This window comes from Dermacentor andersoni, chromosome 10 (genome assembly GCF_023375885.2).
Source record: "Dermacentor andersoni chromosome 10, qqDerAnde1_hic_scaffold, whole genome shotgun sequence".
Taxonomy (NCBI): Eukaryota; Metazoa; Arthropoda; class Arachnida; order Ixodida; family Ixodidae; genus Dermacentor; species Dermacentor andersoni.
The window spans coordinates 133860931-133933019 of record NC_092823.1 but is presented as its reverse complement, the minus strand read 5'-3'; the positions used below and the strand labels follow the sequence as shown (position 1 = coordinate 133933019).

General features: G+C 47.4%; 2 protein-coding genes across 2 annotated transcripts; both read right to left on the bottom strand.

Annotated features, from left to right (window-relative positions):
• Window positions 1–3971: 3971 nt before the first annotated feature.
• LOC126545139 (uncharacterized) lies at window positions 3972–11970 on the bottom strand. Its single transcript, XM_050192871.3, has 2 exons — window positions 11047–11970; window positions 3972–5987 (listed from the first exon to the last, which is right to left on the bottom strand). The coding sequence occupies exons 1-2, from the start codon at window positions 11318–11320 to the stop codon at window positions 5644–5646; spliced, it is 618 nt and encodes a 205-aa protein (XP_050048828.1). The 5' UTR covers window positions 11321–11970; the 3' UTR covers window positions 3972–5643.
• A 39089-nt stretch (window positions 11971–51059) lies between these two features.
• LOC126545141 (uncharacterized) lies at window positions 51060–64657 on the bottom strand. Its single transcript, XM_050192873.3, has 4 exons — window positions 64534–64657; window positions 64137–64169; window positions 51645–51668; window positions 51060–51561 (listed from the first exon to the last, which is right to left on the bottom strand). The coding sequence occupies exons 1-4, from the start codon at window positions 64627–64629 to the stop codon at window positions 51280–51282; spliced, it is 435 nt and encodes a 144-aa protein (XP_050048830.1). The 5' UTR covers window positions 64630–64657; the 3' UTR covers window positions 51060–51279.
• Between the last annotated feature and the right edge of the window lie 7432 nt (window positions 64658–72089).

The following is a 72089-nucleotide window of genomic DNA, read 5'->3' as shown; positions in this document are numbered from 1 at the left end:
TTATTCCATGTATGCTCCTGTGCCCTAATTTTAGTACAGTTATGTGACAGTATATTGAGTCTCACTGTTTTGTTATATGACACTTTTTGCGAGCTGTCCGTATAGTGCAATTACATGTGACTTGGTTTTATTGTTGAGTGCGTTTAAGTTATGTCGCTTGACTTTAAGATGCACGTTTGCCATTGATATGCAATGACTTCAAGTTTGAGTGCGTTTCTTGTGTGTGATATTTTTCATACCTGTGACCTCCATGAGATGTGTTTCTATGTCAAAAGGAGAAAGCCGGCGCCAATTAAAGGCGCGGTTATCTCGTAAACATCATATACCAAAACAAAAAGTGCGGGGGTCCTAAGCAATTCTTACGGTGTCTAAATGCGAGTGCAATACTTGTCGCTGAGCGTGGCGCTGCTGCGCGGAACGTGCGTCCTGATTGACCTCTCCTAATATAAAAGCATGGCTGCAGATTTCTGCACGCGAACGCTGCCGCGTCCGTTTGAGACAGATGCGGCGCCACGCGTACGCACACCACCACGAGTCCCGTTTCGACGAACCGCACAGCGCACATCTCTCTGGCTGCACCGAAGCAGTCTCCGAGCTGGACGGGTCGTACATAGTCGGAAGCCCTGGCTTGGCCCACATGGCGAAGCCGGCGGCAGCGTTGTTCGGGTCGCTGAGCGGCGCACCCGTGATATGTCTCTTGTCGTCCAGCCTCACACACGTCTCCGCGAGGCAAATTACGTCGCCTCGGCTGACGTTCGCATCGTGCGCCTAGTCGTCCACGTGTTTCGGTAGAGAACGCACGTTGACGCATGCGACGAGCCACGCTGCCAGACGAGCCACGCTGCGTGCGTGCGCGTGCGTGTGTGTGTGTGTGGGGGGGGGGGGGGGGGGTTCTTTTCTTTTGTTCTAAAATATAGGTTGTACATTAGGCAAAATAAGAACAAGGGCTTCGTGGCACAAGCCACCACCCCGTTTCAAAGGGGACGCTCATATATCATCCATCCAGCCTCGAAGATAATTATCACTGCCGCCTGCTGCAATGCTGGCGCAATGCAACGGTGGCTTGCCTGAAGTAAGGGTACAGTCAGGGCTCGATGGCAACCAAAGGTCAGTGGGACGCCTCGCATTGGACGCTTACGGGAAGACTACAAATGAAGCTGTGCAGGGCGATATGGGCTGGACTAGTTTTGAAGTGAGGGAAGCTCACAGTACAATTGATTATGAAGAGCGACTGAGGAATATGGAAGAAAGTAAATGGGCTGGGATGATTCACACTGGAGAAAAAGAGCTAGGAAGCTTGCCAGCAAGTATGCGGCCTGTATGGTGAGCAACACAGCAACAAAGAACGTCAAGCGGAAAGTCAGAGAGGCTGAGATAATCTCATGGGTGGCGGCAATGGAAAAGAAACCTGCCAAGAACGAAATCTATTTATTATAACTCAATAGGAAGCTCATTACTTTTAGAGGCGAGATCAGGATGCTTAGAACACGCACCTATAAAGCGAGATATAAGAAGGACGAAGAAGCACGTGCTTGCTGCGGTAAAGCTAGAGAAACGACGGAGCATGTTTTATTAGAATGTGAAGATATCTAGTCAGCGGTCGATTTAGGAATCAGTGGCCTCCTTGAAGCCCTTGAGTTCAGCGAGAGCAGGGGGAATGTAAACATGTCCGCAATAGAGATTAGAAAGAGCCGATTGGAGGATTGGGGTAAGAAAAAGTAGGGAAACTACAAACAACGGATGCGTGCAAAAATGCGTTCGCAATAGGCGGTCAGAAAATCTGGTTATGGAAATTCATCGTGAATTTTTTTCCTTTTCTTTTTTTCTTTTTGAACGTAAGTAGGGCATTAGGCAATAAATTAACGAGAGCTTGGTAGTGCAATCCACCGCGGCCCGTTCCAAAGGGGACGCTCATAACATCCGTCCGTCCATCCATCCAGCAGTGGCTAGCGCGCTCGGCTACGAAGCGGTAGCACTAGCGGTGGGGCAGGGGATCGAATCCTCACCGTGGTCACCACTTTTCCTTCGTTAAATAAATATCGCGTAACTTGTGCGCCGTTATCTGCGATGGTCTTCTTATGACTGCGCGGTCGCACAATGAGCCAAGCAATGTTCTTGCGTTAAGAAAACTTCAATTATGCTGTCACGCAAAACCGTAAATCACGGAGTCCGCGCCCCGTAAACCATAAACGCCAACTACGCGCACTGAAGTGCCAATTACAAGTAAAAAATTGAATACATGAAATTATTTATCTTAAGAAATAACCAGGAGATACCCGTCAGGCTAAGAGTCATTACAAATTACAAGCCAAGGCTCAGCTATCGTGAAGTGATGGGCTCTGTTCGCGAAAATATGCTGACCTCGACTGCGTAAAAGGAAGGCTGGATTTCTTGCTTCGTAAGTTAGACGCATATCAGAATGAGAGAAGCGCGTGACTCACCGTTACATTGGTCCAGCGCGCGGCAAGCTTAGCCTCTACGCTACTACTGTTCACATTTGGGGACACTTTTTCTAAAGCCAAGTACTCCTGAGTGAAACGCTGCGAGGCAATAAGACCACGTACCTTTCTCAGCCCTGGGCCACGGCTTACTCAGCTTCCAAAAGAGGACGGCATATCGCGTTCTTGCGATATGCGAGCGTTCTCGCAAATTCGATACCGCTGTCCACATTTGAGGACACTTCCTTCTAAAGCAAAGTGCGCCTCAGTGAAACACTCCGAGGCATTCAAATCACGCCGTTTATCAGCGTGCATTATGCTTTACCCTGCTTTCAAAGAAGGGTGTCATGCATCGGCTGAGGCGACCGTTAAAAGTATAATAATGAAGACGGGCGCAAGCAGCTCTCGAGATGTTTTCGAAAATTGTGTCCACATTTGTAGAGATGAATTTTTAACTTAGAAATGCTTTTTAGGTTCCCAATTTTTTTTCTTTGAGCTCCTGATATAGTGCGAAGTTAATTTTTAAAACAAGTTACTCATTTCGTTGACTACATGTCTTTAGGCAGTTAAAATGTTATAGTAATGCTAGAGTGGTCAAGTTCATGCTAGTTCATATTATACAGCAGCAATGAAAGCCAAGACTAGGAAGAACGTAGTTATAATACTGGAACGCTAGCTGACTAGTAACTGATTTGATAAGCGTGGTGAGCCCTAGGTGACCCTGAGAGCCGTCTATACAAGTAGCGGACACTTGATCTTAGTACAAAAATACAGAGGTACAGCAACTTGTTACTGCGCAAACTGGTCGACGAACAGTTAATTGTCTCGCGAGCCAACATTTCAATGGGACCTGTCTTCGCAACGGCCCTTGTTGTCAGGACCCAAGTGCCCTTGTCGAAACGTTGGCTCCAGAGCCACCCTTTATTTGACTACTGTAGACGTCTTGTAGATATCTTGCTGTGACCCTCTGTGTTGTTTGCATTGTTATTGGACAAACAGTTTCTTTATTTCGTTACGCCTTTTCGGCAAAGGGGAGCGCTAAAGCGGCAATGAAAGACAGCTAGAAAAAATTGGCAGGAAAGACGTCGGTCTTACCTGTCGGGTGTCCTTCCAGGTAGCCGAGAAAAAAGTTCCAGACACCCGACAGGAATTTGACAGGTGCCAACTTCTCTAGCTGCCTTGCCGTAACAGTCTAGCGCTCCTCTTTGCCCAAAACGCGGCACCGACTAGCCCAGCAATGTAATATTCTGAAGTAGGTTTCGGGAATACGTCAAAACAGCAGATAGAGCGTATATCATTGTATGACAGGAATAAATTTCACCTCTTAGCAGCGGTTGTCTGAGTGTTTTTTTCTTCTTCACGGCTCCAATATCGCTTCAGAAGCCATTATGTGCAAATGTAATCCACCCGTCCAGCTGCCGTTCATGGCCGTGTGGTATATATACATATATATATATATATATATATATATATATATATATATATATATATATATATATATATATATCAGACATTCATCGGGTAAGCACGTGGTGGTGGTACAGTTCCTTGTTTTATTATATAGCTTAGGTATAGGGAGCCGTGCCACAAAATCTGCGGAGGAAAAAACGGTACTTTCTCTCCCCCGACTCCAATGCCCACATCTCGGTACTGCGGCCGGTACCAGCGCAGTTCTCGACCGACGACAGTCGCGGTCATCGCCAGCTAAACATTTGCCGCCAGCTGCCAGCACTACTACATGCCCGCGCATTCACGTTGAGCAGTTTGACGTTGAAGTGGGCTGACCGTTGCGGCATCATCACCATTACTGCACCGAATTCTGTCTACTACTGGTTACGTTCACGACCAGTGTACTCTGAAGAAGGCCAACTTTGGGGCACGTTTCAATCGATCAACCTCTAACTCTCTGGACGGGGTGGGAACGGTCAGAGCTCGGAAGCGGATGCCTTTGGGACGAGGTGAAAGACGGCCTGGTGTGGTTTCAGTGTAACGGCAATAAAATAATACACACTTAATCACGGAACCGCACTTCTATGACAAGTTGGGATGATATCGCGTGTTCATGAGAATGATCCTACGAGTCGCTGATTTGAGTTACACATGATGCATGAATGCGATACTTGGTTTGCCGCCGGTCATTTACCGCTCGTTCTTTCTGCGTTTTTTTAAACAGAAAATTGTACGCTTTATACTTTCTTACATTCAAGCGGAGGACTGCTGCGCAAATGACATTTTCCCGCCTGAACAATAGACACTTACTTTCTCTTAAACGGCGTAGCTATCTTGGAAGATCTGAGTGAATCCGAGGTTTGCTGTCAGCTAAACGTCCACGAGCGCAACTGCCAGCGTAGTTTGGAACATCACGTCGACATTTCAGCATGCTCTCATGACAGTTTGCAGACTCTTGATGCGACACTCGTGTTTCTTTGGAACTGGTTTGTCCATTTCGTAGCACTACGCACGCTTAATTTGAAAATTCGTTTCAGATACTTACTCAGGTCTCCTTCGGAGAATAGAAGCCTAGGACAAGAAAATCGCGACCTACAATTTGATGCACAAAAACTGCTGAGTAGATTTCTTGCAATTACAAATTCTTCAAAGCATAAAGACTGAAACTAAAGTGAAACAGGCCCCTTCCTCCATCTTCACACGTTTAACAGGATGCCCGCCTTCAAGGTGCAGACATGCGGTAGCGGGGACAAGAACGACCACATTGATATCCCGCACCGCACGGCTTCGAGTCAGTACGACCAAGAAGCTCCTTTTCAGTACTAACATTTCGGATCACGCAAGGATTGAAGCGTCAAGGGATGTAATGCTAAAATCCGCGCCTATGGAACGTCGCGGGAGATGTAGCTGCGAGCGTTCGTCGGAAGTGGCGTGGTCCTAACGGTCAGCGTTGTTCCCTTATCATACCATCTGCGAAACTCCCTGCAAGTTCTGTTCGTCCCAATGACCAGCGTTAATATACGTGTTCAGATTTCGATGTCAGTGCCTTGCCGCGACGACTGTGGAAGACGAACAGCCGTCAACTTCATGATGGTGACCTTATGATGAACACCTGCAGTTCGCTTTCTGTTTCTTGATTGAAATAGTGTCCAAGAAGACGGGCGTCGATTATGACCGGATTTAGGGGTGGCAACCGGTGTGTCTCGAGAACTGCGGATGACTCTCTGGACGCCGACCGACGTGCCGATGTGCGTCGTCAGGGCAGCACCAGTGTGGGTGTTATCCGGCGCACGGTGTGCGTCGGCGGCGGTGGCCGGCGAGGCGAGGACGAGCCCAGCATGACGGGCCCCCCGCACGGCGTGGCCCGGCACAGAAGCCGGGGTCCGTCGGCGCAGCGGCACTGCATGCAGGGCCCCGAGGCCCGGGGCACCAGGTCGCCCAGCGCGAACCGCTGTCCGCCCAGGACGCAGCCCTGCTGCCCCGGGTGTTGCTGCCCTTCGTGAAGGGCGGTCTCCACGACGACCGGCTCGGCTCGGATTGGATCGGGTGCTGCTGCTGCGGCGGCTGCAGCAACGGCCGGCCCTGCTTTATCGGCCGCGGCTGCAAAGAGGTGCCGTCACGCAGGGTGCTTAAATGGAAGCGACAAAGACTCGTAGTTTGGCGTAGCGCGCCAATGTAAACACTATAGCCGGTCTGTCTACAAGCCATTCACAATGAGCCGAACCGAGAATGATGTTCTAGGTGTTGTCGAATTCCCCTATGTTCGCCATCTTTTCACCGCGGATTGTCCCAGAGGGTTGTTACGGCCCTCTGTGACTGGCTCGCAATGCCGTCATCTCGAAATTTGATAATATGTCGGAATTTGACACCGTCCAAAATAGCACCGCGACTGCACAGAGTAAGTTTAATCAGCAATACTTTCGCAACGTGTCTGTAAAAAATTGGTTCGCAGCTAGCAACTGCATGAATGCCGATGCACTGTCCGCGCGTTGTTACTGCGCTTCGGCGAAGAGCGATCTCGGTCCCACGGGAGCGAGTTCATGCAAACGCTGTCGGCTCGAGTTGTCTCTGCCCGGATTCTGACTCCGCTGGCTCGTCTCGCTATAATAACAGAGTCCCTGAAAACTTATGGACGCCGTCTTCAAGGTCCTACTGAACTGCTCAGCGCTACGTTCACTTCATATTGTAGCTTAGCAGAATTAATCACTTGTGTTTAGAGCACCAAAGCGAACATCGGGCATGTATACATAACCTTTCATGGATAAACACTCCTCGCGGCTTCGAACAAGAACTTGCGTATAATAGTCGGCGCTAGCTCCTAGCACCTTCGCGCAATATTCACCGACAGAAAGCTAAGCATAGCTGCAGGTAGGGATTCATGGTAAGAAAAGTCAAGCGCACAAAACTTGTGCCTGTGTTTCGTACGCATTTCCGGTTACCCTGAAGTGTTTCTCACAATTTCGTTTGACCATGGGCTACCTCCTCCTCCTATGTGCGTGACATCATCGCATACGCCAACCAATCACACGCCCCCCTTTTTCCTCCTCTGCGCTTCCTTCTGCGCTTTTTATTCTCCCCCTCCTCACTCCTGTCACCATCTTGTACCAAGCCTATTTAACAGGGAGAGGCAGGCTAGTTGGTGGTCGTTATTGGAATGCATCATGTAACCGCGCAAACGACAACGGACGAGGAAAGAAACACACAGGACAGGCGCGGAGCTTCAACTCTGTCCAGTGTGTTTCTTTCCTCGTCCGTTGTCGTTTGCGCGGTTACATGATGCATTCCAATAATTGTACCAATTGAGCCCTCCGCCAACTAAGCGAACGTGGGGAAAGCCGCTACAAAGCTATCGCTTTAAAATGTTGCTGCAAGATATAAGCCTAACGTAGCGTTGGCAGCCCCGAACAAGATGTCTGTATGTGCCGTGCCGATCAACAAAAAGCGGAAGAAGCCTGAAAAAGAAATAACGATGGCCAAAGTGTCGTACATAAACAGCCGTACGTGCCATGTAGCGTAGTGTTTCTTTAACGTATTCACAAGACGTGCGGTAAAACGTATACCGAGTGCTTCGGCGAACACTTTCGAAATTATTTTAATATTGCCTGCGGTAGATAGCACAATTCTGGTTCGTGAGCTGATCTACTCGAAGAGGCGGGCATTACTTGCACAATGAAGTGGAACGCATAATCGACTAAGTAAACAAAAAATCACTAATTCTGTGTTGAATGTTCAATTCTGTGTTCAACTATAGTTACCTTATGGCAGGTATTGAAATATACAACTCTAGCCGTGGAGATTACAAGGCGGATACACTTGGAAGGAATCCTCAGGATGAAACTAGTTTCGAGATATTAATTCCCGAGCTTTGCGAAGAAATGCACTGGCTTCCCCGTAAGCTTTGTGCTTCAATGCATAAAACGACGTTTTGTTAAGTAGGTTGAACGACAGTGCATTTTTACCCCAAGTTTGACGGCGCATATCTCGCAAATGGTGTCATCCATTCAGTTCTTTTCAAATGGATATGCCTTGCAGCCGCACCCGCTAGAATTCGTAAATTACAATATGTGTCATAAGGTAACTAGTTAAAAACTTAATTAGGAGATTTTTACTAATTAGTCGATTGTGTGTTTCAATTATTTGTTGTGCAAGTAACATGCACCTCTTCGAGTAGACCAGCTCAAGGACTAGAATTGTTCAATTTTCCACAGGCAAGTTAAAAAGAATTCTTTTCAAAGTGTTCGCCAGCTGAGACGCCTTGTATATTTTAATGCAGGCGGGTGACGCTAAACGTAAAAATTTTAAAGCCGTGCGATGGTTCGACCGAGAACTTAGAAGGTAATTTACATTAAAAAAATACGTATCAGAATATACCCACCATGCGATTGTGAATTTTTATTTTTTTACACGAGGCTACCATCGTCTTGCAGAAATTTCGCATGGTGGGTTTTACGTATTGCTTTCGGTTGTGCCCCTTTCGGCATGCCTGAAACTTATCTTCCTGTACACACAATCCTTGAGATCTACAAAGAAATGTCAGCTGCTAGTTTTGCGGTGTGCTGTTTCAGTACCTTTACCGTTGCGTCGCGTCAGTCCCCTGCCTTGCGAGTACACAAAAACTACAAAACAGTTCAATTGTCGATCGTGTTACCATCTTGCTCAAAAAAACATTAAGCTAAGTTCCACCAGCAAACCCAATCCCTTCTGGATTTAATTTCTCGTACAACGTGCCCTTTTGAACGTCGACGGCGTGGACCGTCGTCGATGGTAATCGCGGTTGGTGTGCCTGCCGAGCGCGTGTACACTTTCCATATGCGATATGATCGTCTTCCGCGCATGGCTGTTGTACTTATTTTTGGCATGTGCATATATCGATGCTTTTTGAAAAGAAAAAAAATTGTTTAAGTTCAGCACTCTGTTCACACCTTTCTCCTCGGCTTTTTGTGCTTTCTGAGGAGGAGGCAGTACCGTACTATTTCCATGTAGGTGGCATCAGAGCCAAATACCGGGTGTTTCAGCGAACACTTCCAAAAATCTTTAAAATTTGCCTGCGGCAGCTATCACAATTCTAGTTCATGAGCTGGTCTACTCGAAGCGGCGGATAATACTTGCACAAAGAATTGAGATTCAAAATCGACTAGTTAATAAAAATTAACTAATTAAGTTTTAAATAATTACACTAGCTATGGCCCATATTGCAATTTACAAATTCTAGCCGTGGAGTTCGCAAGGCGGATCCACTTGGAACGAATTTTCAAGGTGACACCAGTTTCGAGATATAAATTCCCGAACTTTGAGAAGAAATGCATTGGCGTTCCAGTTAATTTGTTAACAAAACGTAATTTCATGCACTGAAGCACACAAGTAACTGGAACGCCAATGCATTTCTCCACAATGTTCGGGAATTTATATCTTGAAACTGGTGTCGTCCTGAGAATTCGTTCCAAGTGGATCCACCTTGCGAAGTTCACTGCTAGAATTTGTAAATTGCAAGATAATTAGCTAAATGTTAATTAGCGAATTCTTGTTAATTAGCCGACCTTGCATTTCAATTTTTTTTTGCATGTAGTGTCCGCCGCTTCGGGTAAACCGGCTCATAAACTAAAATTGAGCTATCTGCCACAGGCAACCTTTGAAAAATTTTGAAAGTGTTCGCTGAAACACCCTGTATACTACGTGGCATGTTGACTGAGAATGCCTGCCAACAAACCCATGGCACTGCAGAAAACATGACTCTGGTATTCAGATATTCTGCCTTCGAGCGCTGCACGTCCGTCACAGGACAGCTGACGGCGAAGTCGTCCGCATCGTCCCGCAAATGTCTTTCAGATGCGGTGAGGATGTGTGCGCTGTTTGACGAATGATTCTAATCCAATCGGCGACAGCACACGATACGTTCTTGGCTGCCTGTTACGCCTGTAACTGGAGCTTTCGAGTTATGTGTTGCACTGATATGTTCGTGCAAATTATTTGTTATATTACAAGGATTGGTGTTATCTTAGTTTGAAAGGATAAATTAAGGTGGTCTGCAGTTTTGGCACTCGCACCCGAGTAAATGTTATTGCCAGTGAGCGGAACGTCGCCGAGTGAACTGCTATTGCACACGGGAAGCGTACATATCATTAGCAAGGAAAGAAGGCACCCGCTACCTAGACTTGGTTGGTGATATAACAAGCCAAAGAGGTTTTCAGAAGGGAGGGAAGGATTGCAGAATTTTAATTTTCTCGGCAGATGGCAGTTTCACGTTCGGGAGTTAGAATCGAAGTATGCTTATGTAAGTGGCGACGCTCTGGGTGTGAAACGGACTCCAGTGAGACGCGGATATCCTGTTCTGAAGTTATTCCTGGTCACGCAACGGACACTCGCAATATATTAATTAGGAGGCCCTTTTGGGGAGAATTGGTCATGTGCACGTTGCCATGTCGCGTGCAGATTCTTCAAGGGTTTTGTGTTCGACCCTTGCATACTTTTGTCTATTGGAAATCTTATCGTTACGCAGAAACAGCGCTCATATTTTACCGATAGTGCCAGCAGCCGCGCTCAATAATCGGCGTTTTCAACGTGATGGTCTGCGGTGATCCACCTGCATTAAGGTCTATCTACTCAGCCCCGAACAGCTTTGACCTACAGAAAATTGAGCCCATGATTATGCACATCGGCTAATACTGCGTTTTAGAGTGCGCGTGCAAGGGCTTGGGAATATAGTTCATCCTCTTACTCCACGCTCTTGAGGCGTCTATTGTTCTTGAACGAATAATGTGAAGACGCTTGAACGGTTTTTGTTACACTTAGAATGCTTTAGCGTCCCAACTTCTTTGTTCACCTCAAACAAATCGTGTTCTCTTTTTATAGTAGCGCACTGACTCATTTCAAGTCTACATTTAGACTATACATTTCAGTTCCTAACGAGAGGCCTTTCTCCTGCGTGCTTGGGCTGTGCACATGGGTTGGCGGATAAATTAGGTGTATGTATATACACGAGTCCAACAAACGCAGATATGGCCCTGCCGTCGCTTTTTAGCCTCGTTTGTCCAATAGCTCTTCGAATTGGCCGATCCAGGTGTACTCTTACGGCACATGGCTAGTGGCGCCGGGCCAGCGGTGCGCCGTTCTCCAGCCCCGTGGTTCAGGGTACGCGAAGAAGGGGAGCAAACTGACTCACGCGCGTCACTGCACTCCAGCGCCGGGCAGCAGACGCCGGGCATCCGTCGCTCGCGGCAGCCGGCCTTGGTCTGGTTGGGGCACCGCTCCTGCCAGCAGATGACCTGCGCCGCGAAGCAGAGACAGCGCTCGCAGGGGTCCGAGCGCGGCACGCGGGCCCCGTGGCCGAACAGCTTGGCGCCCAGCTGGCAGCCCGCCGACGGCGGGTCCTCCCTCTCGCGCACCGCCGCCTGCACGGCGACCGCGAGGACGAACAGCAACGGCAGCCGCTCCATCGCCGACTGTGCCGGGATCAGTCCGGCGGGCAACGGGCCTTGAGATGCCTGCCGCCGAAGACGTGGCCGCACCTTGACCCTGTCTCTCGCGGAGCTCAGCGGGGGCGTCAGTGGCACGCTCGGGGGACTGGGACAGCGCTGCGTTGGGGACAACCTCTCGCCGCCGCCGCGGCGGCCTTGAATGCGGCTAGCAGTGCAGTGCCGCCGCCGCTTCTGCTGCTGCTGCTTAGCGGGCCGGCCCGTGCCCTTCCGGGTGGGGTGGGCGCGGCGGCGACGGCCGCTGTCCTGCCGTGCAGATTCTCGGTCGCCGCTAGCCGATGATGCGTGGCCGTTTACGGAGGCCCCCCTCCTCGCCTCGGAAACCAGTTCTAGCCTTTCTGGACCACCGCGCCATTCATGTGTTCGGCCGCGACCCCGCAATTACATTGCGCGCTCAACACTTTGTACAAAAGGGTCGCTGCAGCAGCCGCAACGGGATCAACGCCCCGGGGCTGCCGCTGAATCTGCAGTGTCCACCCCTTGCAAAGCGAGCCCTGCAGCCACACAAGTGGCCAAGGTCAAGAAGAAAAGCCTAATGGTTCCCCCGGCTGGACTTCCTGGCGGCGACACAGCCCTCGGCCAGCGATGCTTCGGGGACGTCGTGCCGCCCATGCGGGATTTCCCGGCCGGCCGACCGCAGAAGACCCGGCCGTCTGCCCGCCTCTACAAAGTGCTCGGAGCATTGTCTCGCAGCCACAAAGTATGGAGTTCGCGGGTAAAGTGGCCCCGTGGGTAATGTGGCATCTCTCCTCTGCCAAACGAGAACTGCGTCTGTCTGGTTTCTCACTCAGCTTTTCTTCGCGACTCCGACACGGCGTATGAACCCTTTCACAGTTATTGATTTCACAACCGTTAGAGGAGATGAGGAAAGGTGCTATAATTTTTTTTACATTCCCCAAACGCAACTTGTATCCCGTGTCTTTTTGTATATGTTTGAGTCTCATTAAAGAGGGCCGAAGCGTCGAGGGCAATCAATATTCAACAGGATGGGATAGGCGACAGTCTTGACGACACACCACGTGGCTACTAGGCCGGGAGCCTTTCATCCAAGAAGGGGTAGGTATTTGACGGCCTGGAGTGGTCACCGCCTCACTATTTGCAATTGCTCAAAGAACGTTGTTTTCGAATCTACAATGATCCAGTAGGGTGATGCATAAGGGTATCCTGCAGCGGTGCACTACGAGGCCTGCCTGTAGTCCAACTCAAATGAGAGGCCTTTTGTGTAACTTAGTCATGAAAAAGGCTTCTGGTAAGTCAAAAGTTTATTGACGTTATCGAGGTTAGGTTGTATTTATAATTGTGCTACCATAACTGAAGCGTTAATTAGCTCTTGACTTAATAAGTAACCAGAAATTTTTTTTTCTAACCTGTTGCTTAACCAGAGCAATTTTTGTCGAACTCTTGAATGTGTTGCTTATTTATACAATAGAATAACAGCGAACACTTCCGTCAATACTGGAGGCGGTACAGTTAGTATACATGCAGGACGTCGTGGAAATCTGTGAATCAAAGCGGCTTCGCGAAAATGTACAGTATACAAGCCTTGCTATCGGTGATGCGCATTGCGATCACACTGAAAGGCGGCGAATGTCATCCACTCTTATACGACAGTCTTTCACAATCCGGGGATTCTGCCGGGTGTCTCGCGGATGCTAAGCGAAACTTCACATAGACGGATGGGTGTATGGATGGAAAGAAAGATGGGAAGAGGGATTGATGGATGGATGGATGCAAGGAAAGATGGATGGAAGGAAAGATGTGTGGAAGGAAAGATGGATGGAAATTCGGATGGATAGAAAGATGGATGGATAGAAAGATGGATAGATAGAAAGATGGATGGAAATACGGATGGATGGAAAATGGATGGAATGATGGATGGATAGAAAGATGGATTTATGGATGGAATGATGGATGGAAAGAAAGATGGAATGAGAGATGGAATGATATATGGAAAGATGCATTTATTTATTTATTGATTGATTGATTGATCGATTGATTGATTGATTGATTGATTGATTGATTGATTGATTGATTGATTGATTGATTGATTGATTGATTGATTGATTGATTGATTGATTGATTGATTGATTGGAGAGAGCAGCTCAGCGGCGTCGGACGCTACGCAAGCAAACTCGGCAAGGCAAGTTGCAGCCGGGCTTGTCGTGACCTGTTTCGCCATGAAATGAAAAGCAATTCAAAGAAAACAGAGGAGCGTTCTGAGAAGCAAGCACAGGAGTTGCTTCACACCGACGCCATCGTTTAGACAGGTTTCTATTCGAGCCTAACGATTGCGGACACTCCATGGCCACCACGGCGAAGTCTGGCAGTTGCATATGGATGCGCGAATACTCGAGTACTTGGAATGTAGCAAATCGTATAAGGCCCTATATGATAACCACTTGAATCTTTTTCGAACAGTTTTCTAGTAATTCGCAAGCACGAATGACACGGGAATAAGAATATGCCAAAGAAAGACGCAAAAAAAAGCAATAACTTGCGTCCGTGCCACAGTGCGTATGAAAGCTGTATACGATACGTCATTGCGGAAACCCCTTCTCGCGGTTTAAGTGCTGAATCACTCGCACTGAGCGCTAAACCGGAAAAGTTGCACTTAAACCCATTGCGGAAGGGTGAGCTGGAATTTGCAAGTTCCGCTCACCATTCGGCAGTGGATTTTGTTTAGCATTACAGCCGCGCGCCTTTTACTTTTTGCTGGCGACCAGTTTCACCTAACTGTCACTGTTATCGGGTTATCGCTTTCGGCGCATGAAACTTCGTGAATGTTGTCGTGAATTTGATGGTGATAAGGCGGGTTCATTCAAATTGTCACGTGCGACGCGAATAGTGTTAGTACATCTTGGAATCTATGTGAGCACCAGCGAATAATCGGAATGTACGGTGATGCGTGTATGTTAGATGAATACCGGATCACCTTGAGCCGTGAAGTTACATTCGACGACCGTGCATGCGTTATCGCTGTCATTTCGCTTTTTTTTTCATTCAGGGCTAAAGTTTGCTCAATAGAAGAGTTGCTCTTCATGCACTCTTTCTGCTTCTTGGCCTCTGCTATACGCCGTGACACGGTTTGAAGGTGCGCACGTGGGGTTAATTCAATCAAAACTGGACATGCCTTGGTCAATGCTACGTTTTTTTTTACAATATTACTTAGAGACAAATCTGGTACCATCGGTCTACGTGCGTTTCCCGACGGCATACCTGCCAACTCTGCAGAATTTCTCGTAACGTTTACGAATTTGAGCCCGTTTTACGAATGTCGCGTGAACTTGTACAAATATTCATTATGTTGGTGAAACTTTATCGCACGTCCGTCTGCTTAACTTCCGGTGTGATTCTTTTTTGCGGTGGAAAGATGCATGAAGGATACAAGAGAGAGAAAGTAGCTGAAATTGGCGGCAGCTAAGTCACTGAAAAAGTCACTGTCATCTAAAACCAAGGGTGGCGACGTAGGCTTGTTGGCAGATCTTGACAACAGCTGGTTGATGGCAGGGAAACACGAGGACAAAAGAACAGACATTGAGCGCACAGTGCCTGTGCGTCCAACATCTGTGTCGCTCACAGAAAGTTTCAAAGGAAAGTGAGCGATATATTCGCCTCTCACAGGAAACAGAAAAAAAAGCTATATGTAAATGATACATGTGTTTGTCGCTCACGAAAACATTCATGTGTATATATGTCAAGTGAAACTAATGTAGTTCACTTATGATTCCTCTCTCGTGATTCCTACGATTAACCCATGGCCCTCAGTCTCCAGCAGCTGCGGAGCACCTAACCAAGGCGGTGGTCAGACCTGTAACGCAGCAGAGGGTGCTAAGAATATCTGGACCCGGACAGCCCGCCAATGGAAACTGACCCTGGCAACCTATAACAGCCGAACTCTTTCGAGTGAGGCTAGCTTAGCAGGTCTCTTTGAGGAACTATCAGACATTGTTTGGGATATCATTGGCTTTAGCGAGATTAGAAGAACTGGTGAGGCTTATACAGTGCTTAATAACGGCCATGTCCTCTGCTATAGAGGTCTCCCAGATAAGAAGCAATATGGGGTAGGATTCCTAATCCATAAGGACACAGCGGGAAGCCTTGACGAATTCTACAGCATTAATGAGAGAGTAGTAGTAGTCGTAATCAAACTTAATAAGAGGTGTAGATTAAAGGTAGTACAAGCCTACGCTCGAACATCCAGTCACGATGATGATAAAGTAGATCAGTTTTATGAAGATGTTGAATGAGCGATGAGAAAAGTACAAACTCAGTTTACTGTAGTAATGGCCGACTTCAATGCGAAAGTGGGGGGAAAATTCAGGCTGGTACTTGCAAACAAATATGCACCCTTAGAACAGAGAGATGATGACATAGAGGTAATGAATGAAACAGCAACTAGGCTGGCTTCAGAAGCAGCAATGTAGTGGGAAGTAAGGCACCTAGGCACTCAGTATAGGTAAGCTCTCCCAAGTAACAAACAACCTAATAAGGAAACGACAAAGAATGAAAGTGTCCAACTCAAGAGGTGAGATGGAATCCGTGGACCTGTCAAAACTGGTGAGCAAGGCGAAAATAATTGATATTCGAAATTATAACTTGAGAAAGACTGAGGTAGCAGTAAAAAATGGACACAGCATGAAATCAGTGAGAAGGAAACTTGGCCTAGGAAAAACCAAAATGTATGCACTTAAATATAAGCAGGGAAATATCATCAGCAATCTCGAAGGTATATAAAAAGAAGCGGAAGAATTTTATACTGACCTGTACAGTACCCAGAGGAGTCAGAATACCTCCATTCGAAACAGTAATGAACAGGATACAGAAACTCCTCCTATAGCTAGCGATGAGGTCAGAAGGTCCTTGCAAGACATGAAACGGGGAAGAGCGGCAGGAAAAGATAGAATAACAGTCTATTTAATCAGAGATGGAGAAGACATAATGCTTGGAAAACTGGCGGCTCTCTATATGGAGTGTCTATTGGCTGCAAGGGTCCCAGAAAACTGGAAGAATGAAAACATTGTGCTAATTCACAACAAGGGAGACGTCAAAAAATTGAAATATTATAGGCCCATTAGCTTAGTTCCAGTATTATATAAAATATTCAGCAAAATAATTTCCAATAGAATAAAGGCAACACTGGAGTTTAGCCAACCAAGGGAACAGGCTGGCGTCAGGAAGGGATACTGTACAATGGATCACATCCATGTCATTAATCAGGTAATCGAGAAATCCGCAGAGTACAATCAGCCTCTCTATATTGCTTTCATAGATTACGAAAAGGCATTTGATTCAGTAGGAGATACCAGCAGTCATAGAAGCATTACGTAATCAAGGAGTACAGACCACTTACGTAAATATCTTGGAAAGTATCTACGGAGATTCCACAGCTGCCTTAATTATCCACAAGAAGAGTAGGAAGATACCTGTAAAGAAAAGTGTCAGACAAGGAGACACAATCTCTACAATGCTATTCATTGCGTACTTGGAAGAAGTATGCAAGCTATTAAACTGGGAAGGCTTAGGAGTAAGGATCGACGGCGGATATCTCAGCAACCTTCGGTTTGCCGATGACATTGTTCTATTCAGCAACACTGCACACGAGTTGAAAAATGATTGAGGACCTTAACATAGAGAGTGTAAAAGTGGGGTTAAAAATTAATATCCAGAAGACAAAGATAATGATGAATAGCCGGGAAAGCGAACAAGAGTTCAGGGTCGCCAGTCAGCCTCTAGAGTCTGTGAAGCAGTACGTTCACCTAGGTCAATTAATCACAGGGAGCCCTGATCATGAGATAGAAATTCATAGAAGAATGGATCGGATACGGCATACATTGCCAGCTCCTGAGTGGAAGCTTACCACTATCATTGAAAAGGAAGGTGTGCAATCAGTGCATTTTACCGGTGCTTGACATATCCATGGGGCAGAGACTTGGAAGGTGACAAAGAAGCTTGAGAATAAATTAAGGACCACGCAAAGAGCGATGAAAGCGAAGAATGCTAGGCATAATGTTAAGAGGCAGAAAGAGCGGCTAGAATGAGAGAGCAAACGGGTATAGCCGATATCACAATTGATATTAAGAGAAAGAAATGGAGCTGGGCTGGTCATGTAAGGCGCAGGTTAGATAACCGTTGAACCATTAGAGTTACAGAATGGGTACCAAGAATACGAATTCTTTCTCAGGGGTAGCAACCGATGGTCAAAAAAAAAAAAAAATCTGCATCAGTCAACCATCGGTCGCTATCACTATTCTTGAATACTGCTTGAAGGTTTGGAATCTGTTTTTATAAATTGATGACTCGTTTTGCACATGCTCAGTGCAGATAGCTGGTGCTTAAATGTTCTGCCTCTTTCCAAAAATAAACAGTTGTGAGTAAGCGCTCGTGTCTCCACCTTCTCTGCGTCCTTGTCTGCAGTGCTCGCTACAAGCTTCACCATGATTACATAAGATGTTCACCCAGGATATGGAGACGAATGGGTGGGGAGCCGTACGGAAGTTCTTTAGCCACATTCTTGCTGTCAACCTCCGGAAACATTGACACTAATTAAATCTAGACAGTTGCGCCATCAATGATGACGAAAAGAACCTGAGAATTGCCTTTCCACTACCGCGAGATAACATGAAAATCCAGGATGCAGCATCAACATGCCAACCTACCACACGATGTCATATCCTAATCTCTTTGTTTACAAGCAAAGGATACTTATTTTTACCGTAAGAAGCGTGAGGGTACGGTTATACATTATCTAGGCCTACATGCATGTGGATGCTTTGGTCGTCGGAGAACAAAGCGACGGTGAACAATGCAACGCCGCACAGGGCTTCCTTCCCGTATTTATAGCTACTGGTATCACATAGCTCATCTTAATTTTAGTTGTTAGTTTTCACTCACCTTTTTTCGCTCCAGTTGGCTCCTGTCCACTATTGGTGGCTGGCTCATGGCTTAGCTCAGCGCGTGTTTACTCACACAGACAGTAAAAACGCTTAACAACCCTAGACCTCGCTTGTGTATTCGTTGAATCCACAAACACTCTATAGCAATATAGCAAGCTTCAGAAAGGGTTATCAACAACATTAGTAACAGCTCGCAAATGTTTCCGCTTGCAATTAACAGACTTATCACTAATATATATATATATATATATATATATATATATATATATATATATATATATATATATATATATATATTATTGAAGGCATTTATTGTTGCAGTGAGAATATTTAGATAGCGTTCGTTGTTTCATTGCGTAATTCCATATAGAACAGAGTCGTTGATCAGCACGTCCGCAGAGACAGTATATAGGTGGCTATTCGTACAAGCCGGTTGCGCTGGCATGAAAGGTCACTGCCATCCTCCTCTCCCGCAGGGGTGAAGAGGGAGAAGAGGAGGGCAGTCCTTCCCGAGCACCCCACCGGCACAGCGTGCAAACCTTCGGGCGCCCCAAGGCGCTCGCGTGACACCGCGTGCGTCTCGAACAGCTACAAACACTGTAGTCGGCGCTCAGGAACTCGGCTGCGCGAGAGCGCGCGCCCTCTGCGGCGCCTTTAATAATACCTGCGGCGAAAGTTCGACCATCGCCTGCCACCGTGGCAACGGGCGAAAGAGGCAAGGCGTTTGGAAAGACATCGATAGGGATTATGTTAAATAACTGGTGTCATTGCTGCGGCGCTGGGACCTTCCGACATGACCCACGTAAGGGTTAGCGCAAGTTTTCAGTGGAATCTTTTTTTTTTTATAGGATGCTTTAACTATACTAAGCACTTCCTACTTGGTAGGTGGGAATAGAAATACACTAATTGTGCATCCGTTGACCCAATCTCAATAAAATTTGCTGCATGTATTGGAGAATCTCAAATTGGAATGGAAATTCAGAGCAGAGCTTTCATGTAAGCCGCATTTTTTTTTTTCTGAAAATGGCAAATTAAATGAAGAACATAAGTCGTGAAGCTTACGTTTACTTGACTTCGCAACAAATGAAGTTACGGCAGGGAAACCTGGCTTAAAAGCAACAACTGGTAAAGCTTTTAGAGGGGATAAAAATGGTACGCTAAATGGGAACAGAATATTACAACATTTTGTGAATAATAATTCTCAATAACTCATCTAAGTGAATTGTTAAAAATTAACTGATGGCGTTTTACGTGCCGAGACCACGATATAAGTATGAGGCACGCCGTAGTGGGGGACTCCGGATTAACCACCTGAGATCCTTTGACGTGCACCTAAATCGAAGTACGCGGATGTCTTTTGCGTTTCGCCCCCATCGAAATGCAGCCGCCGTCGACGGGATTTCATCCCGCGACCTTGTACTTAGCAGCGCAACACCGAAGCCACTAAGCAACCACGGCGGGTAAAGTGAATTGTGTACTTCACGTAATCTTTAACTGAATGGAGTAAATTGACTCTTTTAAGCGCTCCGTCGGTTGATGTCTACAAAACTGTTTCATCTGTTACTATATTTTTGCATTAAGAAGATTGCGAACATGTTGCTTCAATATTGTTCAAACATCCCAATTTTTGAAAAATGTTTATTGAGCCTAATGAAAATTCATTCCCTCAACTGTAGTCAAATTTTAACTTTTCCTTTTACATGTAGCATGTTTCGTTTAAATCAGCTCAGTGGTTACACAAGAAGAAGATTTATAAGAGCAGCATTCCGGGCAAGTTGGTAATCCATTGCTTAAATGATATTGCGCGACATAAAACATATGCGACATATTGCGCTTGGTGTGTCGCCTTCTCTCACGTCCGTGTCGTTTTTATGTCGCGCAATATCATTTAAGCAAGAAGATTTATAACTTCAAAAATATGTGAAGTTATGAAATATATGAAAAAATGAACATAGGAAATGAAAACATGTATGAAATTTCAAAAGCCCAACCCGACGCACTTGCAACGCCCTTTCACCTACGCCGCTCACCTTTTTCTAACATAAGTGGGAAGGATTCGTGCTTCCATTGCATGGAGAAAGAAGCACAGCTTTAGAAACTGTACAAAGAGCAGACGACACTTGCGAGCACTCGTGAATGTCGGCCGTTCGTGGTCTTGTTTCTAAAGCGCTGTTTCTTTTTGCAACCACATACGTACTGTGTCCCAACCGGCCCGAAAGCCGTGTCTTGAGTTGCAAGTTCCTCGCCTATAGTTTTTCGAACTTGGTGGTCCATGCTAGATTTAATGGCCGCTCCCTTTCCACCGCTGAGGAGTTGGGCATGCATGACGTCATGATGGCGAAAGCTGTGGGCCGTATATCAGCCAATCAGAGAAACCAAAGTGCAGATAGCTTTGTCGTCGATCCGCGCCTTTAAGTGCCGCCGTCTGCGAGAAACGAGGAACAGATGACATGTCGTGTAATCGGTGCGCGGGCGCCGGCAATCGGCATCTGCAATGCTACGGATGCCGAAACGCAGGACTACATTCTGTCGCGGAATATGCGATGCCTTAGCAAGCCCCACAGCTTTCGCTACACTGCCAATATATATTGCGAGACGTGGTACAGGTGCACGTGTGCCCCACGAATGTCGAAGGCGGACTTCCAACTGGCGACCTCTTTTCATCGTCGTGCAAACTGTGGTCGTTGCTGCCGCATTCTGTGTTTCCCCCGGCGATGATTAGTGCCTCCCGACTCCGACCCGGCCTGTAATCAGGCTCGGGGTGCTTCGGTGATTCGCCAGAGATGGCGGAAGTTCGATGCCCTCGGCGGGGCTGATAATTCCTATGCAGACGATGTTGCGTGGAACAGACATTCTTTGCATGCGGAAACTACACGCCCCGGAAGGGACACGTGAACAGAGATGAGTCGTACCACCCGTTTTGCTCTTAATACAAAGTTATAATTAATGTACAGCGTTCTGGTCTTAAAAAAGTTTTAAAGTTTGCCGAATTACTATAAGCGTAAAAAAATACGGGCTATGACACATAGCAGTGAAGAACTCCTGAATAGCATTAACCAACAGGGGTTCCTCAACATGCAACTAAAGCTAATGGTGCACTCCACTCCGCACTCCGACACCGTTTGTACGGATACGGGAGCCTCTCGACATCGGAGCTGGAGAAAGCCTGCCCGAACACAACGTGCAGCTACTCCCCGAGTAATGGCGGAGAGACCGCGTGATCGGAATTCACGGGACCAGTCACATACGTGCGGCAAAATTAGATATATTCATGGTTGTGTTGCGTTTAGTTTTTACTCTCAAAAAAGGAACGAATGTATACCAACTAGCCCCGTCCATCACTTTACTTAAGGAAGGTCGCCGCATAAGGGTTAAGAATGTCCTGTAACTGTGTCGTTGCTTTAATCGTTTTTTTTTTTTACAGTGATCCTATGATTGCTATGTCTCTATACAATCTAAGAATCGTTTGAGGTTTTTGAGGCTTATCTTGTTCCCAAACAACTATAGTCATCTATATTAATTTGCGTGCGTTTTCTCATTCTAATTTTGCGCTCCCGGCACTAATCGATCACGAACGACAAGCGTGTATCAGCGTTCTTGATAAGCGATGTTGAGAGCGAAGAAAGTTAAAGGAAAGAAATGCGCGCAAGATGGATGACGATTATCCTTTGGGAGGAAGTTAAGCCCCCAAAAGGCGTAAAACTTTGATAAGGAGGGAGAGGAAGTAAAGAGAGAAGGCAGGGATGTTAACCAGAAATGCGTCTGATTGGCTACCCTACTCTGGGGGACGGGAAAGAGAGAATAAAAAGATAAGATAGAGAAAGGGAGGGGAGGGGGAGGAAAGCCGCGGTGAGCTCAATAAGAGTGTTTGAATAAGGGTGTCGCTGGCATCATGAATACTGACAACGTTTCTTACGCTAACCCATACGCACAACCTTACCGGCAAGCTATAAACAACAACATACAAAACGCATGAAAAAGAATGAAGACTGAAGCGTGCACGTACGAAGGAGTTGGATAACGACATGCTTTCACCTGTCCTAATCGTCAGTAAAAAACACTGTATTTAGCACTCTCAGTGTTAAACAGGGCACGTATATGCCTCGATTTTCGGCTTTGCGTCAACGAAAATGAAACGCCTGTATCTTTATGGCTAGACTATTGCACAATCACTGCAGCTTTCACGCGGCCTTTTTTTTCAGAATTTGACCGACTTCGCTCTCCACAACACTGTCTGACGCATAATTGCAGCGAGCAAAACTGTAAGTGAGAGAAGCAGGTCACGACAATGACGATTATCGATTATCGTTGCGAAACGAAAGCATACATGCCGCAACGAATTATTCTTTTTATAGGAAGTGAGGTCTCTTTCAAATTATGTTTTCGCTTGCGAGCGCCTATGTTAAAATCAAGGGAACGGATGTATCATTTCGTCAAACACCCAAAGCTGCCTTGATGAGGTCTGTCCCAATTAAAAGGGAAAGTTAGAATCTACCGACTGTTAAGAGCAGATGTCTAACTTAGGTCATCAACCTTTTACAAAAACATCTGAATATCGGAAAAAAAATGAACATTGATTTTTAACTCAGCAATGAAAAGCCTATAACATAATTCTGTAAACTGCACCCGTCGGTAGATATAGAGTGTACAGAAGTGATATACATATATTATACAGCATTCTGAAATATACCAATACCTTTCAATGGAAAATTTGCAGAATTCACGTAAACAAACCAACTTCATATTTGTCCGCTTTAGTATATATAGTTTACGTAATTGTGGCATCTGCTCTTAATCCAGAGTTGGGACGTTGAAAATTTTGTTTTTTATTTTTATTTAGCAGTGTCTGAAAATATTTGTAAAAGTTCATCTTTTCAAGTAAAATTTGACTACCAATCCTCTGTAGACCTTTGCTTTCTCTCTTAAATGCCACAAATCTTATTTAAATTGATTTGGCGGTTCTCTAATGACAGCATTTCTGCGTTTCGAGGTATCTGATAAGTAAATAAGAGCTGGACCCGAGTTAAACGTTTATCTTAAACTTCGTGAAGCTCGCTCTTCGACAACAGTTACCATACATTGGTGCAGTTCCTTCGTATATCCAAGTGTGTTCAGTGCTTTGCTCTAACAATGCTTAGTCATAACATGACTGACGGAAAAGCAACATCTGGTGCATGTCTGAAAGTAAGCGCATTATAAATTGTTGTTGTGGGTCTAAATTAGGTATCTCAAAAGTCAAATGCTATTAACATATTTAAGTGCGTCGTTTAAAAGCTGCCAATTATTTATAGCGTACTGTGTAACGAAAGCAGGTGCCGAAGTGCGCATCGTGTTAGAACGTGCACTCCGAAAAAAATCTACACTTTTCAAAGGTAATGGTCCCGACACACAACCACAACAGTAATCGTGTTCGCTGGGATTGTCTTAATGTCACATGCCAAGTGCTTTCCTGCCCATAGCACTGCATCTTGTAAGTGTTCCATAGCGGTCACGGCAGAAAAACGCCAAGCCCTGCGTTGAAAAAGCTACTGGCCACAACACATTGTAACTGTTGTTGCACACCCTTCTTGAAACCGTAGCTGCCATGCGAAAATTGCTAGGGGAAACTGCGCGTGTCTATGGGACGAGTGAGCCAACACAAAAATTGGGGATAGTACGTGGATTTCCCCACTCTGCCTTTCTGGCTTTTAACCACTTTACGACGTTGCAAATTGATCATTTTTAAGAATATACTGTTTGCAATGATTATGCATGTGCGCAGAAACTTATTCTCTTCGTGCGTTTAGAAAAGTAATATTTTTTTGTTAATTTGGACAGATAAAGCGTAATAAGCAATAACGTGTGGAGCCACAAACAGGAATATTATGAGGCAAATTCAGATATACCAAACGTCATTCCCAAGGTAGCCGATGAATCGAAGTGCCAGAGTTGCCTCTGGCAATTTTAATGGGAACCCTACACAGCTAATCAACACGCCTTCACAACAAGTTGATCTTTCGCTATCCCGTAATTTTTATACACATAATCACAATCCTTCTTAGGGAATGGCATCGACAGCGGAGTTCCACTTTCTGAATGTGAACAAAGGTGCCCCGCGATATACAGCTATTAAAGAACGATGCACCGATGAAATGTGTCACATTTAAAAGAAATACGTAAAATACTAGCGATTTCTTCTTAATTCGGGGTATTTGCTACAAGGCATTTGCTATAAAAATAGAACGAAATGGGCATCAGATCAGTGTATATCGCAGCAATGAGTCATTACATTTCTTATCCGTTACCAAACAGGCTTAGTCCTCTGGAACATCAATTGGGCTTGAATTTGGACTCCCCCAGGCGCCCATAATATTTTGAGTACCAGGCCACAGCTACACAAGGTGACGAATGTCCGCGCACAGGCGAGGGGCACTTAGGACACGTCCCAGGATTGTCTGTGGAAGATCCTCAGGCCCAGTGACGATTCAGAGAAGGTTTTCCATTTAGGCTTCTGGACATTTATTGGAAAAAGAGATGCGTGAGAGATCATACGCGGGCCAACCACGTGATGTACACGTATTACCAGCGAAGACGGCCGGCCAGTGGATAACGGCACTTATACGAACGGAAAGGTTTGTCAATTCTGCGCCTGATCCTATTGCCAAAAATTGCGAAAAAAGAATGTATTTAGAAAATTGATGCGTCGTGTTTGCCATTCCAGAACTCCACGGTAAAGATATATAGATCTAACATTTTTTTTTACCTTCCTCCATTAGAACGCCTAAAGCGAATAAAAATATATAGATATTCTACATTGCTCCGAATTTTGCCATTGAATGGTGAGCGCAACTTTTCCAAAAGTAAATAATGGAGTAAATCATTTAACTGTTTTACACGAAAATTTAAACTAATGCATCACATTTTGCTGCTTTACGTTCACTATTGCGTGCGGCGTTCAAAACAGCGATATCTGTTCAAGGTGAAGTCATGTGCAAAATGTGCAGAATGCAACATAAATTTTTATATATTTTACCGAATTTAGGCATTATTAATAAATTTCAGGAAATAAATAAAGTAATCTGCTTCCAGGGATCATGTAGAGTTTTCTTCGTTTCTTTCATTGCAGCCAGTTGTTCTCGGATCGGCTCAGTGGCCGCCGAACCCCCCCTCTCTCCCCCCCCCCCCCCCCCCATCTGTTCGAACCGAGAAAATCGCGCATGCCGCCCGGCGATTCCAAGTCGGTGAAGATCGTCGCTTCGCCTGCACAGCCGGTGCAACCAGCGCCGTCCCACGAACAGCGGCACCGATGCTGAGAAAGTGTACGCACTGAGGCCGTGCAAATAGGTCCGAATGATCGAATAACGAATCGAATATCGTCCTATTTGATTCGGTCTTCTAATCCAATAGCCACTATATATGCGCAAATGTGGGTATTTTTCGAGGAGGAGGAGGAGGAGGAATAAACTTTTATTGTAGAACCAGCACTTTATGATGGCCGGGCCTAAGCCTCCCACGAAGGGACGTCCAGGGCTTGCCTCGCCGCCGCCTCGCGGGCGTGCTGGGTCGCCCAGGTTTGGTCGTCGAGGGCGGAGCTCCGCAGAGCCTCATGCAACCTCGACGAGAGAGTCGTGGTGTTAGTCTGAGTGTACTGTGCTGGGCACTCCCATAGCATATGCGGAAGTGTAGCCGGGTGAATTCCACAGCACCGGCAGTTGGGGGTAGTGTAGACGTCCGGAAATATAAGGTTGAGGCGGGCGGGTGAAGGGTACGTGTTTGTTTGTAGTAGACGCAGGGTGGTAGCCTGCGCCCGGCTGAACTTTGGGTGAGGCGGGGGGAAGATTCGGCGACTGAGGTAAAATGCTTTAACGAGATCGTTGTAAGTTGTCAGACTGTCCCTGGTGCCCAACTCATCTCCAGTGACTCCGGCGCGGTTGACTAGGCCTCGCGCAATGGAGTGGGTGACCTCGTTGAGATTGGGGAGGTGTGGGTGGACAGGGCCGGCATGGGCCGGGATCCATGTTAGGGAGATTATGCTGTCTTTAGAGTGTGGTGCCTGGCAGAGGATGCGAAGAGCTTGGGGAGAAATACGGCCTTTGCTGAAATTAGTAACGGCTGAGGGAGAGTCACACACTATGGTGTGACAGGTGGGATCTAAAGTGGCCAGGGCGATGGCCACTTCTTCAGCCGTCTCCGCAGTGGGGGTAGTGACGCTGCAGGCGTGGTGTAGGACTCCATCGCGTGTGGCGACGGCCACAAATCGTGTGCCATGGGAGTATTGGGCTGCATCAACAAATGTGACGCCAGGTGCGTGGGCAAGGGCTTTTATGATAGCTCCGGCCCGAGCTTGGCGCCGGGCCCTGTTATATTCAGGGTGCATATTTCTAGGGATAGGGTCTCTGTAGATCCAGCTACGGATGTCGTTCGGGATCGGTTGTTTGGGGCCCTGTTGCTAATGGTAGGTGAAGCCAAGCGTGGACAGAATAAAGCGCCCCGTTTCAGTAAGGGTGAGCCGTTCAAGCTGATAGCGTTGTTGGGCTTCAATGAGCTCGGTATTTTTCGAATGGTTTTCTAATACTTCAGCGTCGTCAGCTGCACTCAATCAAGCATAAAATCGGAGCAAAAAGTACAACAAATTTCATCCCCGTGGTCACAGGAGGCATGGAACATCGGAACCAGCCTCGTCGCTCGGGGAACCAGACTTGATCGGCTCTAGCAGCGACCATTCGCGCCCTCCGAAGAGAGGCTTTCAATAAGTGAGGCTGATCACAGTGAGCAATCTGATGACAGAAGCTTGCTTACGTCATTAACGCTCTAATGTGGACATATATTGTTCTACAGCAACGGTGAAAATAGCTGTTCATTAATTTGAATAGTATTCGAGAACTATTGGATTTTCAATTCGATTCTGGCAAATTCGGCTCGTATTCGATTCGGCCTCATAAAATTACTATTAGCACACCCCTATAGCGCATATCCCTGTGCGACCCCTTGCATACATTTAGTACACATTGCATGTCCTCGTACTTTTTTTTTTGAACATTAGGTCGGAAGCGATTGCTTAATATATTCATCCCGATTGTAAATATCCACGCGTTCGGAACTGCGTGGAAGCGGTTCATGCATATTATTGCCGTCAGCTTTTCTGAAAATTGGCGTTAATTTGATGTAGACCGTCGTGACGTCCAACTGACGATGAAAAGCGCCTGTGAAGTGTGCTTTATTTAAATACTGCGACTTGACATAAAAGTTCAGGATGCAGCATGCAACAAGTGCCACCCTCACGCAACACGATGTTACATCTTCATCTCAATGTTTAGACGCCGTAAGAAGCAGTTTTTTGGGTACCTATAGTTAGTTTCGTGTGTAATTATTACGTGTCTTCCATGTATAACAGTGGTATGTAAACAAAGGTGCGTTTTTCTCGATCGTAACATACGAGTAGGTAACAAGAATTGACTAGAAAATAAATTACGCTATTAAGCTGTCTTGGTCTGAGGAGCATATGAGACCGCGCGCGTTCAATAACGTTCGCACGCAATCAGCACGGCACGAGATTAATGCAAAAGACAGGGTTAGTTGGTGCAGGTTCGTCTTGCGCTGCCTGTTGCACGGAAAGCCAAGAGGAAAGGACGACACAAACCGAGGGACGATTGCGCTTTCGTATAACATCGTGCGTTTGAGATTACGAAGCGCTTTACAGACGAACGGGAACAAATTATACACACCCACGGCGCTTAATGACTAAAAAGTGCCGTCTATCTGTCATATTCATTTCTTTTTTTTTCTTCTTGGTCAGTAACGCGGTTTGCAATCTGTAGTAACCCACCACCGGCAGTCCCAAATAGCAACGTTACAGTTCGCCTACGTCGCGCCTCCCGTTTCGTCCTCCGAGCAAGACGCAAGGCAGCTGCGAGTAAACACGGTACACGTGCCGCCTCCCCGCCGAAACGGCGCGTCCTCTCCCGCGTGACGCGGCTCGCGTCCTTGCGAGCGACGGACGCGTCCCGACGCTCGCCCACGCTCGGCGTCAGACCTCGGCGCGGCGTGCTTGACGCGCCGAGCGTACGCCGCGCAGAAGCTTGCACCGACGGCCGGACACAATGAACACGACGCTGTTCGGCGGCGAAAGATATCCGAGAGAAAGCGCGGGAACAGCTGGCTGGCTACGCAGCCGCTGTTCCGAGTATATCCGACGGCCGCATGAGGAAAAGCAGCAGCTTGCTCTCTTTTGACAAGGTTTCCATGCCCGCCTCCAATTGCGGCGTCGCGCACGCTTTGAATGCACACCGCCGGGAAAGGATGAGTGACGTGGCCTAAGAGCTCCATCGGGAGATTACCTCAGTGAAATCTTGCGTTAAGAGGAAGCTTTAGCTCGAGTGCTCCTATCTAAATACATGTAAAAGGAGAATTCGTTTTTCTCGGCAACCACTGCGCCAAATTTGACGAGGTTTGTTGCATTTAAAAGACAAACTTAAAATCTAGTGACTGTTGGTTTCGAATTTTTGAGTTAGGTCGTCAATTCCTTATTAAAAATTGGCAAAAATAAAAAATTTTCAAAAAGCGAAACTATCAAGTTTGCAACTCTGTAACTCAACCACTAAACATTCTAATACAATTCTGTGAATTGCATCTAATAGTACATCTAAAGCGGACAAAATTGATATGTTACACATGAATATAAAAAAAATTATCATAGGGAAATACAACTTTTTGCATAACCGTTGTAACCAACGTAACAAATTCACGTAAGATGTAAACTGACATATTGAATTTGTCCGCTTTGAATGATCTAATGGATGCCGTTTACAGAACCGTGATATCAGTTCTTGGTGCAGAGCTATGAATTTGTAAACTTCGTGCTTCTAATTCTTTTCAAACGGTCAAATATTTGAAAACCGTTTTAAGAAAATTCAAGCCCTAAATCGAAATTCCGCTTCCAACAGTCACTAGAATTTAACTTTCTCTTTCAAATGCAACAAATTTCATCAAGATCGGTCCAGGGGTTATCTCATAAAACCGTTTTTGCGTTTTACATGTATTTGAATAGGCCGCGTTGGAGTTGGGCCCGAGCTAAAGCTTCCTCTTAATGCCACAAGGACAGTGCACACAGTTTTGTATTCCTTGTGTGGCGTAACGCATTACTTATTACTCTCAAGTGTATGTTTTTCTTTCGCATCAAATAATAATATCAGGACTTCACGGTCACTTCCGATCGCGATCTTGCTCGATCTCTATCGGGACTTTCGCGATTGTTCTCCTCGATCGCGATCCTCTACGAATAACGACCATGCGCTCTAGCTCAGTGGCGCCAGAAAACGCTAGAAACAAAAAGCCAGCCCAATAAAAACACCTAGAAGTGCTTTTTATAAGCAATAGTGCGTATTTTCTTTAAATAAAAAGGTGGAACTTTATGATACAATTTTTGCAACATATTATACAAATTTTACAAGTGCTTTGGACCCACTGAAGACACCTGGTAACCTGGTTCGCTTGAGCTCACCCATACTCGGTCAGGATCGCTGTATAGAAACGATCATTGTCGGTCACGGCCAAGAAATTCGATTCGAATCGGGCTTGATCGCGATCAAAAGTGATCCCGGTATTATTTCAGTGTTAGGGCAACTTGCACAACTTTTGAGTTTTATATGGCCGGCCTCAATAGCTAGCACAGGTGATATGGGGATTGATGAGCGGATTTATATTCACTTCGCCTTGGTACCTTCGAATGACCTACATTTTTTCGTCGCATTCAGTTTCTTCGAGCTAATTAACCATGGGAAATTTAACGCGTCGCAATGGGTGGTTCACATTTCCCCATTAGAACTGCCTTCCGGCTCTTTGCAGAGCAGGAGAGCTTCTTGTCGGCTTAGCTGGTTTCTATGTTCAGGCATAGTTTTTAGCGCCACAATTGAAAGAAACGGAAGTAGGTAGGCCACAGCGCCTTATATTTGTTCGCTTCTGTCCTTTCCTTTCAACTATGGCGCTAAAGCGCTGAGTAAAAGGAAATCTTATGCATTTTAAATAAGCGATGATTACTGTTAGTATCCTAACATGCGCATGGTGTTAGTGGTGGTGAAATTTTTTAACTTCCTATACACCCTCAAGGTTTAGCTAATTGAAATAAAACACTCGCCAGTTAAAAAATTCCTCCAGAACCCATCCCGCGATGAATGTCGACTTTAGTGCAATTGGCATTAAAGTAATGTAGTGACGCACCGTGTTCCCGAATTCTTGACGTGGCGCAGCTGTCCCCGCTCAACGCACGCTCTCGTAGATCCTTGTGATATCTGCTGGCACGTGACCACTCGGGTAGGTTATAGTAAAGTGTAAAATAAGTTAAAATTTTATACCAGCTAAGCTATAATGGAAAGGTAGGTTGTAGAGCCTGCACGATTTTATGAAACTGACAATTCTATCATAACCATAAAGTAAAAACAATTCAAGTTCAATTTTCGTGAAAGGAAAGGAGACTAAAAAATTTTGTGTTCGGAGTTTAAATCTCATTGATACTAAAAGAAAATTTTGGATGGCAGCACTAACGTTCCAGTCGCTATGCCGAAGTGTAGAGGCACCGAAAGAAAGCAGATTTTGAACAGTTAAATCTAATCCAAGAAGGCGGAGTGGTGTTTCTAGGGTTCGTTTTCTTATGCTAATAAATTGTCGACAAGAAATTTTAAAAATGTTCTATGGCTTCATCTTCCCTACACACATGACAAATCGGCGATGCACGTACAATTATGTTCACTTCACTTCTTTCTCCACACTCGGCTGCTTTTGATGCCGACTTTTCACTTCTCCGTAGCTTAACTCTTCAATTTTCTGTTGGTCAGTCTTCTGTTGTATGTCTATAGTGACTCTATAATAGCAGACGCGTCGATGGGCCTATTTCGGTGGCGATCACTGACGGCGAGTCCCATTCGCTGCGATGTCCCCAGACTTTTCGTGATATTCGAATCGGGCGTTTCCGGGCGCTCTCGTCGAGCGAGGTTCAGGCGGTCTAAAAACACGCGCTTACCGGTAGGCTACTCGCACGGGAAGGAATGCCGTAGTTTCGGTTCAGCGCGTCCAAAAGGACACTAACGTTCTGTGGCACAGGCTCTCTTTAATCGTGCCTTGCATATGCATGTGATCAGCCCCCGCTAGTCGTAAACGTGAGGTACACGCACCGTCAGAAATTGCATGGCCGCGCCGTCTAATGAAGGAACAGGAACGCCGGGCCTTGGATTGCTTAAGTAAAAGCACACCGAAAAGATGAAGAATAAGAAGCTACATTGACCGCCTACGTTCATGGTGTAGCGAAGGGCTTGCTGGATGGCGCGGTGAGCCGCGCTCCCCTAAAGGGCTTCCGAAACTATAGCGCCTCTTCCTCTCCGCGATCGCTATCTTTAGAATCGTCGGAAATTGCGGTATCTGAGTAGTGCCCACCCCGGCAAGCAAACCACGCACAATACTCGTACACATGAAGCACCTCCTGGAGCGCACACGTTTGCTCAGGGGTCGTCTGCAAGATCCCGTGCAAAGAGTGCAATGCCGCCAGCATTTAATAACGTTTTCGCCCTCTCTCTGCGTCGGCGAATCTGGGAATTTCAAACGACGCATGATCAACGCCAAAATGACGTCACAATATGACATGCACAGTGTCTCGGAGACCCTGTCAGATCAACACGAAAAGACGGGACATATTGTCGACTGAAACTCGGTATCTCTCATCGACACAGAAGAATGCCTAACGACGCGTCTCCTGTTAGTGTCGCCGTACGTGCAACCCTCCCCCCAAACACACACGCACACACGCGCGCGCGCGAGCCAAGCGCGATAAACCGGACATGAGGCATCTCTGTAACATATACGCAGGCTTACTGCGCCTTCTACTCTGCACATAAGTCACTGACATGGCTTTTTATCGCCACTGTGAACAAGGGAACAGAATATGGGCCTCCCCGAGACGCCGAATCGATATTGTACTCATTTTCTTAATTTGCGACTGTGTTTTATTTCAAGCATGTTCTTTCCGCACCAGAAGGGCTTCCGTCGAACACAGAACTACCTATAGCTACATGCATGCACTGAAAGGTCATCTTTTATATTACGCAACATATTTCGTAATAATTACGCATTCGATACTGTAGTTTATTATAAACTGCTTGTCAAATTTCACAACGTTACGAATAGTTTTTACTTTATATGCTTCATATTCCTCTTCCTTTTTTTCGAAGGCAGCTTGTATGTTATGATTCTCCGGAATCACATATAGTTAAGGTGCATACACCTCCCGAGTACCACAGGGCTCAGTACATGGCCCGCGATTATTTTTATTATTTATTGAAATTCCACAACACCATGCTTCCGAAATGCGTCCCTGTACTGATTATTGTAATTGATATAATAATCTATTCTGATGATTACCTACGCCTTTAAGATTCCTTTATGGCATTTACCGAATAATGTGCCACCTGGAATGTTAATTTTAAGAAATCTGTTATGATGCCTCGGACTGATAGGCACTCGATTTTGTAGTTCCATTACAATTGCAATGACATTATACACTGACAAGGGTTGCGCAGTGTTAGTACTTGAGTGTTATTTTTACACCGAACATGCCCTGGTCCACACACGTATAGATTACATCCGCTTCAGAGCACTAAAGAGGCGGGCTTACCTTCGCCGCACCTTGCCTGTTGCTCCAAGCGACACCAAGTTAGTACCACACAACACTCGCCCTCTGTCAGAATATGTATCGTTCGTTTGCAGTCCACGTAAACAGTGCGAAAGTGACTCCCTTGAGGCTGTGCAAAGAAAAGTTGACCGTTTTACTTATCCTCGCCACGACGGCGATATTTCACCTACAGCTGCTCTCCGGGAGCCAGGTACTTTCAGACGTGTGGCACATCGAGTCTCTAGCGATTATATGCATTCCATCGTGAGTTCGCTCTATCCCCTTTCCGATGTCATCCCTTTAACGCCTGTCCAGCAAAGGTCAGCTAAATCTACCATGGCGTGAACATGAGGCTTCTTCACCCGCGCATGAATACCTTCAAGCACAGCTTTTTCTCCCCGTACGATTGAACATTTTGATTCATTGCCTGGTAAAATTTGCGCGTTGAACCGTTATGGATGTTTATGGATGGCCATAGACAATGCATAGATAGCATTATTTTTCTCCATATTAGTGTGGTTATTTTTGTTGCGCTGGGCTGTTTCTGAATACAGGGTTATTTCAGAATCGTGATATCGTGTTGCATTCCCCCGTCACTTTCTCAGTTACGAACTGCTGCTGTAGCCCTATGGGCTGCAGTATATTGTACAGATAAATAAATACGTCCTGAACATTGAGCACTGAGTGCGCGTTGAGGAACATTGGGGGGCAAATAGCCAGTAACACTGAACGCCAAAGAATCTTAAAAGAAGCAGCGAGTCGCGCTCTTAGCAAAGGACATTGTGAGGAATAATTGTATATTGCTCATGGCTACCATTATGGGATAACCATCATGGTAGCCGTGAGCAATAGAATATGCCGGACTGCCGAGTGGTAATCCTGGTAGCAAGTTCTATACATATGCTGACCACAGAACACGAACTCAAAGGGGATGCTTGTAGCTGCGTCTGAGTGTCCTCAAAAAAGTGCTTGAAGTTGCATTTATGACAGCGACTTTTTCTTCTTTTTTTCCCCTCACATCGGAATCGCCGATGCAGGCTGTAACGTTTGTGGTTGCAGCAAAACTACCACACACGTATCTTTTTTTTTTCTTTTTTGCGCGCGTTCGCTTTCTGGTCTACCAGTATACAACCGCTAACACTCAGACGCCATATCTCTTAAGGCACTGGTTTCAACCGACGTCAGCGCTGACAGCATTAAGCCGTTTCTTTTTTTTTTTTGCGTTATATAGAATTAGAGCGCCATGTTGTGATTTATAAAGCGCTTTACCATGTATGCTCGAATATTTCTTTTATATTTTCTTTGTTCCTTGGTGCATATGCAGGGCTAACTACGATTGTGTTTGCGGGAAACAAGGTAATGACAGACAGTGATAGAGCGGTGACTTCCTATTGAATTTATTTCCATGAAGAACTGAATGTGTCAACTGGTTGAATTAAGACAAGGCAAAAGGGAAAGCGATTGTTATCATAAATCTACTGTCATTCTTCAATTACGTGCCTTGTCTTCTTTCCACCAGTGTATATATTCAGTTCAAATGAAACCAAATCAACCGTTATTTTCCAGAAAACAAAAACTGCACGTTCTTTTTGGGTTCAAAGCTAGGATTAACTTGACGAGACCCAAAAGACCTCACTTGACAACGTCAGCGTAGCACATAGTGAGACTAGTACATAGGGAGACGTAGGAGTAAGTGTAATAATGCGTAAAGATTGTGAAAAATGAATGAACTATAGCTGCAACAACAATACAAAATTCTATCGTTGTACAACAAGCTAACAACAATATGCAAACAGAAGCAAATAAGCGCTTCTGCGTATTAAAATTGTAATTAAAAACAAGCAAAAAGTGTTTGTACTGGTAGTGTCGATCGAGTGTAATGATGACAAAACATTCACATGATTTGTTGCCAATAACACGCAGCCTAAAAAAAACCGAAGTTTCTTTCGACTGTAACCTTTAGCATTTAGAGTAAAATGTGCATTATAGGCTAGCGACAGGCATTGATGGCAAAATATGCGGAAAAGTGGAATCACTCATTTGTCAGGATTTCTTGTCGACGGCGTTCAAAACTTGTTATGCACGCAATTAAGTCTGTTAAAAGTTTGTGCGCAAACTTCGCCGCATATAATAAACGATATGCGTAAATATTTTCGGCTCGAATAATAATAACCAATTTATAAGCGTCTCTTGTCCTAGACAACGGTTCCATAATTGCGATATGGCAAATAATCTGCTTTCTGTTAGGTAAGTATGTTTGTTTTGGCTTTAGTACTTGTACACCGGACTAATGCACAACAGTTTAGATGCGAATTAAACGATGCACGACATATTTCAAGTTTAGCGGATGCCGGAAGCATTCTGTGTCAATAGGATACTGTCTGTATCACAGAAGATAGCTTTCTGAACAAATTATGTAGTTAACAAGTGTGTCCCACTTCCAATTAGATAAAAACTCATCCGAAAAGCTTTGTAGTTATCAACAATCCCTATTTCTCGATCCTAAAAGTTGGAGTTTTGTTTTAATCTTCACGTGAAAGATCATGAACTTAGTCTTTGCTGCATTAACCTTAATTTGATTTCCTTTTTGATCCACACGGAGATAGCTTCATTACGAGCTCGTTACAGTGGGATGCTAATTGGTCTGTGTTAGATCGGGCCATAAGAACAGTACTGGCATCAGCTCTTCATTTAAACTAGATAAATTTAACTATGGGATAGGTTGGAAGCACGTGCCTCCTGCTGCTTCTATGGGCTTATGCGATGTGAGTGGTGAGAATTGCTGAAATAATGACCAACATGCAGAACAAAAAATATTACCAAGTGGTGGATGATGTGATGTAAGCGCGACATCAGCTGTAAGTCAGCGCTTTCTCACTGTATGCCCGTCCCTTACTTCCTTACCTGCCGCGATGTCTTAGCGACTATGGCGTACATCCCGATGGCGTTGCACTGCTGAGCACGGGGCGGCGGGTCCAATGCCCAGCAAAGGCTGTACGTGGCCGCATTCTCTACGGGGCGCAATGCGAAAGCGCTCACGTACCTTGCTTCGAGACATTCACGCACATAGAGAAGCATAAATCAAATGCAGAGAGGTTAACCAGGACTCAGCCCAGTTGGCATTGAACTGGGGAAAGGTTAAAAGGGGAGGGATATATAGGGGGGGGGGGGGGGCGTTAAATAGAGCAATAGTCCGTGCAATAGCAGTGAACATTCTCCATCGGGATGCGCGGCGACAATAAAAAAAACGGAATTCAATATGAGATAAGCTATTCCTTGCGCAAGGTAATGGCGAGAACTCCCTTTGCAGTGTAACGGGTGGCTCTGCGATTCGGGGATTTCTTGTTTGCTGCATCCATCGGTTAGTGCCGAGAATAGCCCATTCGGGAGTGCAACAGCCAAAGGCTGAAACGTGGTTCTTGTTTGTCTAAGGGTGTTGGTAAGCATCGACTCCAGTTTTGCCTTCAGGCACATAAGGGCACAAATAACAAGCAATTGTCTTGAACGCGGTGTTCGTTTTTCCAAGCGTATCGCGAAAAATAAATTCTGCTCGCAACGACGGACGTGTTTGGCTGTGAAGATTCTGTGTTCGATCCCGCAGAAATCGGACAAAGCCATGTAGTCTTGGATTACACGTATAATTTAGACACTGATCAAGAGCTCATGATAAAGAATTCCATTTATGCACAATAACCTGCATGGCAAGAACATGATGTATACGGTATGGTCATTTCTGACATTAACTTTGCACGCGTGCGTTATGCTGTGTGCAGTTCGAAGCCGCACTAATTCACATCCAGATATTGTTACGAGTTCTCTAGAAAACTTGGGACTGCCTGTCGATCTATGAGCGCGCCATTATTGCTCACTTGTGCCACAGATTCAACTAATATGGCTTTACTAAATGGCTGGATAAGGCATTTCACCGAATTATCTCACTCTTTCAAAAGCGCTAGTTCCTCCAAGAAAGCAGCACTAATAGTTCAGTGGCACCTCCTTCTTGTATGTAGTTGACATGCCAACCGACAGCGGAATAGTTAAACTTTGTCCGTGCTGGTCAAGCACACCGGACGTTGTCGGTACCTGTAACGTCTGTCCATAACCAAACTCGTTACTGGCACTTCCAGACGCAGGGAGCGTCAGTGTCTGTCCGAAAGTGGGAGTGTACGCAGCACCACTTAAAGACGGCAGCTGCAGCGTCTGGCCGTAGCTGTTCGCATGGCCGACAGCTCCGGAAGCTGGTAACTTAAGTGTTTGTCCGTAGCTTCCTCCGTATAAAGGAAAACCTCCTGAAGCAGGAAGTTTCACTGTTCTTTGGGGACCGATTCCATTAAATGCACCGTCAGAAGCTGGGATCACCAGTGACTGTCCGTAACCGGCGTAGTTCTGCGCCGTTCCAGATGCCGGTAGCTTCAACGTTTGTCTATAGTCATAGCCACTTCCATGACCAAAAGCCCCAAAGTTTAGTAGCTTCATCGTCTGCCCGTACCCGGAGCTGTATAGTGAAGAACCTGAGGCTGGAAGCGTCAAGGTTTGACCATGGGTTATTCCATAGCCACCACTTCCGGAGGCTGATATCTTCAGTGTATTGCCGTGCGCACTTCCGTAACCAGTGATTTGAGACGCTGGCAGCTTCAGTGTTTGTTGGTTACTAGCACCTTTAACTCCGCTACTAGAAGCCGGAAACTGCAATGTATGACTGTAACCGATACCATAACTGCCGCCTCCAGAGGCTGGGAGCTTCATCGTTTGCACGTAACCTTTTACACCACTACCAGAAGCTGGAAACTGCCATGTTGGACCTTGAGCGATGTCATAACTGCCGCCTCCAGAGGCTGGGAACTTCAGTGTTTGCACGTAACCTTTTACGCTATTACCGGAAGCTGGAAATTGCCATGTTTGACTGTGACCGATACCGTAACTTCCACCTCCAGAGCCTGGGAGCTTGAATGTTTGGCCGTAACTGGGGTTGTGACTTGCCGGAAGTTTCATAGTTGCACCGTATCCAGCTCCATGTGGCCTGCTTCCTGAGGCCGGAAGCTTCAACGTGCTTCCATGACTAGACCCATATCCGTAATCGTTACTTGCCGGAAGTTTCATTGTTTCTCCGTATCCAGCTCTATATGGTCCGTTTCCTGATGCTGGTAGCTTCAACGTGCTGCCGTAGGTAGGTCCGTATCCGTAACCAGTGCTCCCGGGTGCCGGATATTTTACCGTTGGTCCGTATCCAGCTCCCTGTGGCCTGCTTCCTGAGGCCGGCAGTTTCAACGTGCTGCCATAGCTAGGCCCATAACCGTAACCAGTGTTCCCATTTGCCGGAAGTTTCATTGCTTGTCCATATGTAGCTCCGTATGGCCTGCTTCCTGAAGCTGGTAGCTTCAACGTGCTGCCGTAGCCAAATCCGTAACCAAGGTTCCCGGATGCCGGAAGTTTCATCGTTTGTCCATATCCAGCTCCATATGATCCGCTTCCCGAAGCCGGTAGCTTCAACGTGCTACCGTAGTTAGGCCCGTATCCGTAACCAGTGTCACCAGATGCCGGAAGTTTCATCGTTGGTCCGTATGCAGCACCAAATGGCCCGCTTCCTGAGGCGGGTAGCTTCAACGTGCTGCCGTAGCTAGGCCTATATCCATAACCAATGTTCCCTGACGCCGGAAGTTTCATCGTTTGTCCGTATCCAGGTCCATATGGCCCGCTTCCTGAAGCCGGTAGTTTCAACGTGCTCTCGTAGCTAGGCCTATATCCGTAACCAATGTTCCCTGATGCTGGAAGTTTCATCGTTTGTCCGTATGCAGGTCCATGTGGCCCGCTTCCCGAAGCCGGTAGCTTCAACGTGCTACCGTAGCTAGGCCTATATCCGTAACCAATGTTCCCTGATGCCGGAAGTTTCATCGTTTGTCCGTATCCAGGTCCATATGGCCCGCTTCCCGAAGCCGGTAGCTTCAAAGTGCTCCCGTAGCTAGGCCTATATCCGTAACCGATGTTCCCTGATGCCGGAAGTTTCATCGTTTGTCCGTATCCAGGTCCATATGATCCGCTTCCCGAAGCCGGTAGCTTCAACGTGCTATCGTAGTTAGGCCCGTATCCGTAACCAGTGTCACCAGATGCCGGAAGTTTCATCGTTGGTCCGTATGCAGCACCATATGGCCCGCTTCCTGAGGCGGGTAGCTTCAACGTGCTGCCGTAGCTAGGCCTATATCCATAACCAATGTTCCCTGACGCCGGAAGTTTCATCGTTTGTCCGTATCCAGGTCCATATGGCCCGCTTCCTGAAGCCGGTAGTTTCAACGTGCTCCCGTAGCTAGGCCTATATCCGTAACCAATGTTCCCTGATGCTGGAAGTTTCATCGTTTGTCCGTATGCAGGTGCATGTGGCCCGCTTCCCGAAGCCGGTAGCTTCAACGTGCTACCGTAGTTAGGTCCGTATGGGTAACCAGTGTTAACAGATGCCGGAAGTTTCATCGTTTGTCCGTATCCAGGTCCATATTGTCCGCTTCCCGAAGCCGGTAGCTTCAACGTGCTCCCGTAGCTAGGCCTATATCCGTAACCTGTGTCCCCTGATGCCGGAAGTTTCATCGTTTGTCCGTATCCAGGTCCATATTGCCCGCTTCCCGAAGCCGGTAGCTTCAATGTGCTACCGTAGTTAGGTCCGTATGGGTAACCAGTGTTAACAGATGCCGGAAGTTTCATCGTTTGTCCGTATCGAGGTCCATATGGCCCGCTTCCCGAAGCCGGTAGCTTCAACGTGCTGCCGTAGCTAGGTCCGTATCCGTAGCCAGTGTTCCCGGATGCCGGATATTTTGCCGTTGGTCCGTATACAGCACCATGTGGCCCGCTTCCTGAAGCCGGTAGCTTCAACTTGCTCCCGTAGCTAGGCCTATATCCGTAACCAATGTTCCCTGAAGCCGGAAGTTTCATCGTTTGTCTGTATCCAGGTCCATATGGCACGCTTCCCGAAGCCGGTAGCTTCAACGTGCTACCGTAGTTAGGTCCGTATGCGTAACCAGTGTTAACAGATGCCGGAAGTTTCATCGTTGGTCCGTATGCAGCACCATATGGCCCGCTTCCTGAGGCTGGTCGCTTCAACGGGCTGCCGTAGCTAGGTCCGTATCCGTAGCCAGTGCTCCCGGATGCCGGATATTTTGCCGTTGGTCCGTATGCAGCACCATATGGCCCGCTTCCTGAAGCCGGTAGTTTCAACGTGCTCCCGTAGCTAGGCCTATATCCGTAACCAATGTTCCCTGATGCCGGAAGTTTCATCGTTTGTCCGTATCCAGGTCCATATGGCCCGCTTCCCGAAGCCGGTAGCTTCAACGTGCTACCGTAGTTAGGTCCGTATGGGTAACCAGTGTTAACAGATGCTGGAAGTTTCATCGTTGATCCGTATGCAGCACCATATGGCCCGCTTCCTGAGGCTGGTAGCTTCAACGTGCCGCCGTAGCTTGGTCCGTATCCGTAGCCAGTGTTCCCGGATGCCGGATATTTTGCCGTTGGTCCGTATGCAACACCATATGGCCCGCTTCCTGAGGCAGGTAGCTTCAACGTGCTCCCGTAGCTAGGCCTATATCCGTAACCAATGTTCCCTGATGCCGGAAGTTTCATCGTTTGTCCGTATGCAGGTCCATGTGGCCCGCTTCCCGAAGCCGGTAGCTTCAACGTGCTACCGTAGCTAGGCCTATATCCGTAACCAATGTTCCCTGATACCGGAAGTTTCATCGTTTGTCCGTATCCAGGTCCATATGGCCCGCTTCCCGAAGCCGGTAGCTTCAACGTGCTGCCGTAGCTAGGTCCGTATCCGTAGCCAGTGTTCCCGGATGCCGGATATTTTGCCGTTGGTCCGTATACATCACCATGTGGCCCGCTTCCTGAAGCCGGTAGTTTCAACGTGCTCCCGTAGCTAGGTCTATATCCGTAACCAGTGTCCCCTGATGCCGGAAGTTTCATCGTTTGTCCGTATCCAGGTCCGTATGGCCCACTTCCCGAAGCCGGTAGCTTCAAAGTGCCGCCGTAGCTAGGCCTATATCCGTAACCAATGTTCCCTGACGCCGGAAGTTTCATCGTTTGTCCGTATCCAGGTCCATATGGCCCGCTTCCCGAAGCCGGTAGCTTCAACGTGCTACCGTAGCTAGGCCTATATCCGTAACCAATGTTTCCTGATGCCGGAAGTTTCATCGTTTGTCCGTATCCAGGTCCATACGGCCCGCTTCCCGAAGCCGGTAGCTTCAACGTGCTACCGTAGTTAGGTCCGTATGCGTAACCAGTGTTAACAGATGCCGGAAGTTTCATCGTTTGTCCGTATCCAGGTCCATATGGCCCGCTTCCCGAAGCCGGTAGCTTCAACTTGCTCCCGTAGCTAGGCCTATATCCGTAACCAATGTTCCCTGACGCCGGAAGTTTCATCGTTTGTCCGTATCCAGGTCCATATGGCCCGCTTCCCGAAGCCGGTAGCTTCAACGTGCTACCGTAGCTAGGCCTATATCCGTAACCAATGTTTCCTGATGCCGGAAGTTTCATCGTTTGTCCGTATCCAGGTCCATATGGCCCGCTTCCCGAAGCCGGTAGCTTCAACGTGCTACCGTAGTTAGGTCCGTATGCGTAACCAGTGTTAACAGATGCCGGAAGTTTCATCGTTGGTCCGTATCCAGTTTCATATGGTCCATTTCCTGAAGCCGGTAGCTTCAGCGTGTTATCGTAGTTAGGTCCGTATCCGTAACCATGATTCCCCGATGCTGGAAGTTTCATTGTCGGTCCGTATCCAAATCCATATTGCCCGCTTCCTGAAGCAGGTAGTTTCAATGTGCTGTGGTAGCTAGGTCCGTATCCGTAACCAGTGTTCCCGGAGGCCGGAAGTTTCACCGTTGGTTCGTATCCAGCTCCATATGGACCGCTTCCTGAAGCCGGTAGTTTCAACGTGCTGCCGTAGCTAGGTGCGTATCCGTAAGCAGTGTTGCCGGAGGCAGGAAGTTTCATGGTTGGTCCGTATCCACCTCCGTTTGGGCTGCTTCCTGAAGCCGGAAACGTGAGCGTGCTGCTGTATCCATGTATGTAACCTGAGCTTCCAGAAACCGGGAGCTTCAGTACTGGTCTGTACGTGGAGCCATATACAGCATTTGGAGAAGCGGGAGTGTTTCCGTGAAGCCCTCCATATCCTGAGTTCCAAATGGGGAACGGTGGTGATAAGGTATGCTGCATGCCACCATAGCCTAGTTCGGGGTAAAAGTATCCTCCTGGAACTGTGGCATAGGGAAGGCTTGTAAATGATGTCGTACCCAAGGATCCGTAATTCGTCGACCCTTTCACCTGTATGAAAGAAAGAGAAAACACATTTGGATTATTAGCGAACTGTGGTATTTTGACTCGTGTTAAAGAACTTCACCATCTGCTTCCCAAATTTCGCGCCTTTGGAAATACTTGGAATAGCGCTAAAACGCAGTGAATTGCGCGACTCAGCCTGTCTTTCGCGCTGTAATGTTGCGAGAGATTTCTTGATTGAATATGATCGCTGCCGCTGATATGGCGTAAACACGTAATAACGCGAATAAACGCGCTGACTTATTCCTGCTGCCTAAAGGCAGCAGTTGGAGAAGGGCGCCGCGGACATTTTTATCCCTAACCCGGCTTGACACCAGTGGGTCACTGACAACGTTGGATATTGTTGGATGCAAACAGGATCCGTTTATACATTTGTACACGCGCTTTTCTTTTTGCTAGTTGTTCTTCACAGCCCAATGAATTCATACCCGGAAACCTACTTGTTAATTTTGTTCAAATTACATATGCTAATACCTCACAAAGTGCAGTTCAACATTTGTTTATGATGCGCAGACATTTAAAGTTTGTGTGTGTGTGTGTGGGGGGGGGGGGGGGGGGGGAGGGTATGCGTCGCGCGGCGCTACCGCGGGCGGGGTGCGACAAAGAAAGCGGCAGCCCTACTCCTGTGGAACGCGTTTTAGAGGGCTGCTTTTTGATGCGGGTTACTTGACGCGCCCTTTCTTTATCAGCCGGATAAAATAAACGCGTAAAAATGTACCTGGCTGGAAATATGGCAGCTTTAGGTTACTTTCAATTTCCTGCAAGTTCTTCATTGACAGCGCGCCATTCAGAGCAGTGATTAAAAAATAGCTAATTTCTAATATTTCATAAATTGAATGGTATCAATAAAAATATTTTTGACGGCTACTAGATGTACTCGACTGCGGACAACATGCACTTGGTTATCTTAGTGTAGAATAGCCCGTCTTTCTGTTAATACGCGATGCATGAGAGCTCGGACACCCTGTATGTAGTCGCATTGTTTGCAAGGTGGATGTGTACGTGCACTTCCGTTAAAATTGCGTTGTTTTTTTAATCCCATTTCTTGAAAGCCTCCTCTCGGGATCACTTTTATTACGACGGCACCGTTTGCAATATCGAACATATATAGCTTACCCAGCTTCGCGTTGACGGCAGTATTGTTGTTCAAGACATACGCACTCGCACTGTAATTGTATCACTGTTGTTAGTAGTTTACGAGTGTTACATACGAGTGTTGATGTTTACTTGATTTTCATGAAGGTAACCGGCGCATCTGTGAAGGATGTGCAAGGTGAGTGTAGTTTTGTGGCGCATCCAGACGGCACATACGGACTAAACGGCCAAAGTGTTTTAAATCTACCACTCAGTCGTTCAACCAATGAATCAGTCTGTCAGTCTACAACTAACCAGGCAACAGAATCAATGATCACGTTTTCTTTTTCCTGTTTATTTGCTTGTTTGTTAATTCTACTACGTATGGCGTGTATTTGTTCCCCCCCTTTCTTTTATTCGGTTCTCGTCTGTTCTGTTATACGCAGGCTGCTGTGGAGAGATTGAGGTAAAAGTATCTCGGCTTCTCCATTTATCTATGCTATGCAGCAAAAATAAAGGAATAAATGCGAATGCTGAAATAAATAAAGGAATATCAAGTGAAATGACGCAAATAAGGATAACATCGCAACGGAGAATCCACTGACGTCCATACCACGTGCCATTCTTGCGCTCTCTACATTGCGCGTCGTTTCAAGCGCGTCAAACCTACGTGCTCATAATGTGCGTGTCTGTCTGTGTGTCTTCTGCGCCAGCATTTTTTTTAACATTACGCACCAGCTGTAGGTCGGCAAAAAAAAATTCCTCGTGAAACATTGCTGTCGCTCTATTTATGCAGAAGTATGCAACTGTCTTTCACAGTTGATTTTCTCACAAGGCATACACGTCGAATTTCTTTTTGTTGTTGTTGTTCCTGCCCTGCAATTAAATCCGTTACTGGAGGTTTATGTTTCTTTCAAGCAGATGTGTGGAGTTCTTCTCGCCCTTCCCCTCTTCTTTCCAAGGGTAATAAAAATAAATAAATAAATAAATTACGGCGATTCTCTTGCGGACAGTGGAAGCTGGTTCGGTATCGCCAAGAGATCGACGGTGCCGTAGAACAAGGACTATTGCTGGAGCCAGCGTGGCACAATGGGAATCGGCTTCTGTGTGTGCAACAAGGGTAATTACCGTATCCTTGTCGGAACAACAGCTGTCGTTCGTGTTGCCTCGTCAACAAGAATTGTCAACAACGGCACTTGTTGCTCTGACAAGGACACCACCCCGCGTTGTGGCACTGACAAGGCCGAGCCCCTCGTCCAAAATCTCGCTCCAGCGACGTCCCTTGTTCGGCCATATATTGACGGTGTGTTTTTCACCCCAACAGCGAGCCCGGACGAAAGTGGCGCGTGTCTTACAAGGGCACGGGTCACCGAATGTGGGAGATAGAAAGAAAAAAAGGGGAACAGAACAACGAAAAAGAGGGGCACGTCTTCGCGAAACTGAAAACTACGTCCTCGTATCCCGAGTAGCGAGGTCGTCCACGCTCGACCGCGGCTGCCGCTCGACTCCCGGCGGCCGCTGTCCGACGAGGCCGCCCCGGGTGTCGCCCGAGGAAGGGGAGCGCCGCTTCTTTCACGGTCGCTCGCCCGGACGGGGGCTGTAGAGGTCGGGCGCGGGCGCAGGTGGAAAGAAAAAAGAGCGGGCGGCTGTTTTCCACGAGGAGAGGGCCGGGTGTTAAGAACCGGGCCGCCAGGTGTTCCGACGCGGCCAGGCCCCGCGCGCGCTCTGCGTTGTCGTACCTCTTTTTTCTTTTCTTCTCTTTTTCTCTTTCTTCTTTTTCTTTCCCGCGCCGACACCAAAGGTCGGGTCATTGGAGCGCGGTTGGCCGCGCCTCGCTACTAGCGTGTGCGTTGCGCGCGCAGTGGTCGCCCTAGCCGAAATGTGTGCCGCCGAGTGTATCTCTCGGCCGCCGGTTCCTTGCGTCGTGTTTGGCCAAGCGCTCGAGAGAGCCAGACAAATAATTCTTGCTGGCCTAGTTGGAGAAACATCGCTCGCTGCGCGGATGTATGGGCGCCAACGGACACTCGTACGCGCGGAGAGAGACAAGCCGAGCGTTCGTCTAGTCCGTTCGTCTTTTCTGTGTTCGCGCATATCGCCCGATGTGGCAAGTCACAACTGCGGCTAATGCGGCCGTTTGCGCCAGGATTCGCAGCGCTAAAGAGCCAGAATGCGTCGCCCTCTGCGCCTTGTCTGGTGCGTGCGTGTTCGCTCGCGCCGGTCTGCTTTACGAAAAACGAGTTCCAAACATCCACGTGCTTGTACTTACATTCAAGCAATGGCGATATTTCCTTTCTTTTTTTTTCGCGAATAACGTAACTTACTGCTTACCACGAGACAGCGAAATTAAACACCATGACCGACAGGTGCCATCTCAAATTCGTTCGAGAAAATGAACGGCCTCTTGACGTCCGTCATAATGTACAACTCTTCTTGAAGCTATAGCTCGTCGAATGAAAGCTTTTGGCCAATTGCACGGTGTTTAATTTTGTCCTAAAATTCGAGAGCAGCTCTTGCCATAAAGCACAACCGCGAAGCGGGCGCATCAAGCTCGTAACTACAAGATTTAGTTATTTTTATTATACTCTTCGTGATTTCACCTAAAGGTGCTTTTAAGAAACAGTGATTACCTTCTCTTTCTTATACACCGCTATGAAATTTAAAATATTGCATTGTTAAGAAATTTTTTTCCAGGACTATATCATCAACTTTCTTCCCCCGACATCTGTCTGCAAAAATATCAGTAGACCTCATTTACAGAGTTCCGCATGCAGCGCAGACATCGCATAGTTAATTTTGAGGATGTAGGTCACTGTGCCATATAATGTAGAAATGGTTCCAGGACACTACAAAAAAACCTTCAAAAAACAGGGGTTCACAGGAAGACGGACGCTTGAAGTGATTATCAGTGGTCCAACCAAGAATAGGTCACTGGAACCAATGTTTTCACATTGGGACGACTTTCCTGATGAAGACAAGTCCTCGTGCCGAAACATTGGCTCCAGCCTGAGGACTTCTTTGGCCACTTTTGATCACTATAAACGTTCGAGGTCGACAATACCACGCAGCATGCAATGTTTCATGATTCTTGCAGACAATGTTCCGACAGAATTTGAAACGCGCTGTATATATATAATCGCCAAGGAGTTTTGCAGAGAAGACGAAGCAAAAGCAAGCGGCACCCGTCAGTTCCTAAGCTTTGCTTTTGCTTCGTCTTCACTGTAAAACTTCTTGGCGGCCAAGTTGGGTTGACGAGCTTGCGTCTTCGTGTTGCAGAAAGTGCGTGTACATTGCTGCCTGAAATGTGGTACTAATAAGCGCGGATAAAAAGTTGACTGACAAATTACGGTTTCTTTTATAGTGTCATTCTCGCGTTTTCTAGCGTGTCAGTCACGGCGCATCCATCTTTACTTCCCTCTTTGTTGTTGCTGTTTGCTTGTTTGTTTGTTTGTTTGTTTGTTTGTTTGTTTGTTTGTTTGTTTGTTTGTTTGTTTGTTTTGAAATCGGTGACGCGTAGCCGGCTGCGACGTAGTGGTCCGTGTCGGCTTAAGCTTGAAAACCAACGGTATCCGCTAAAGCAAATCAACCTCATGGAACTGATTCGGACGGTGATTTCAGCGTGGTCATCGACCGCGGTGAGGCGACGGACTCGTGGTGCGATCACCTGCCCACCACCGCCGAGATGCTGAGCCGCGAACCTGCCGCGACAGCCCCCCCCCGAAGACCTCTCCTTGCAACCCCGCCTCTGACAGCCGCTGCTGTTTCGCCCCTCGACAACTTATCGCACATCAACTCACTTACGCCAAGATTTTCAACCCGGGGAAACAACACCTACGCATAAACTCCTTCGCGCAAGCGGCCCCTCTTTTGTATCTTTGTCTGTGTCTCTTACTACAGTTACAGATGGTCTTCCGCGGTCCAGCTGTCTTGAGTGCCTGAGTCTGAGTCACAACGGTCTGATTGCACGGCAGAGCAGCTTTCCCACGAAGCTGCTCGACGGTTCTCGGTCCGATGCAGTCTGATGTTGTCCGTAGTGCCCTCTTTTGGGCAAGAAGAGAAACCTGACGTTCGGATGCGCTCCTCTTTTGCGTTAAAGCGCGGGAAGTCTAAACATATCACGATGCCACTACGAACCTGCGACTCATTTCGGCACTAAAGCACGAAAGTTGGAATAACACGAACAGGGATTAAAACATTTTCACCGAGGAGGCTTCACATGACCATAGCGCTAGGGTGCCCCCCCCCCCCCCCCCCCCCCATTTTGTAAAATATATTACCGCATCCGTGTAGACTGTCGCTCCTGACATTGTTTTTCCTGCTGGTTTGAGTCCCAGTAGACCAAGTTTTGTGCCGAGCAGAAATTCCAGCGTGTACGAAGATACCACCTGTTGTATTGCGTCGTTTTGCTTCCTTAGAGGAGTAGCCAAGTAGTTCGATCCATCGCACTGCTACCTGACCTCTTTCCCATCTTTTATCGCCGAATATGTATATCTGTTCTTTTGCTCATTCGACCGCGTAAGAATTCCAAAGTATTTGTGGAACGCAAAGGAAGGATTATAGTTCTCTCCATCGCTGCTAAGGCTGGGTCACACTTCCCGTACGCTGGAGATGGCTATCACTCCCGAGGCGTGCTGCCACTGAGCCCGTGGTTTCGGGTTTCGCGTCGCTTACATTGCGATGGGAGCGGTGTGCAAAAGTGCCTGCTTATGTACTACTTCTGAAAATGTTTAACCCCAGATTTCCCAAATTGGGGGTGCGGAGTTCAAACGGGTCGATTTCTTTAATGAAAGAGCACGGGAGCACAAATCGAATGGAAAGAATCGGTCATGTCCGACTGTTGTACGAGGTACCGATGCACGCAGCTTTTGAATTCTGTTCAAATTATTCTTCGTCACTTACAGCGCACGCATAGACGAGGGACAAAAAGGACGACGAACGCGCTGTAAGTGACGATTGATACCATGGAATAAATACCAACTAGCCCGTACCCAAACCTTGCTTCAAATGATTCTGTTTGCAGAAACGGCTGGAACGATCTTCCTACGCACGTCATCTATCACAGCAATTCTGCACGCTTCGATAACATCATTTAATTATTATTGCACTATAGCCTTGTATAGTACCTGTATACCCCTCAACATAAAACCCTATTGCGTAGGTCCTTCGAGGTATTATTAAAATATGACAAGTATCCGAGAAAACCCTACGATAAGCTGAAGAGGGAAATAGCAATGCTTACTTCATCAGGCAGAGTTCACGTGTGTGAGCGTAGCTTCCGTATAGCGTTCCATGGATCAACTCTCTGCAGTGTAATGTTTAGCCGGTGGTGCTGACGATGAGGGGCGCATCTCTAAAGCCGCGGTTGCTGTTTCCGTAAAGCCGTGCACGGCTGGAAGTGTATAGGGCACCATTCTGCGCAGTCGCGTTTTCTTTTTTTCTTTCTCTCTCTCTCTCCCCCCCCCCTCTCTCGCCATGTTTCGTCTTTCTCGCGCTAAACGGAATCAGGCTCGCCAAGCACAAACTCGCCCAAACCGAGATTCTGTTGCTTCCAATGCAGTGCGGCGCAGCTTCTCAGCTACAGTGGCAGCGCCACGCGGTCAAGAGAGCTGCAGAGTTTGCATCTGTGAAGAGGAGCATGCGAGACCGTGGTTAAATTAACCTTATCGCCCTGGAAGTTTCCCGATAGCCACCGGTGCTATATCGCGAAGGTATAGACCGGGAGAGGAGAAAAATATAACGAAAGACGGGGAGGATTAGCCAGAAATTGCAGCTCTTCGATCTATAGGGGGCAGCCATCTTTTGTCGGAGCATTGGGTGCACGTTAAAGAACCCGATGTAGTAAAAATTGTCCGCAATCCCCCACTACGGCGTGCCTCATAACCATATCTTGGTTTTGGCACGTAAAACACCAGAATTTTATCGTTTTAATGTTTTGCCGGGGACTGCGGTAACTGGCGGAAAGAACGAAGGGACCGCGATCGCGCTCAGCGTTTTCTTATCGCATGCTTGCCGCCAGAGTTCGCTCTCCATTTACCGTCAGCTGCCCCGTCGTCAAACCATCCATGCGGGGCTGGGCTTAAAGTTCCGATTCACAAGTTATTGTTAGAACACTCCTCTCTGTGATACCCTCGGGTCCTGAGAGTATTAAAATAAATAAATAAACCATGCGCCAATGCTCGGGCCGCATCCGGTCATGCGTGGCTGTTTTGACGCGCGATGGCATTGATTCCGGGTGGGCTGTTCCGGGCGACACTGTCGAAATCTGTTACGTTGGCGTTGTGAGCCATTCAAAGGGACGATAGCCTTGTGGGCCAATCAGAGCTGACGAGACGACAAACTTGTCATGAGGAATAATATTGAAGTGTCCAGAATAGGCACACCCAGGTCTCATCGACGCAGCTATCGACCAGTGGCAGCTTAATTGCACGATCATTTAATAACGAAAAATAATAACGAATTTAAGAACGCGTTTTAGCGTGGACTAGGAGTTGTCTATAGGGAACATTTACGAACGCGTTCTTAAATTCGTTATTATTTTCGTTTGTAAATGTTCGTGCAAGCCGCGCCAGAACCATTTCGCGAGTGCGGCCCCATCGATGGCTGCTCGCTCCTCCGAGCCTGCGTATGCGAAAACCACGTCCGCACAGCTAAAGTCATCCAGGGCCGTGTTTGTAGGAATTCATCTGGTCCGATTTACCATCCATCGCGCCCAGTGGCTTATTGTAGCCAGAGCGTCATCGTGCGAGCCAAGATGGGCAAAAGGAATGGAAAACTGGAAGGATTCGCCATAAATTATACGGTCCCTGGTGTGCCGGTGTGCTTATGAAAGGGTCCCTGGTTTATGCTGCCCACCCTCGCACCGCAGCTCGCCGGTGGTTATCAGCAGACGGCGCGGACGCGGTGCTGCTGCAAACGGGAGCACAAGCAACGTTGCGTGTTTATGGCTTTCTTCCGGTTGTTCTTTTCATACCTCTGGATGGAACTGTGTAGTCCCCAAATAATTGCCATGTTAAAGTTCTGTCCGTTTTCTGTTTTTTTTTTTTTTTTCGAGAATGTATGTACAAGCGTCGGAAGTCTGACAACTTGTTAAGTTTTTTTGCTGTTTTCGTGTATCGTGAGCACAGCGTCGTGTCTATAGTTGTGAGCTACAGTCGTACATGTACGCGTGTATCTCCACTACAATTGCTGTTTTGGAAACTGAGCCAAATTGTGACTCTTCGTTTCGTCTCTCAGCATCCACTGAAACTACGCCAGAGCCATGGATGAAGCACGTGTTGCACCATGCACTACAGTACACGCGTGCTCGTGCAACTTGATTGGCTAATTCATCGAATTTACGTGTTTAGCCTTTATCGCGATTCATTTTATTATCAAGGAGCGGAGGTTTTTTCTTGCATGATAACTCATGCAATTCGTTCATTCATGCATGCATACATTGATTGATTGATTGATTGATTGATTGATTGATTGATTGATTGATTGATTGATTGATTGATTGATTGATTGATTGATTGATTGATTGATTGATTGATTGATTGATTGATTGATTGATTGCAACATGATCCCTCAAGGGCCGGCCACTGGATAGAAACGAGCAGGACAGCGAATGCCGTCAGGGAGGTTTCGATCCCTGCTCGTTCTCCAGGCACACAGAACACGCGAAGCCGTTCGTACGTTGTAATGGGAGCTCGTCATAAAGAGAGCCCGACCAACGGTCCGAAAAGCTTCGTGTGTCTGGCAACGGAAAGTCTTCCGGAAGTATATAGACGAACGTGCGAGGCGGACGCTGTTGCGTGTGCACTATACTAAGCCGTGCTTCATTTCCCCTCGCATAACGTAGCGTAGCAGTACCCCTGGTGTGGTCCCCGAAGAGTCCGGTGTCCCGACATGGCTGTGGCCACGTGTGCCTGGGTGTCAACGGGGTCGCGTGCGCGTGGGTGTTGTTCCTTCTTTTAATGGTAGGTGGCGGTAGTAGCGGTGGCGCGCAGTGTGTGAGTTGTGGTGGTGGCTCAGTAGCCGTCCTTGAGGGGCACCTCCTTCTTGTACGTGGTGCTCTTGATGTGTTGTTGTCCGTACCCGTGTCGGACGCCGGCTCCGACACCGGCGCCCCCGCTGCCCGGCAGGACCATGGTTTGCCCGCTGCCCGCGCCGCCCCCGCCGCTCGCGGGCAGCACCAAGGTTTGGTGTTCGTGTAGTGACCGCGGCGGCGCCATCAGGTAGGGCGAAGCACCACTTACGCCTAGCGGGCTGCCCAGCTGCGCCGACACGCCGGCGATGTACTCCAGGGTGAGCTGCAAGAGACACACACACCGCGCGCTGTCACCCGGCTGGGACCCCGGGGCCGCGTGCGCAGCCGTAGTTCACCGACGCTTACCATGTTGGCGATCTGCTGCCGGACCTGCGGCGAAAAAAATAAATGAAAACAATCAGAGACAATTCCCGTGCTGGAACATTTTATATTCTCTCTCTCTCTTTTTTTTTTTTATAGGCGAAGCTTTTCTTGCACCCGTTTGCACTAACATGGATAAGCCAGAAACGCAGCCACACGACACCTTTGCAACCAGTAGCGTAGCCAGAAATTTATTTCGGAGGGGTTTCTCCGCCGACAACTACCATTCGAATATTCGAATCCTCCCCTCCTTCACCTCTCTCTCTCTCTCTCTCTCTCTCTCTATATATATATATATATATATATATATATATATATATATATATATATAGTGTGTGTGTGTGTGTGTGAAGGAAGACAAACTTGTAGCACTTCCCGGACAAGAATGCTTTAGTAACGAGGATGCACGGTTTCTTTGCTAAGGCGTGCAGCCACTTCGCATCAAATTATGCTATCATCCTTATGTTATTTTTAAACATGATGATATTAAAAAAGCGATATCTTAGTTTACGAATTAATGCATTTATATAAGGAATATCGACGATCTAGCTGGCACATGACATGGAAAAACCAACAGCGCTAAAGAGGGGACCAAACAAAAACATGACAGCGCACATCGTGTGTCTTCCTTTTTGCAGGCAACAGTGTAGATCACCGTTGTTTTCCAGCCAGATCTTCTAGTGAATGGTAGGGCCACGGCTACGTACAGAGGAGGGCGGCCCATATTTTGCAAGTAGCCTGTCACTCAGTCGCGCTTTCCGCGTTGTGGGCATGCTATGTTATTCTACATTTTAAAATACAGGAACGAAGCTTCACGCTAGAACTTCGATAGCATCATATAATGCAAGTTTCACTTACAGTGATCTGCCGTCCTACTTATTTGAAGAGATGTCTGGAAGTAACCGGCCATCGTGGTATTGTTGTCATCACGCGACACATAATGTTATTTGATCACACTCGGGATTTGATGAGGCAGACAGCGACAGACCGAAGCAGGGCTGCTTCCTGTTTAGAAGCCTTTTTGAAATTTACATCAGCCGTGGTTTGCAGTAAAATAAGAAGCAGCAGCTGCGAAAGATTTGAAGGCGTCGTGTCTACTGACAACCATCTATTCTGAAAATTGCCGAGACGTTTAGTTAGGATGGGCTCTCTGCAGCAAGCAACACATGTTACGACGGGATAGGTGAGCCTCAACTAGGCGACTGGCCACGGCTGTCTGGTGTTGAGCGATCAGGCAGTGACGGCACGCTCTCCCTGTGTCCATAATTATCCGCCAACTTCATTCTTGACGCTGTTTATGTGCTCCCCCCCCCCCCCTCACACCTCCTCGTATCCTTCACCCCACTCCCCTTTTTAAGCTTATTTCCGATTAGTCAGTGTCCCTTTCTTCAACATTGACCGGATTGTTGAATGGCGCGGCGGCCCCTAACATTCCTACATTTCTGTTTCTGCGTGGACTTTGACGCCATTCACACACCTGCCCTTCCACCTGTTTGTTGTGGCGGCTTCCTAGCTTCCCTGGTCCAGTACCTCTGTCCTCGATATATTTTGCCGTGCGCAAATCAGTGTTTTGTAGGCCTTTCTTTCTTGTTATGTTTCTTGCCCTGTTTTCATTCTTAACAGCGTGTACAAACTAGCCTAACAGCAAGCTCTTCTCAAGTTTATTAACATAACACATTAACATTATTAACACAAACTTACCGCTGAAGTGGCCGCACTTAGGACTCAGCAAAGCACGATGGAAAAGTTAATGTCAGATATGGCGTTACGTTTCGACGAAATCAATAAACAAGGTGCTCGCGTTGCATCCCTTGAACAATCGGTGAATCTTCTGCATAAAAAAATCATTGACCTAGAGGACCGGAGCAGGCGGTCAAATTTGATTGTTTTCGGGGTACAAGAAGGCAGTGACGAAACTGTTACTGATTTGAAGCAAAAAGTCTTGAGGGACATCTTTTTACAGAAACTTAATGTTACCTGCAACTCGGTAGGGAGAATTCATCGGTTGGGCAAACCTAGCAAAAATAGGCCAGTTATAATATATTTTCAAGATTATAACGAGAAACAGGAAGTATTGAAAAACGCATACAAGCTTAAAGGATCGAGAACGTCAGTTCAAAGCGATTTTTCTCCGGACACGCGCAGAAAGCGGAAACTTTTGTGGGAGAGTGCAAAAAGCGAGAAAGAACTGGGCAAGAAAGTAAAACTTATCAATGATAAGCTACGAGTGGATGGAAAATTGTTTATGTGGGACGAAAACACTAACTCCAGAATAGAATTAAATACTCGTCAAAGCTCATCCGCCCCCCAATGAATTAGTTCGACTACTAAGAATCTACGGGTTTTAAACATAAACGCGCGCAGCATAGTGAACAAAAGTGCCCTGCTTGAGGCTACCCTTTTAAATTACGATCCACATGTTGTTGTGATTACTGAGACTTGGCTGCGCGATGACATTGATAGCACAAGCGTTTTTCCACCTTCTTATCAAGTATTTCGACGTGACAGGCCTTCCAGAGGAGGCGGTGTAGCTGTACTAGTCAAACATAGCATACCTGCTTTTCTACTTCGGCAGATTGAAAATCACGAAAGTATCAGCCTAAACTTTCGCTGTTGGGGACGATCCTTTTTATTATTCGCGGTTTATCGCGCACCTCAGTCACCTACGCAGTTCCTAAATGACCTTTATGCGCATATGTCGACTTTTTCTCAGGATAAAATACTTCTCGTTGGTGACTTCAATCTGCCTGGCGTTAACTGGGATTATTCTGCTTACAGTTACGATCAGAATGTCGATTACTTGATTGATATTATGCTAACTAATAACTTGCAACAAATTGTGACACAGCCGACGCGCTTACAAGAAGATAGTGAAACTATGCTTGATCTCATTTTTATTAGTCGCTCTATTGAAAATTTTGTCACCTCTGTAGAAAAAGGTATTTCGGATCATGAACTTGTATACTTTTCGTGTCCCATGGACCGTTGCGATATTGCCCTAGATAAAACAGTGATTGTAAAGGATTTTTCCCGTGCCAGAGATGAAAGTGTTTTGGACTACTTAGATCACAGGCTGAGTGAATTTGATGGGAATGACGTCGTGGTGCTCTGGAATAAGTTCAAAGAAATGTGCCATTTCTGTCTCGATAACTTTATTCCAAACAAAGTTAAAAAGAAGTCCAAACGTAATCCGTGGATTACACGAAAAGTACTGCAACTTAAACGAAAACTAAAAAGGCTAAGGCAACGGCATGCACTTTGCACTGAGATCCAGAACATTCAAGAGGCCTTGAATCAGGCTGTATTCAAGGCTAAGCAACGGTATTTTCAATATACCCTGCCTAGCTTTATGCGCAGTGCACCAGGAAAATTCTGGAACCATCTGGCTAGCACAAAGAAACCCATTGACTGCATTGTACACAATGGTGTAACGGTTACTGAGAAGCGATGTATAGCAGAACATTATAATCAATTTTTTCACAGCGTATTTTCAAGTGCCCCGAACCATGTACCCTTCAGCCGTACCCCTTGTTATGTTGATCCTGCTGTTATATCGACGAGCGGTGTGGTTTCTATGCTGTTAAATTTAAAAACGAAATCATCACCAGGACCGGATAACATCCCAAATGCCTTTTTGTGCCGCTATGCAGAAATGGTTGCACGTTTTCTAGTGCGCATTTTTGGTGTATCTTTATCTTCAGCCGCCCTTCCCAAAGATTGGCGATCGGCTCGGGTTGTACCGGTGCTTAAGAAAGGCGAAGCGACATTAATAACGAACTATCGACCGATTTCCCTTACTTCATCTTGCTGCAAACTATTGGAACATATTATAGCTAACCAGATAAAAGAATTCTTAAGTGACAACAGCATCCTCACACCGGTACAGCATGGCTTTAGGAAGGGGTTTTCCACCGTCACTCAGTTAGCTTCAGTCATCCACAGCTTTGCTAGCATTCTTGATAAACCTGGTCAGATTGATGTTGTATTTCTGGATTACAGAAAAGCATTTGATCTTGTTTGTCACCATAAGCTAATTGAGAAGCTCGAAATAATAAAACTGCCGCCATACTTAATTAGCTGGATTTCTGCATACTTAACTAAGCGCACACAATTCGTCAGCATAAGCGACTGCTCTTCAGATGAAGTGCCAGTTACTTCCGGTGTTCCTCAAGGAAGCGTGCTTGGCCCTTTGTTATTTTTAATATATATTAATGATATTGTAGAAGTAATCGCTCAACCCGTTCAATTAAGATTGTTTGCTGATGATTGTGTTTTATTTAATGAAATTAAATGCCACGAAGACCAAGTCCTCTTAAATTCTACCCTTCAGAGCATTAATTCCTGGTGCCAGCAGTGGAACATGGAGCTCAACATTAATAAAACAGTTTCTATGAGAATTACTAAAAAAAAGTACCCTTTACTGTTTACTTACGATCTTGCATCTCAACCCTTATCCGAAGTCGAGGAATATAGGTACCTGGGGGTTATCATAACGCACGATCTTTCCTGGAATAAACATATCTCTACTACATGTGCTTCAGCTTTAAGAAAACTTGGTCTGCTCAGGCATAAATTAAATATGGCACCTCCAGAAACCAAGCTGTTGGCTTACAACACTATTATAAGGCCTACACTAGAATATGCGGCAATTGTTTGGGACCCGCACACGAAACGCAACATCGATGCATTAGAAAAAATTCAGCGAAAAGCTGTGCGCTTTATATTTTCTAAATACCGTCCAACAGACTCTCCCTCAAACTTAATGAAAATGAATAATATACAAACACTAAAATTGCGGAGGAAGATTGAAAGGATTAAGTTCCTCTATCTGCTTCAGAATAATCGGCTATCTCTTAATCCGCAGCAATACATACAACGACCAGCAGGGCGATTAACAAGGCACCGGCACGCCAAGTCATTAACTCCGTATTTTGCCAGGACCAACACCTTTAAATATTCCTTGTTTCCTCGCACAATAACCGAATGGAATAACTTGCCCATATCGCTTCTTACTGACACAGACAGCATTGAATGCGTTGAAAGCTGAACATGCGACAGTTGAAAAGTGTTGTTTGCTCCTTTTTATCTTGTCTTGTTGCAGTGTTTCTGAAATTGTTTAAATTTTCTTTTTTTTTTTTACTGTTACTGTTTTTTTTTTACTCTTACTGTTTTGCTACTCATGTATTCTTGCATTTCCTTGTTGTTGTCTTTTTCTGTATTTCTGCCCCTCCTGCAAGGGCCACTACAAGGCCTGCAGTATTTTCTAAATAAAATAATAAAAATAAAATAATGAAAGTCAGAGACAAGGGAAAGAAAAAGAAGAAAAAGAAAGGGGGAGGGCTTATTATGCGTGTCATAGACAAGCAAGGCGCATTATTCTCGGAATGTCTTTCTTGCGCGCAGCGTGGTCAAGGATTGGGTTAAGTACCAGAAATGAGAGGCTCTCTGACGACACGAAGGCCTGGCGGGGAGTAACGATGCCTCCAATTTATACATGCCCTCGTCCCATCTTTATCTGTGTGTGGAAATTTTAGCACTGACCCACCCCTCAGTGGTTAACACGATCCGGAATGAGGTATAGGCGCGCCATGGGTGGGGCCGCAATGTTCTGTGCATGGGGGAGGGGATCGCCCCCATGACAAACCCCAACCCCCTTCGGACCGCCACTATCCCTTGCCCTGCTTCCACATTCAAGCTTCCCGTTTCATCCATGTCGCTCTTTCAAAGCCCACCTGCTGAAACTTTCTGTTCTGTGGGGAAGGGGGAGGGGCGGAGTCGCCAGAAATTCTCGGGCAAGGAGGGGATCGACCCCCCCCCCCTCCCCCGCTACGCCAATGTTTGGAACGCTCATCCAGACTCTGGCATTGGTAGAGCTGACGCAGAATACATAAACATGCGTAGGACATAGCGTTGTCTATCGAAGTGCTTAGCTCGAATATGAAAAGGCTCGGGTACAGCTAAGGAATGGCACCGGATGCAGTGACGCGTTTGAAAAGTGTTGGGTAGATTTCAGACAGTGGAAAAAAAAGTGTTCTGTTGCTTCCGAAGTGCTTGAGAACTCACTTATGAAGCTTGGCTGTCTTGAATGCATGAGTTAATGAAATTTTCGTACATCTGCAGATGCCTTTTTTCTCTCCTGAAAATCAATAAAATGGCCTATTTCTGAAACACGTAACTGAAATGTGCGCAACATCCGCACGCTTGCATTTCCCCCCCTTTCTTGGAAGCTCACCTTTACCATTGGCACTGTTCCATCTGTCACCTGAATGCTCCAACATTGCGAGCTGGTGGGCATTTTTTCCTTGACAATATAGCGTTCTTCGACGGGTTTGTAGTTTTGCAAAAGTATACTGGACAGAAGAAATCATGCTGCGCCAAACGAAATAAATATTAATTTCCTCACTCAAAAATTACATTTGCATACTGGTACATGACGATCTAAAGCAATCTCGAATATTACCACAATATGATAAAGCTCAGTACATGAGCTCCTTGCGGATAACGAACTTTCAATAAAGCATCTATACTTTGAGTGCGCAGAAAAGCTCAGTTATTTAGCATAAATGAGCGGATATATGAACCAAGAAGTGGGTATTGCGCCGAACTTTGTCGACTTAGTCGACGCGATATCTTACAAATGAGCCGTTAAGATTGCGAGTGAAGCGTTAAGATTGTACTTCGGTCCTCAAGTGACGTAGCTTGTCGTCTGACTGAGTCGATGTGACGTCTTGTGAATGAGCCACGAGATCGTGTTTGGAACTCTGGCAACTATAGCTGTAGTTTCGTTTGCAAACGACATATATATCTTGTTTTGTTTTGTTTTGTTTTTTGCGTTTGTTGGCCTAGTATACCGTATTTACGAAATTAGCGCACCAAGTGTTATAAGAACGCTAATTTGAGAGCACCGCGCAATAATTGGGAGCGCCAGCAAACGAAAGTAAATGCAGCGATTCTAAACGGCACCGAAAACACCACCAGTGACGCGCAAGATCAGAAGAATCAGTAGATCAGAGTGGAGGAAAAGAACTAGGAAGCTTACCAGCAAGTATGCGGCCTGTAGGGTTGGCAACACAGCAACAAAGAAGGTCAAGCGGAAAGTCAGAGAGGCCGAAATAATCTCATGGGTGGCGGCAATGGAAAAGAAACCTGCCATGAGTAACTACTTAAGAGGAAAAAAACTAAATCAGGAAAGAAACCATTTATGATAACTCAAAGGGAAGCTCATTACTTTTCGAAGCGAGATCGGGATGCCTTAGAACACGCACCTATAAAGCGAGATATAAGAAGGAAGAAGAAACATGTGCTTGCTGTGGTAAGACTATGGAAAATATGGAGCATGTTTTATTAGAATGTGAAGACTGTGAAGACTGTGAAGACTGTGTCTACCCAGCGGTCGATTTAGGCACCACTGGCCTCCTTGAAACCCTTGGGTTCAGCGGGAGCAGTGGTAAAACAAACATGTCCGCAATAGGCATTAGTAAGAAGCGATTGGAGGATTGGTGGAAGAAAAGTAGGGAAACGACAAAAGACGGAGACGTACAAAAGCACAGTTCGCAATAGGGGATCAGAAAATTTGGGTGTGGGAGTTCATAGTGCTTTTTTTTTATTGTTTGACCTAGGTAGAACATTAGGCAGTATAAAAGCAAGAGCTTAGTTGCGCAACCCACCGCCCCGTTCCAAAGGGGACGGTCCATCATAACATCCATCTATCCACCCATGAGCGAGGAGGGCTTCTCCCCAAAGAACCTCCCGTTGTGGAGAAGCGAGCTTTGACGAGCGCTTGCGCCCGAGCTATGCGCATACGCACACGAGGCTAGCTTCTGAGACCCGTTCGAGGTGCGATGTACAGGTTGCCTTCTGCAACGCAGAGCATGTTCAGGCGTGAACCAGATGTGAGCACCCTCACAAGGATGGATGAGTACTTGCCGGCCATGATACTCACGACAGTCGTCATTATACTTCGCTCTTTTGCATGCGCATTCACTGCGGGGAACTAATTATTTCATTTCAGAATTCTCATAGAACAATAGCGTCGTAAACAATTCTGAAAGAACCATCCAAATGTAGCCGGAGCGACCTTTTTCGACCATCCGAACATTAAAGTTCTTGGAGCGCTACATATTGGGGGTTCGGTCCCCGCCGGGGACAAGTTATCTTTTTGTCCTCTTTCATTTCGGAACCCCTTATCTTCATTGTATCTTACATTTTCAATTTCAACCACAGTGCCTGCGACTGCGTCTCCCATCGCTACCGGACTGCCACAACCCTATTTCGCTTTCTTGCGCAGTATCTAAGAGGGAGCAACCCTTTCTTTAATTGCACTTAGGCTGGCCTTGCATGTTGTATTCGCTTGCGCAGATGACAAGTAACTTGACTATAGCAGCACGTACTGGTAAGTCATCGCCCCAACTACACAGCGGTGCAAACTTTGTGAGGCACCGACATGCGGAAGCGGCATGGAACATAGTTTGCACGTCAATGTACCGAGTGTGCTAGCTAACATAGAGCAAGTTTTTCTTTTTTACCGAAGCCTTTTGTGCGGATAAAATCAACTGTATGTTAGCAAACTCGTCAAGTCCTCTAGTATATTTGCGTTCTTATTTAATAAATATTTAGTATTGATAAGACTAGTGTCATTAGACTTTATGGTCACGATGTCCATACATGATTTGTATAGAGCACATTTGTAAAAATCACTTTCAGTTGTTAGCGACGCGCTGCCTTTTGCATTTCAGTTCAAATTTTCAGTCCATTCACTTCTGACAGTGAAGCTGTCAGTTTTCCCATATATACACATAACAGACGACGAAGCAATACAGCACAGAGGGGAGGGAGGAAAGAGAAACGTAGAAGGCAGGGAGGCAGAATAACGTCCGGTTGGCTACCCTACACCGGGGGAGTGGGAAAGGGGAGAACAAAGATCACAGGGAGAGAGAGGAGGGAGGAAAGAAAATACAGCACAGAGGCGTGCCGAAATGACAGGCACGATGATGTTGCCCCGTTTATATGAAACCAAAAGCAAACTTTTTTTTTTTGCGCTTAGAAGTCAGCCTTTGTAGCGCCTAAACAGTGGATTGCGTGGGCAGTCAAAGGTTTCGCGGCCTTTGCTTTGTGTGCAGCAAAAAGCTTCGCAAACAAGTGAAAGGTATGTTTTCAAGGGCTGCCTCAAACATCGTATTTAGGATGTGGTCATAAAGCCTATTATTTAAATATATGTTAATTATTTACTTCTCTTTACTTAATAAGAGCTTCGGTGGGATGAGAAAAACACCTAATCTGAAATAGCAGTTGGATCCAAACACTTCAAGAAGTATAGAGACACTAATTGATCGACTGCGCCTTGGAACAACGTGCAAAAAACATTTTCCTATACCGCGTAAAACGGGCGTCATCCTCTGCTTTCCCCTGTGGCAACGCCAATGAAGATGTTCGCCATCTACTCATCGGCTGCCCCAGACATGCTGCGTGTAGACGGCAGTTAGACAAAGATCCACACGCAAGTGATTCCCACAAACCTTTCTCTATAGTAAATTTGCTCGCCCGTTGGCCGGCCGTAACAGCACCGGGAACAGCATTGGATGCGCTAGAACATTTCTTTGAAAAAAAAAAAAAAAAACGTGTACTGATTGCATTGCCTCAGTAAGCAGTTACGTAAGCGGAACCCAATTTCGTCATTTCTATTTACGTGCGCTTGTTGCCTAGTACAATGTGTGTCATACTATGCACCAGTTGTGCAGTTCGGGCACAGATGCCCCCGTCAGGCTGTACTCTGCACTTTTAGCTCCTGTACCTTTCTTGAAATGTGTCAAGAAGACGTAATAAATCAAATGAAATCGAATCTTCGAGCGTCTCGTGTGATGAAGCCGACTTTCGACTGCTGTGTGCCTGTGTTATGTCATTTGGGTATTTTCTCCATCCGTGCGGCTGTTTATCTTAGACCGCACAGCCTCGCGTACATGTTCAGAAACTCAGTGCGCGCGCATATGTCGAGATTCAGCGTAACGCGTGATATAACTCGCCCTCGCCTTTTATCTCTGTATTCGCCAGGACTATGCGACTGTATATGCATGCCTTAGTTACTCTCCTTGGCTAACTATGCTCTAGGTTTCACAAGCCTGTGACGTTTCTTCTTATCTTAGAATATTTCTATTATTATATTAACCATTATATTAAAAGCAGTAGTCATCAAAATCAGGATTAAGCAAATATTTGTATTTTATTTTAATTTCCCGAACAACTTAATGAACGTTTGGCGACACCACCCCAAAATTCTCCAAGCAGCCGCTTTTCATATCCCATTTGACACAGCTTGCTAGTTAATAGCTTAATTATTCTAAAATAATTCCATTAATGTCGTCGAAAATGAAAGACAAATTTTGTCTAGCGACATTCACCTACTTTTCCGCAAGACGGCCGCTAAATCTTTGACGTCACGCAATGGACGTCATTGGTGCCGTGGTTTGGCAAGCTCGGCCTTCAGTTGCGATTTTGTCCGCATACAGTTACTGTTTTGCTGCTGATCAAACGCCACGGCTATGGAGCTCCAGAAGAGTGATTGAAGTGCGTTCTTTAATTGAAACTCGGGCTGCGCCACGTCCTGCTGGAAGTTTGTTGGCGCGGGTTAGCTGGCAAGGAAAAATTAACTAGCGGTAAGAGTGTGCGAATATTCGAAACTTTCGAATAACGAATCGAGTAGTGTCATATTCGATTGGCTCTTCGAATTCAACAATCAATATTCGTAGATGCTAATATTTTTCGAATACTTTTGGAATATTTGAGAACATAAACTGCGCCCAAATAAATGTAAAATTGTAGCAAAGGTGCGGTAAATTTTCACCCCCGCGGACGTAGTAAAAACATAAAACCCGAGAACTAGCGTAGTAGTGCAGGCTACGTCACTAGGCGGCCATATTTTATAGACTGTCCAGCAATCATTCGCGCTCTCTGAAGAGCCAAGTCCGTGCGAAGAAACTACTTGTTTACTCCTAATGCTTCATTTGTGCTTTTAATAAACAACTCTTCAAACGTACTAAGTAATGACAGCAACTTGCTAACAATACTGGGATGTGAACATCATTTTGTATGACTTGTATTACCAGTTATTCATTATTCGAAAGCTATTCGAAAAGGATTTCATATTCGATTCGATTAGCTTAATTCTGATGCTATTTTATTCGTCTTCAATTCGGTCTCAGAAATCACTGTTCGAACACCCCTAATTAGCAGAAAAACCCGCCCACTGAACAACGTCAAGCTTCCTAGAACTGGTACAACGCAACATACAAAGGAAGAAACAAGCCGAGCCGGCCAGATAAAGGAACAGAGCGCTGTACCAGTTCTAGAATGCAATACTAACTCGCCCAATCCTCAACCCTAGTCAAACTTCCCTTTCCAAATTTCTGGAGGACGCAAACCACAGCAGTAGCTCGGCCATCGCTGCAGTGTGCCGCTTATAAGACGCAGCACTGGGCACATCGACGATCACTGCACGTGTGCATCAGCGCCAGCAACAAAAGAAAACGAAGGGCCAGGGTTCCGGCGGAGCTGTTGCGTGAATGAAACGGTGGCCTCACCACTCGTTTACACACACACACACACACACACACACACGCACACGCACATATATATATATGTATACACGATGCCGCTAGGTCTAACGACGGCAAGAGCGGCGCATTTATTGTTTAGGGCGGGATGACCGACAACAATTAAGGAGCACGTCATATGTCCCGTGACAGCGGCCCATTCCCACTGTGAATTTGCTTAACCACATAGCGAGAGTGTACAAAGGCGAAGCTGGCTTAAGAGAACTGGTCATTCCGTGTACTGGACCTTTGCCTCCCGCGCATTTCTCAACGTATGTCTCGATCTCCAGCGAACTGAGTTAGGCCTCGCTTGGATGTTGTTTTATCTGACTTCTGCTAGCTATCTAGCGCATAACGGCGCAGTTACGATGCGGTTGTGTTGCGTGACGCGTTTTCTTTCTTTCCTTTTCCTTTCGTGGACGGGAAGGGGGCAGTTTTTCGAGGGATTTATGGCCGTGTCCGTAAAATCGTGAGTGTTGGTCGTGATTCGAGAGTCTCCTGGACAAAGCGGGAGAGTTGGCAGGTATGCCTATGTTATGCGATCCGCGTGCCTGTGGCATGGCCATTTAAGAATGCTCGGAAACATTACGAACGAATCAGAACAAGCAAACGCGTTTGTTGATTCATCGTTGGTATCAGTCCAGGGCGTGCTTCTGTCAGGAAATCGCACGGTATCACGACCTAGCAGCCTTGAAGCACAGTGACGCGGTAGGACCACCATGGGTAATGCAAGTAAATTGACTTCCCGTGCATGTTGATGTCACATCAGAATAATGCTTTTAATAGGGCTGTTAGTTATGACGTCATGGTCGCCTCGCCCTTGCGTGACGTCCGCCGCGGCAGCACCCGAGGAGACCAAGATGGCGCGCGTGACAAGGAGAGCTTAACTCACCATCATGAGGCCGTACTGGAGCCTCTGCTTGTCCTGCGTGAGGAAATAAAAACAAAGAAATAAGGTTCGTCGAATACGTTTCAAGATTTTGCACAGCACTCCTGATAGTGCTGTACAGCGAGGATGTCTTTTCTGGTAGTGACAGCGTGTGCATCTAAGGCGTTACGGACAGGATGACACTCAGCACCTAGAGTGTCGAAGTTCGAATGGCCACTGCAATGAGACTAACTCAGTGAGACTAGCATCACTGTCGAAACGTCACCAATCGAGACTCCTCGTCCCTCGATGCCCTTGAGCACTCGCATCCTACACGGCCTGACGACGATTGTAGTTGCGACACGCTAGCAGAACCAGACATGGCGCGTGTATACATATGGCCGCAAACGCGCACACTCACCGCCATCTGCTCGTTCCAGCAGCCCGGCGACTGCGCCCGGCTTCCGAGCGCGGCGAAGGCCAGCAGGACAGCGACGACTACGACGACTGGTGCCATGGCGCGACTGGAGGCGTCCGGGCCCTGGTCCTAGTCTATATACGAGGCGCCTTTCTTCGCGGCGCCGGGGAGGGGCCCTTTGAACCCCTCCTTTTTTCTTTTTTCGCAGTCCCGTGAAAGGGCCTTTGAGCGTGGCTCGCAGCCAGCTGAGGCACCCATTCGCGGACGGTCACGACCGCGGCCTCACAAAGGCTGGAGGTGTCCACAGATCCGCGCTTTCACGGCCGCCGCAGGAATCGCGCGCGGTTTGATCGCCGCCGGGGCCTGCTTAGCCCTGCCATTGGCTACTGTTTCCTCTTTCACGCGCATCCCGACAAACGAGCAGGATGCGTGTAGAGAAAATGTTGCCCTCGGCCCCCGCGCTCGGCCGCGGCAGCTGCACGTCGTCCAAGGACCAACGAAGCGCTCGTTCCAGACACCCTTCCTCCGCAAGTAGCTTAAGCACAGCCCGCCAACCGAAATATCTATCGCGTCGTGAAAAGGGGCGCCGCTACTACTCGTTTGCGTCCGCGCCGCCAACGGCCCAAGGATTGTCCGACCCCGCGCTAAAACAGCTGACCGGTCCTCGGCGGTGTTTGCCTCGCCGCGGAGACACACAGCCACGGGCTTGCACGTGTCCTTGTTTGCCCGCGGCAAACAGCGGTTTATTGCCCACGCGCTCTTGTTGCCTGGTCAATGTCGACCGAGGGGCTCCTGTGCGTGTCCGCACGGGAGCCCACGCGAATCCACACGCGTGATTTCGTTCAGCGACGATGTCTGTCCGGCTCCGCCTTTAGGTCTAAACGAGACCCAACAGTCATCTGAATTTGTTCCCCGGCGCCTCCAGGTGGCACCGCCTCTCTCTTTAAAGAGACTCTGCCCAGTTAAAATGAGGCGCACTGCTAAATAGAACATGCATATCCAAAAATGCTGGTCCGCAGGTCACCAACGAGTCATGTACCGTCAAGGTATATATAACCAGCACAGTGGCACGAGCCGGCAGGGAACAGGAGGAGGATGAGATTTCAGCGAAGAGAAAGGAGGAAAGCCCGACCTGGAGAGCTTCTCTGATCTGCTATACACTTCACAGGGGTAAGGGGGAGAAACAAGGAGGGACAGGTGACTGTGGCTACAATACAACGAGCTATCAATACACAGGTTGTCCAATACGCTTATGTGCACTACATGCGTACTACGCACAGTAGTAATGTGTCCATACAAGACGTTCTCGCGCAAGCACATTTCACAGTCTTCACGCCACATATATGTTCTAGAGACGAGCGCCTATGCCCGTCTCGCATAGAAAGATCAGCGGGAATTCTATGGTCCGGTGGGCGTGGTCAAACAGCCACATTGCGCCCAAAATCTTATCCTCTGAGCAGGGCCAGGAGTCTAGAAGGTTAGCAATAAAGTTGGGTTCCCTTCGCTCTACCGCATATCGAGTGCACCCTCAAAGTATGTGGTCTACAGCCTCTGGAGTGTGATGGGTGTGGTATAGTCAGGGTACCGTTACCGTCATGATCTTGAGAAGGTATCGGCGAGTGTACGCGACGCCGAGCTGTAATCGATGGAGTAGTGTTTCCTGGCCTCTCCGAAGTCCAAGTGTAAGGCGTACACGTAAACCAACGTAAAGTCCACGAAGGCGTTCATGTCGATGGTTGTGGGATCATCCTATTGCCGCGCCGTAGAGGCTTTTTTTGGAGTTAAAGAGAGCAAAGCGTTGATTTCATAGCGAGAAAAATTAACTGTTATAATCTCCCCGTCAGTGTGTGTAATGTTTGCCTCTGCGTCAGCCTGTTCATTTCCAGATATTCCACAATGCCTAGGTATCCACTGCAGCACGATAATATGCCCATATTGAGAAGCCTCGGTAAGCAGAGTCATGTTGTAAATCAGAGGATCGTACGTTATCCCTTGCTTCATATAATTGCATATCAGTTGCAGTGCCGGCATGTCATAACATAATTCCGCGCATTTCGTGAGGCTTTGTTTTACTGGGCAGCGAGTGAGTGAGTGAAAACTTTATTGAGCTCTAGTAATTGTGTTCTTCTGCGGCTGGGGCGGATTCTTCGGGGGAATCTTCCTCTTCGTGTCCCTCCCCCGGAGTTCTTCGCCCGCTGCTTCGTCCGTCCTCTATCGCAATGGGCGGCTGCCCTCAGTCCACGGCTCCGCTGGCTTCTGCTGACCGTCGTGCACGCCGCACTAGACCTAGCGAACTGTTCCTCGAACACTGGACAGCTCAGCATGTGGTGCCATGGGGTGGCCATGTCTATCAAAACATCGGGTAGCCTGTATCGGGGACGCAGTCGCAGTGAGTACGTGAGTCGTCTTGTGCGTGCCGCAGACGGTGTATGGGCACTGTACAGGATACATAAATGACGTAACCAAATGCACAAGCTACATTTATTCTCTCATAAGAAAGCTTACATGTCAACTCATGTTGCAGTTAGTGGTCATCTTGCAGTCTATTAACTTGCAATCGCGCTCGCCCCTGTTCGTATACTCCCTATTTGCCGCGTGGTAAAGGACGGACGCGAATTGGAGTCCCTCTGTGTTGCTGCCCGAGCCTCCTCACGTAAATTCCGAATCCTGCATGTCGAACGCGAGGGCGCTGTCGTCGAGTAAGTGTGAAATTTCTGCAACAAAGTGCATAATTGTAGGCATTGTAGCTTGTAATGAGTATCAGTAGGAATTTGACAAATTGTATCTAATTATGCCCGGCTTAGTGAGCTCTGTTGTGGCTCAGGGTGGCGTTATAGGGCAAGGAATCCACCAAGCGCGTTGACTGCTACGTCAGGTTGTAAGAATGAAGGAAAAGGGGTTTATTGGCTTAGTTAGCACGACTCTAGTTACGGAAGCCCACTCCACGCAGGAGCAAGTTTCACGTGCGAGTTCACATCAGGACCCTCTGGCCACTGCCCGAAAAGTCTCTGCCTTTAATACGGTCGTCTTCCCTCGGCAAATCGACTAGGGAATTTGAAGATTGTCCAACAGCAAATCACAATCATCGACTCCGTTGCGACTTCACGCACTTGCTCGCAACACTCCGCAGTAACTCCGCCTCCGAAGCCCGATGGTATGTATTGTGGGGAGATACGGGTTTCTCCTCCGTACTCTTGGGACAAAGGAACGACAACACAGTAGTGCCAACAATCACAAGGGCATTTATTGCACCTATCATAGATCAATGCCAGCTAGCCGAGTGGCTATCCACAAAACATGCCGATGGGCGCGCGACAAATCTAGAAGTCCGACTCACCGCGAGCGAGCGAATATGTTCGCCCCATGCTGGATCCCAACGCCTGGTCGTTCGCGTGTTCGGTCACGCCAACGGAGGCGCGCTCGAAGGCCGCCACGCGAGGCGGTCTCGCAGAAGCATCGTCGGCGCGGCACGTCCGTCGCGCTCGCTTCCCGAACCCAAAGAGACCAAGCGCCTTCCCTTTCGGCGCCCAAGTAACCCCGCAGCAGCGCGACAGTCGCGCCATCTCTCGCACCGCGCCTGTACCACTCGACCGCCGCGGGCATCACGCAGGCCACGCGGCGAAGCCGCACTACAGGAGGCGCGCTATGCGGGAAAAACATCAGGGGAGGCGCGAGGGTCGCGCATCCCCACATCCCCCCAACCTTAAATCACTTCTTATTCCGGCGAAACATGTGACACGGTCTAACATTAACCCGTGCTTCGCGAACAAGGTGGTACATGCAACAGTGGCCGCGCCGGGGAAATGTCCACACGCTGTCCGTAACATGCGAGCCGACTGTCCTTGGGGTACACCGCTGGCGTCCGCCGGTCACAGCAGCAGCTTTGCGACTCGACGGCACGATCCCAGGCCAGGACTCCGGAGACGACGACGCAGTAGTCGTTACGAGCAAGCGTCGCTCGCGCCGACGCGCCCTGCTGGCAAGAGCCGCCGTAGCTGTCGGTGACCGCTGGCTCCTTTGTCCGCCGCCGAGGGTTGTGAGCTGGATGCAGGAGGCCGCCGAAGTCGCTGCGCCGAACTGGCCACAGCATCACCATCGCCCGGGGTGACTCGATCGTAGTCCGGGGCAGCAGCGCAGACGATGTGCAGGTGACAGCAAGCCAGGGGTGACTCCAATCACGCTGCGTAAACTCAACACACTCGGCAAACACTACAGTAGTGCAAGGGAGAGGAATTCTGCATGCGCATCGCCCACGTGGTACGATGTTCAACTCGGCTAGCAAAAGATCGGGCAGCTACTCAGATGCTAAGTTTACGTGAACGAAGCTCGCTTTCTTGAGTCGAACGAGTAATTTCAATTCGTGCGAGGCTAACTAGAATGAGGGAAGCAACTTGCAACACCTCAACGCCACGGTCCACCAGGTTGTGTCCCTCCACGTGCGACAGGCAGCTTCGTAAAGCCTTAGGCCTAAAGCGTCGCTACTCTGACAACAACCGGCATCCAAAAACAACACTCAAAATGAGCGCAAAACAGGCAGCCGCGAGGAGACGTTAGCTCTGTGAGGTGGTCCTACTCCGCTCGGTGCACACAGCATCCGAGTTGACGGCGCCCACCGTCCCAGACGGTGTCGGAGCGCCCGGTGCCAGGCCGCAATACCAGTCAGCCCGTCGTGGCACCCGTGGCCCGCGGCCACCCGGCTCCCAGAGCCGCGACTTCATCCGAGTCAAAGAGATAGAAGAAGCTATTTACATAAGAAATTCGGACCACCCACGAGGCTTCCGTACTCACTCGCTTCAGGCTTGCCACTGCTCCGCGGGCGCTCAGCCTCGCTCTCCCAGGATGCAGACCACGTGGCTCTCGTACTGACGAATGTCATTAAAAAAAACACTTGCGAAAAGGCTTAGTATGTTGACGTGTTCAAGCACACTACAGCCACCGCCGCCTCGCTCAAGAAAGCACGCCGCCAACGCTAGCGATCAAAATCCACGCTAGCCCTATGCTTCGGTTCAAAGGTCTCGAACGAAGCAAAACTGTTAAATCTATCGTCCGATGCCCCAAGAGGTCCACGTTGGGCAGCCAGATGTGGGGAGATACGGGTTTCTCCTCCGTACTCTTGGGACAAAGGAACGACAACACAGTAGTGCCAACAATCACAAGGGCATTTATTGCACCTATCATAGATCAATGCCAGCTAGCCGAGTGGCTATCCACAAAACATGCCGATGGGCGCGCGACAAATCTAGAAGTCCGACTCACCGCGAGCGAGCGAATATGTTCGCCCCATGCTGGATCCCAACGCCTGGTCGTTCGCGTGTTCGGTCACGCCAACGGAGGCGCGCTCGAAGGCCGCCACGCGAGGCGGTCTCGCAGAAGCATCGTCGGCGCGGCACGTCCGTCGCGCTCGCTTCCCGAACCCAAAGAGACCAAGCGCCTTCCCTTTCGGCGCCCAAGTAACCCCGCAGCAGCGCGACAGTCGCGCCATCTCTCGCACCGCGCCTGTACCACTCGACCGCCGCGGGCATCACGCAGGCCACGCGGCGAAGCCGCACTACAGGAGGCGCGCTATGCGGGAAAAACATCAGGGGAGGCGCGAGGGTCGCGCATCCCCACAGTATATGCGGCAGGATGGCAACCTGCGAATCCAGGGTCGCAGTCGTTGTTTGGTAGCGTTGGATGGGACCCTCACCCCCTTTGATCCTTAGTTCAGCCTGTCAGGTAATGGTGGGGTTGGTGGCCTTTTGTTGACCCGTCTAGACTCGGTGTCCATGCTGCGTTGATTTCTGGATAGGCGCTGATGGATTGGCGGTTGTTTGCCTTGTGACATACATACAATTAACGGCTTCGTAGTGTTGAGACGTAACAGCTCTCTCAAACGCGATTGCTCCTACTCGAATCGACAAAGGTACTGCCGAGATACGCGCCTCTGAGCGCCTCACACGAGGCTAAATTTAGTTCCGATTACGTCATGCATGGCGCGACAATGGCGCCCTGTGCAGACGACACATTCATGATCGAGTAAGGGTTCCTAATTGCTCTACACAACGATACCAAAGTAAAGCACGTGAGCAGTACGGTTGCAAAGATTTAAGCGAAGATGCCGTAACATGTTTTCGTTACTCGCGGTTTTATCAGCGACCCCCTCTGACCGATTTGAAAGAAGTTTCGCGTCAAAATAATTCCTATACTCATGCGGAAGCGGAGGAATAAGTTGATTGTGTAAAAGAAGCATCCCGTTTACGAAAAACATCGTTCCTTGGTTGTCAGGGGGCTTCTGTAAACGTTGTGTTCAAATCATTCAAAACGCTTTCAGCGTCGCACTGCGTAATGACTGCGTTTTATGGCTGCTCGTCTGCGTGGCGTTAACTCATAAATACTTATTGAAACCTTTTAGCTTTCGTTGTGGACTAACCGGCGGTTTCTTTCGTGTCTAACTGTCTTTTTTGGGGCCAATGCCGCAGATAGTGCTGTCTAACACAGAGGTGAAAACTGACGCTGCGCCTCCGGTCGAAGATGGAGACGATGTCGTCTGAGACGATGCGCCCCTGGTTGCATCACGCGGCACGGGGTGGTAGAGCGCCCGCCTCAGCTGCGGGAAGTAAAATCATGGTGTAGAGCGTCTGCCTCGTATGCGGGAGGTAAGTGGATCAAATCCTGGTGCCGCCAGAAACCCACCATTTCGTTTTTTTTTAATTGGTAGAGATGTACCACGACCTGGAGCTCGGTTGTTTACATGCATGGGTTTTTCAACTCGAGAGGGTATAGACAGTGTCATCGAGCGAGGAGGATAGGGCGCGCGGAGAGCCTTTCCTGCTCTCTGGCTTGGGCGATCCGGCGCGGCGCTGCTTGAAAGTATTGCTGTCGCGTGCTGCGGAACGATTTCGAGATGTTTTAGATCGTACTTTGTGAAATTTACGCCATGTCCGTTCATATAAGGTCGTCAGGGCAGCCTTTCGGTGCATCGGTAACTACAGTAGGCGGAAATATCTCTTGGGGGCGCAAAAATGTGACGCGCTTTATCAGCCGCGGTGTACGCACATTATCAGTCGCGGTGTGTGTATCTGTTGTGAACTATTTTGCTTATATCGGTTGTAATTCTACAAAGAAAACCGGTGTCTCTGTATTAGCAGCATGAAATGGTAAATCTGCTCGCTACTGATCGCTTGGCGTAGGGAGTAAAACATAAAGCATAAGAGCGCATGCTCGTGCACCACCAACCTAAGGCAACCACGAAACATCTAAGCGGCAGGCGCTATCAAATATTTGTGATGCACCGGCATCGTTCTCGCGTATTTCAAGTCTAGTAGGCTTCAAATTACCATATGCCTACGCTAGCCTTCCTGCATGAGGCCGATGGCGCTGCTCAACACAACGATCACTGCGGTTGGTGAACCAGCACGGTACATATGTAAGCTGTGCGCTTCGGCATTGCCTTTTTGCCCCCTAAAGCGCTATAATATTTGAGAGGGATCGCATAAAAAGAATGCGATGCCTATTTTTCAGGACAAAATTTCCGTAATACGTGTGAGTGCATCGTAGAGAACGAAACGAACACAACCGAA

Excerpts from the sequence above, each read along its gene's own strand:
- LOC126545141 (XM_050192873.3), bottom strand. The coding sequence starts at position 64,629 with ATGGCACCAGTCGTCGTAGTCGTCGCTGTCCTGCTGGCCTTCGCCGCG. Across the intron at positions 64,170-64,533 it reads GCTGGAACGAGCAGATGGCG|GACAAGCAGAGGCTCCAGTA; the intron begins GTGAGTGTGCGC and ends TTCCTCACGCAG. Across the intron at positions 51,669-64,136 it reads TCCAGTACGGCCTCATGATG|GTCCGGCAGCAGATCGCCAA; the intron begins GTGAGTTAAGCT and ends TTTTCGCCGCAG.
- LOC126545139 (XM_050192871.3), bottom strand. The coding sequence starts at position 11,320 with ATGGAGCGGCTGCCGTTGCTGTTCGTCCTCGCGGTCGCCGTGCAGGCG. Across the intron at positions 5,988-11,046 it reads GCTGGAGTGCAGTGACGCGC|CCGCGGCCGATAAAGCAGGG; the intron begins GTGAGTCAGTTT and ends ACCTCTTTGCAG.